Source organism: Rattus norvegicus, chromosome 19, assembly GCF_021556685.1.
Source record: "Rattus norvegicus strain SHRSP/BbbUtx chromosome 19, alternate assembly SHRSP_T2T, whole genome shotgun sequence".
Taxonomy (NCBI): domain Eukaryota; kingdom Metazoa; phylum Chordata; class Mammalia; order Rodentia; family Muridae; genus Rattus; species Rattus norvegicus.
The window spans coordinates 664,090-735,599 of record NC_141552.1 but is presented as its reverse complement, the minus strand read 5'-3'; the positions used below and the strand labels follow the sequence as shown (position 1 = coordinate 735,599).

Here is a 71,510-nt window from a genome sequence, read left to right as displayed (position 1 = left end):
AGGGTCGTAGGTTGCTAAAACATTGCTAGGTGCTTCCTTCAGAGAGGACTGTGTGTGTGTGTGTGTGTGTGTGTGTGTGTGTGTGTGTGTGTGTGTATGCATAGTACATGCAAGTGAGAACTAGGATGTCAAATGCATTGATAAGAGGGATGTATGGGGCTGGAGAGCTTGATCAGTGGTTAGCTCAGTGGTTAAGAGCACAGGCTGATCTTCAGAGGGCCAGGGTTCAATTCCTAGCACATGGCAGTTCACAGTCATATTTAACTCCAGTTCTAGGGGGGTCTGGCATCATCTTCTTCTGGACCTGCAGGCACCAGTCATGCAGATGATACACAGACATATATACTGGCAAAACATGCACATAAATTCCAATAAAAAGTTTTTTAAAAACATGAATGTATACATAACCCAAACCAAGATGTTGCTAAACCTATGTTTGCCTGTGCCAACGTGAAACCCTGTCTCAAAAGGGAAAAAATTAAGTGTCTGTATGATGAAAATACCGAGATAAAATAAAACATGGCATTAAAGACATGCAGGAAGCACTGGATCTGAGAACGAGGCTGTTAGTGGAGCCCAATGTGCAAATTTGTGGGTTTGATCCTCAGCACTGCATGAACTGGATGCAGTTGTGTATTTCTATAATCTTAGCACTCATACAGGGAAGCAGGGAGATCAAAAGTCAAGATCATCCTGGTCTACACAATGATTTTTGAGGCTAGCAAGGGAGACATGAGTCTCTATCTCAAATAAATCAATAAACAAAAAGAAAACAGGTAACCCTATGAAAGAAGTCAAAAAGAAGAAAGAAGACAAAAAGATCAACAGTGAGGATTAAAAAAAAGATGAAAATTAGCAGGCTTGGTGGCCTGTTGGAAAGGCTGTCTTTTATCCCGCACTAGATACAGCACCACAGTGTCCCAAGATGCCTGGTGTATATCTCCATCTCATTCAGCAAAATGTCTCACACTGCCGATGGCCTCTCTCTGAGCCTGGCAGCAATCTCTCTACCCATCTAGTTCCCAAAGCAGGTTGCCACCATGCCAGACACACACATCCCAATTCCATGGCGGCCCAGTGTCTCCAGCCACCACACACTCTCTTAAACTTAAATCGCCACATGAAAGAACACACAACACAATAACCTCTGATCCAATTGATAAGATATAATTGCCCACCTAGACACACAAAGCCCTGTACACATCCATCCCTTAAGAATATTCATAACAACCTGCAAATGGGCAGAGAGGAATCTTAACATCCACTTCCATATTCTCTCGTGGCTTCGTCTGCCTCCCTTCCAGTCTCCTCTTCCCTCAAACTTTTCTCCCATCCATCCTTCCTTCTCGCCCAGTGACAGGCCTCATTCTATCTTGTACCTGCCTCACCTGCGTAATGACGACATCCCACAGTGGCCCACACTTTAAATTCCAGCACTCAGGAGGTAGAGGCAGATGGATCTCCCTGGTCTTCGTACTGAGTCCCAGGACAACCGGGTTACATAGAAAGGCAAAGCGACAGATGAAGAGGAGGAGAAGCAGGAGATGAAAGAGGAAAAGGAGGAATAGACAGAGGAGGGGGAAACGAAGAAAAATCTAGGACCTTGGGTGGTGGTAAGGAATAAGAGAGACAACTCAGAAAAAGGGGAAAAATGAAGAAAATAGTGTAAATATCAAAAGAAAACAAGAGCTTTAGAAGATCGCGAGGAAAACATAAACAATGCTAAAAGAAAGTTGAAATTAATTTTTTACTAGAAAAATATAATTTACGAAAACAGCTCAAATAAACAGATGAATAGGTACATGGAACTTTCATCAGGTAACTTATTATTTCTTCCATTCAAATGATTTGATCTGTTGGGGTGACTTAGGGGTGCATCATGAAGCAAGGCTTCTGTCTTATTACCCTAATCACTAAGTAAATAATTTGACAACAACATAACCCTGTTACTCTTTTATTAATTCATCTTTTCCCCACTTGTTTGAAATGTTTTTTTTTTGTCAAATGCTATAAGAATCCCACATGTAAGATTCACTTCTTGTCTTTCCGTTCCATTTCCTTGGTCTCCCTTTCCTCTCTCTCTCTTTTTAAAGGTTGTATAATATTCTGTATGATAGGGATTCCACCTTGAAAGCAGATGTTAGGATAAAAATAAACATAGGTCTTCCTTACATTGAAAATAGAGACTAGAATGTTCAATAAAATGTTAGCACACCAAATCAAGCAGCACATCGGAGCAGCCTATCACAGAGAAGCATCATCCATCAGGGATGTAAAGATGGTTTTGTCTTCAAACTCTATCAATACACTTGTACTCTACTATATTGACAACAAAAATATAAGTTGCCAGAAAACTATTTGGTAATGATCAATAATAGCTTTTGTAAGAATCCTGACAAACTGGGCTTCAAGGACTCATCTGATCATAGTAAGAGGTGTCTACCCAGCATTGCATTTCTTAGTGAAGCCTTTCTTTATCAATCCTGCTGACCCTGTCTCTTATTGAACTGAAATCTGAGTATAATGTGACAAGAATGTGCAGGTGTGTGCAGAGCGGGGCGGAGAAACAAGGATTGCTCCCATGTAACATGAGTCTCTTCAGAGAGAACACAGAGGAATCTGCAGCCACAATTGGTCCAAATGAGTGACTAAGGTTTCCGGGGCCCAAACAGCAGTGCTGCTGCACGATAGCAGAGAGCAGTGAGAAAATGTGACCTTCACACCATGCAGAGTCTACCTCGTGTCTGAGAATAAACCTGCTGAAAGACAAGTTCAGCTTTATGACAAGATTATGAAATCTGGTGAATGGATATCAAGGGAAACCTAATGAGTTGGGAAATCTGCTGCAATCCCAGGTAGGAAGTTCTTACCGTAGAGATGGCAGACACAACTGCCGACGGATGAGCTCTGGTGCACAGAGGTGACTGACGAAGCTGTTACACTCTTGAATTCACAATAGCTGTGGTTCTATACACTCGATCTGGCCTATTAACACCCTCCATGGAAGGTTCAGGGGCTAACCTAAAAGATTTGTATGTAGTCACAGGATTGATGCAGAAAGAACAGACATTTTCTTCAGCTTGTAGCCATTGGTAAGATGCCTTGCTTCTGTATACAAATCCCCATCCATGCTCCCAAACCAACCACAGTGAACTACTCACTGGGGCCCAGGCTTGCATACGAGCATGAAGGCCCAAGTGGGCACACACACACACACACACACACACACACAAAGGAGGAGAAGGTGGGGATAGTTGAGAGGAGCAGAGTATCCAGAATAAGAAGCACAAAGAGAAGGTGACAGGGAGAAGGGCCTGGAACATGTTTGAAATACTTTATATACATGTAGGAAAATATAATGAAGCCATAGTTGTTTATAACTACCATGAGTTAATTAAAAGACACCTGATTTACCACAAAGCTTTGGGGCTAGAGCAGGATTTAACTAATGGAATTGTTACAAGTTGAATGTTTGTGTCCTCCGTGAATTCATATCCTGAGACTGGGCCTTCGAGGGAGACAGAAAGAGAAAACAGAAAACACCAAGTTGGGACCCTGATATAAAACGATTATTAATATCATTACAAGAAGAGACAGTAGCATCTTCTGTCCAATGAAAGGTCATATGAGGATAGAGAGGGAAGGACAGCTGTCTCCAGCCAGGCAGAAGACTCTCAGCAGAAACCGGATTTTCTGGTCCATGGATCTTGGTCCTCCCGCCCCAAGAACGCTGAGAAGATGAGCATGTGTTGTTTGAGGTACCTAGTCGATAGCATTTCATAATGGTGTGCTGAGCAGACTAATGCAAACTCAGAGAATCCAGACTTCTATACATCCTGTGACTTGTGTAAGACAGAGGTGGCATTGAAGAAGAAGACTAGGGCAGGAGCTGGAGTCATGGTGAAGCAGTTCAGAGCACTGGCTGCTCCTGCAGGGGAGCTGGGTTAGGGTCCCAGAACCCAAGCAGCTCCCAAACTGCAGGAAGTCTAACTCCCATGAAGCCAGTGTTCTCTCCTGGCCTCCTTGGGCACTGAGCAGATTTGTTAGGACTCCATTCTTTATAGGCAACACACTTATACACATAAAATATAAATTAAACTCTTTTCTTTTAAAATACAATTGGACAGAATATTCAATGAGAGTATGTAGGGATATTGGCAAGAAGATTGTACATTCCCCTAAAATTAAAAACAAATTAATATTTAGACCTTCTGGAGGAAAAAAAAGTTTTAGAAAATGGAACAATGGGTACAAACACATAGAAATTCTGGGCTTTGTTTTGCTTTTTATTCTCTTTATTTTATCACCACCCATACATTCTGTGTTGGGAGAAGAAAGGTTGTATGCAGTAAGAGAAGACCAGATGCCCCAAGGGAAAAAGAGTTAATAAAGGAACAAGCCATCACAGAAGGTGGTCCAGGGGTGAGGCAGGGGCTGGGGTAAGAGGGAGCTGCAAGGCTCCCAGTGCTAAGTCAGAGGGAAAGAATGTCCTGCCAGCAACACTGCTCATGAAAGGCCCTGAGAGGAGAGAACAGAGATGATGAGGGGAGGAGCCCAACAGAGGTGCCAGGAAGTGACCTGGCTATGCATTCACTTACATGATTATTGATGGGCACCAGATAGCTGATTATGTAGACCAGATGGTATCTCATGTCTCCTGAGGGCTGTGCCAGTTAAGTTTAGACTTTGTGCTCCACTCACAGGAGCCAGCAGGGAGTGACTGGTTGACCTGCCTGGTCAGAAGTTCATTTGCCTTTATATATATTATGTTAAATGATCAGGGAGAGGGAGGCGTTTGAAAATGGTTCCATGAACCGGAGAGATGGCTCAGTGGTTAAGAGCATTGACTGCTCTTCCAGAGGTCCTGAGTTCAATTCCTAACAACCACTGGTGACTCACAGCCATCTGTAATAGGATCTGATGCCCTCTTCTGAAGAGAGCAACTGTGTACTCATATAAATAAGTCTTTTAAAAAATAAAATAAGAGAATGGTTCCATGGAGGAGACAGTGCTGTTTCCAGGGTTGATGGGGCACACCAATCTAAGACCAGCTTCTCTCTCCCACTTTCAGGATCTCATGAACGACCTGTTTGCTACCATATTTCTCTTAGGTGGTATAGCCTTTGCTAATGAAGCGAGACGAGAATTACCAATGCCCTACATGACCGCTATGGTAAGGTGTTTTCTGCTGAGCTGTGGATTTCCTCAAATCACTGTCAAACAAATCCTAGGGTCAGGGGCTGGGAGGGAGCTCATCCTGGAGAATGCTAGCCTTGATTGATTTACCGCACTGCAAAAACCTATCTTAGTGCCTCATGTTTGTTTACAGTGCTGGCACTCAGGAGGAAGAAGTTCAAAGTCTTTCTTAGTTCAATAGTGAGTTCAAGGCCAGTCGGGGGTGTATGAGACCCTGTCTCAAGCAAACAAAAAAAACTTGGGGTCAAAACTAATTTAAGAAGTCGATAAATGTTTCTAACAATGAAGACACATTATTTTTAAGGTTGTGTGGAGGAACTTAGCCAAGTTACCTGTGACCTACATGTGTGCCAAAAGAAAAGAAAAGGGATGGGTCACCGGGCATGAAACTGGGGAGAGGGGTACGGATCAGGAAGTTTGAGGGGTACACTATCCATCACCTCTGAGAAAAGGCAAGGGAGGTCCTCTGTGCCTTCCTTCTAGGTACAACCCCAAAAAAGTGAACAGCCATTTGTTTTCCTAGATCCTTATGGGAGTTGCTGCCTTTTTTGCCATCATTGACCTATGTCTTCAGAGGAGACAATTCAAAAGCAGGAAGCTTCGAAAGTACATTCTACTTGCCCCAGACAGGGATGGCCAGATGCAAGACCCGAAACTCCTTACAATGCTGGCTGCTAAAGAGGATGAGGCTGAGGCAAGGCAAAGGTAGCTGGCGGAGAAAGCCAGGAGGGGGGAAGGGAATCCCGAGTGGTGACTGTGGAGCCACGCTTGTGATCAGGGACTGTGGCAGAGCTGTGGCCAGGCCTTTCTCCTCTCTCCCCTTGTCAGCTTTCCAGCAGAGTTCTCCATCAATAAACACATCCTGGAAAAGACGTTTCCCTTTGAATGGATTTTATATGAAAAGTGAGACAATATTAGTCCAATGCTCTTCATTCCACAGAAAAGCCTGAAAATTAGGGTCAAATCTGCACCTGGACCCAGAGCCCAGAATTCTCCCATGTGCGTGGACTAGAGGGCACAGTTTGGGGCCAACCAAAAATAATGACATTATCAACTGATAATTGTCAAATTTATGAGCTAAAAGGTCCAGAAATAAATGAAGGACCACAAAGTTGAAGTGTGTATCCCTTTTAAAGCAGCTCACTGGCTGCTATGAGAACTACCCATACCCCCTCACTATTCTTACTCTGGAGTTTAAAATGGACCCTAGTTAAAATCTACTGGTCAGGTTAGCAAATGGACACTGTCACTGTTTCAAGGCTGAGCCAGACTAGCGTTGGGGCAAACAAGGTAGGCACAAGAGGAGCTGAGCAAAGTTTCTCTGAGCTGACCCTTCTGACTCTCCCAGCAATCAGGATGTAATATTAACTTGTCTGGTCCCTGTAACAATGTACCTGACCAGAAGCAACTTAATGGAGAAAGGGCTACAGTTCTGGCTTACATGTGAGGGAAAACAATACACTGTGGCAAGAGAAGCCTATAGCCAGGACAGAAGCACTCTTCTACCAGCATCACATTCACAGAAAGTTGAGAGTGGTGGATGTTAATATTCAACTGGTTTTGTCCTGTTTTGGTGTTGGTTGGATCAATTAGGATTGGTCTTCCTACTTCAGTTAACCTAATCTAGAAAGCCCCCTAGAGATCTCTCCAAATCATGGGAGAAGATAAACCTTGAGCAAAAACCCAACAGTGTCCACCAGGCATGGCCTAGTCATCTGTCAGTTTAGGCTTCCCAGGTCCTTCCAGCAAGTCCTACTTGCCCTAAACCAGTCGTTCTCAACCTTCCTAGTGCTGCAACCCTTTAATACAGTTCCTCATGTTGTGGTGACCCCCACCCATAAAATGATTTCCTGACTACCTCAAAGCTATAATTTAGCTACTGCTATGAATAATAAGGTAAGTATCTGATATGTAGGATGTCTGATATTCAACCTCCAGAGGGACTGAAACCCACAGGTTAAGAATCACCACCCTAGATAGTCTAGCCATCCTGAAGGTGAATCATCTTCCTGAGGAAAAAGTGAAGACTCCAACAGGGCATCTAAGGAAGGAGATCTGTAAGGGGGAACCTGGAGTCCTGAGACTGAATAGGAGAAACGGACAAATAAGGTTCTTCTGAGAGTAGGGCCAGACTTTCTCATCTCAAGTGTGCATAACACGGAGTTAGTTCCAGTTCCTGGTCTCAAGTACCCAAAAAAATGACATCCACGGACAAAGGCTACTTTTGGAAAGGCATTATTATAGAAAGAACTCTCAGGAACTGTGGTTAAAGTATCCCACCCTTACAGGGGACACTTGATAGGGTGGCTAATGATCACCTCTAACTCTAGCTGCACAATCCAACGGCCTCTTCAGACTTCTGCAAGCAGCTACACTCACACGCAGATAACCCACTCAGAAAAACATAGATACCCATAATAAGTCTTTAACAAAACATAAAAGAAAAAGCTTAAAGATTTGCATAGAGGGTCTAGAGAGATGGTTCAGTGGTTAAGAGCACTGGCTGCTTTCCCAGATGACCTGGGTTCAGGTCCCAGCACCTACATGATCTGCATCCACCTCACAAGCATCTGTCACTCCAATTCCAAAGGGTCCAGTGCCTCCTATTGATCTTCATGGGTCTCTCTCTCTCTCTCTCTCTCTCTCTCTCTCTCTCTCTCTCTCTCTCTCTCTCTCGTGTGTGCGTGTGTGCGCACACACACACACAGTACACATTCGTACATGTAGGTGAAGTACCCATACAAATTTTAATAAGATCTAAAAAAATATTTTTTAAGATTTATGGCAGAGGGTTGGAGAGATGGCTCAGTGATTAAGAGCACTGGCTGCTCTTCTAGAGGTCCCGAGTTCAAATCCCAGCAACCACATGGTGGTTCACAACCATCTGTAATGGAATCTGATGCCCTCTTGTGATATGTCTGAAGACAGGTACAGTGTACTCATCTACATAAAATAATTCTTTAAGAAAAAGATTTATGGCAGAAAGGAGAGCTCCAGAAGAAGACAAAAACTCTAGAGGGAGCCTCAAGATAAAGAACAGCACTGGGCGATTTGTCTAGCAGCTTTTTTTTTTTTCTGATCCAATTGATAAGATATAATTTGCCCATCTAGATAACACAAAGTCCTGTACACACCCGTGCCTTAAGAACAGTCATAACAACCTGTAATGTGTGCAGAGAGGAATCTTAACATCCTCCGCCATGTTCTCTCCGCTCCTTCCTCCTTGCTCCTGTCTCCTCTGCATCCCTAAAACTCTTCTCTCGGCCATCCTTCCTTCTTGTTTAATGACAGGTCTCCTTCTATCCTGTACCTGCCTTCACCTGCATAATGACACCAGCCTACACTGCTCCATATTTATCTCTGCACATCTTGTAAACAAGATAAAGGGTTGAAGGTTTCGTGGGTAGATGTCCCTCTTCCTCCTCTGAAAGTCCTGCCTGGCTACAGGTGGTGGCCACTTCAGTCTCTATTATCCCGTGTCTCGCAGCTTTTTATAGGACTTGTGGCAGAAAGCAAAGACAGAAGCAGCTGATATTGAGATTGGACAGGTCTCTAAGCATTTCACAAGAGGGCACTATACAAGTCCCCGTGGATCAACCATGCATGTGCCCATATGTCACATATACATTGCTTGCCAGCTAGGGGAGTGGCCCCACAAGAAGTCTATGTTCTAACGTTTGCCTATCCACTGGCCCTAGCTGGCATTGCTAGTTGCATGCCACGAAGATCTTGCTGGCCTCTGCCCTTAGCTCAGTCTGCTAGACATCAGACTGCATTCTATGCGTTCCTGTGCTTGTATGACCCGTCTCTTTTACCACGAGTCCTCCCTTTAGTGTCCAGAGAGAATTAACTCTTATCCCACTTACTGAGACATAGCTGCACTTACTCTCAGCTACCTCGAGTCTATGGGGTGATCTAAGGGGTTGTTTCTGGAATAAGTGGCAGCCTCTTGCTAGAAGACATTCTTAATTACAGTTTGACCAATTACAGTTAGCCGCATCAGGAACAGTATGGAAAAGGGCAACAGTATACTGTATATATTCCCCAAGTCGGGGAAAGTTGGGAGGAATCAACTGGCCTTTCTATACTGACTTTGTTCTCAGAGCCCTTATCTGGTCAGCTTGTCTATCTGTTACCCAGCTTCCGTGCCTTTCATTTCTTACCTTTACTGTCCCTGCTTCTCCATTTTAACTCTCAACACTCTTTTGAGTTAATATTTGAGTGTGTGTGTGTGTGTGTGTGTGTGTGTGTGTGTGTGTGTGTGGTGCCTTAACAAGAATATGGAGGTCAGAGGACACCTTGTGAGAGTTGGTTCTCTCCCTTTACCATGGGGATTCCAGGTATCAAGCTTAGGTCCTCAGACCTGGCACAGCCACCTTCACTGCTAAACCATCTCTATGGCTCCCTCACATTTCTTTTAGCCCCAGATATCTGTGGTGTTTGTTTGTTTGTTTGTTTGTTTGTTTGTTTGTTTGGTATAACAAACCCAGTCAGGAAAACCTAGAAAACAGGCTGGGCCTTGAACCCAAGATACCTTTAGATTTCATCTTAGATGGTATGAGCATCCCTGAAGCTGACCAAACTGCAGGGTCTGTCTGATGGACAAGTGCTGCGCACAAGGCTGTGGTGCAGCGTGTAAGCTAGAAAGAGGCTGCTGCCTCTGTTTCAGGCTGGTGGAGATAGGCCGACATGGGTAATATAGCAATCTCCTCTCAGGGTGAGCATTGCCATCATGAAGCACCATGACCAAAGCAACTTGGGAAGAAAAGAGTCCATTTTGCTTCCACCTTCCCATCATAGTTCATCATGAAGTAGGTCAGGGCGGACACTCAAGCTAAATAGGAACCTAGAGGCAGAAGCTGAGGCAGAGGGCGTGGAAGAGTGCTGTTTACTGGCTTGTTCCTTATTATCCACTCAGTCTGTTTTCTTATAGAACCTGAGACTACCATGCCAAGCATGTGTCTAACCACAGTGAGCTGGACCCTCCTCCACTGAGCACTGATTAAGGTTTGCTTGCCTGCAGCTGAATCTTCTAGAAGCGTCTTCTCAATTGAAGTTCCTTCCTCTCAGACATTTTGGTCAAGTTGGTATAAAACTAGCCAGAACATCCTCCAGACAAACATCCCCCTCCTTCAAGGAGAAGAGATCTGGGTGGTAAACAAGATCCAGTTCAGGAAAGCTGAGACTTGTCAAAATCCACAAAGTCCCTACCCCAAGGTCATAGTGGCAGTGGATGATCTCCGGCCAAGGGAACTCTCCCAAGTTAGCCAAGCCTCCCATAGGTGGCTCTCCCATCTCTGGAGGTAGTAGCAACCTCCATGAGATATCATTTTCAGTAATCCAGTGGCTTTGAGTCGTCCATGCTACTGATATACATCCCCTCACCTATCACTCCATGAATAAAGCACAGTAAATTCACTGGTTCTCCAAGTTGGGTGTCAGGTGAATCATTGTTTTGGTCTGCGGTTGGAGACCTATCAAGGCTAAATACATTTGTTCACATCTCCCCAGAGACTGAGACAACATCTGGTATTAAGACCCAGATCCTAGAGACACACATCCCTACTCCTTAGCCTGCTGTTACTGCAGGCCAGAGAGAGAAAGCAGCTAGACACAGTTGCCCATACTGTTTTTTCTTTTCTTTTTTTTTTTAAGATTTACTTTATTTACTTATATATATATATATGTATATATATATGTATATATATATATATATATATGGAGCTGTCTTCAAACACACAAGAGGAAGGCACCAGATCCGATTACAGATGGTTGTGAGCCACTATGTGGTTGCTGGAAATTGAACTCAGACCTTTAGAAGAACAGCCAGTGCTCGTAACTACTGAGCCATCTCTCCATACTGTTTCTTCTTCTGGGCAACCAAGAACACTTCTCCTGGGTGCCAAGCCAACAGTAATGGTATACTAAAATATTCCGAGCAGACAACAGCCTAGAAAGATTGCCAGTGAGGAGAATAACAGGAGTGACTCTCGAAGATTGAGCAAAAGAAGCCAGACACAAAAGATGAATGTACCATACTGATACAGAAGTTCTCAGAGGAAAGGCCTCCTCAGGAAAACTGTAAGTTGTTCACATGTGAAAACAGAAGCTGAGGTTCAAAGGAAAAGTAAGGGCAGAATCTGGGTCAAGTAGGAGGATGACTAAAGGAGCTTAAAACTGGGTGTTAGATAACCAAAACTGGGTGCTAGATAAAAGGGGGCAGGCTCTGGGTCAATGACATCAGACCAACTGCTTCTCTGCCGCAGAGTTCTGGAGGAGCACGAGTAAGGTCCTATGTATTGTCTTTTCACACATGCATATTTACATGCAGCTAACTCTAACACACTCTAACATAGCTCAGTAGGCTTCTTTTTTTTTTTTTTTTTTTTTGAGCTGGGGACCGAACCCAGGGCCTTGCACTTGCTAGGCAAGCGCTCTACCACTGAGCTAAATCCCCAACCCGCTCAGTAGGCTTCTAAGGAAGCCTCCACCTATATCAGAATGAGCCGCAGACCTTAGCAAGAAGTTAACTCAGAGCAATTGCAGAAACATTTTAGTGGCCATTAGCAATGAAGAGAACTTAGTGTGTGTGTGTGTGTGTGTGTGTGTGTGTGTGTGTGTATAAATATAAATATATATATATATATATATATATATATATATTTAATAGTGAGTCAGACGTCAACAAGATCAGGGAAGTAGCAAGATGCAGTGGATAGTCAGCCTAGCTGTACCCAATCTCCCAGGTAGATCAAATGAGAATGGCCCCATAGGCTCATATGTTTAAATACTGAGAGTCCCCTGTTAATGAATCTGTTTGGGACCAATGAAGAGGTGTGCCACAGAGGTGGGTTTTGAGGTTTCAAAAGACTCATTCCATCTCCAGGATGCTTTCAGCTATAGCTCCTGTTGCCTGTCACCTGCTACCTCCCCTCTGCCATTATGAATTCTAACCCTCTGTGGTAGTTTGAAAGAGAACGGTCCCCCATAGGCGCATATGTTTGAACACTTGGTCCCCAGCATATCCATGCATGTGCACACACACACACACACACACACACACACACACACACACACACACACACCCCTTTTAGCTATTTTACGAGGCTAAAATGTATTAGTGTCCCGTTGTGTGCCTCCATGATCAGTCCTGCTTTTGCATTACTGCAGCCAAAATACTTGACAAAACCATCTTAAAAGAGGGGAGGTTTGATTGGCTCCTGGTCTCAGGAAGATTTCCGTCCATCATAGGCCGGAAGCCATGGCAGTGGGATCACGTGGCAGCAGTTAAAACCAGGGGATATTTACAACCTTCCAAAATCGACCCCTAGCGATGACCCTCTTCTAGCCAAGCTTCACAGCCTTCAAAATAGTGTCACAAGCTAGGGACTTCAGCAGTCTCAGCTTATTTTCTATTCACCCAGATACATACTGTCCTAGTTAGCTATGAAGGGACACCATGACCAAGGCAACTCTTTTTTTCTTTTACTGGATTTTTTTTAAATTTACATTTTAAATGTTATCCTCTTTCCCAGTTTCCCCTCCAGAAACCCGCTATCCCACCCCCTCCCCCTGCTTCTATGAGGGTGTTCCCTCACCCACCTACCCACTCCCTCCCTCCTCCCTGCCCTGACATTCCCCTACACTGGGGCATTGAGTCTTCACAGGACCTCTCCTCCCATTGATGCCCGACAAGGCCATCCTCTGCTACATATGTGACTGGAACCATAGGTCCATCCCTGTGTTCTCTTGGGATGGTGGTTTAGTCCCTGGGAGCTCTGGTGGGTCTGGTGGGTTGATATTGTTGTTCTTCTTATGGGGTTGCAAACCCCTTCAGCTCCTTCAGTCCTTTCTCTAATTCCTTCATTGGGGTTCTAATGGTAGACTGTGAACATTCACCTCTGTATTTGTCATGCTCTGGCAGAACCTTTCAGGAGACAGCTATATCAGGTTCCTGTCAGCATGCACTTTTTGGCATCTACAATATTGTCTGGGTTTGGTGTCTGTATATGGGATAGAGTCCCCAGGTGGGGCAATCTCTGGATGGCCTTTCCTTGAGTCTCTGCTCCACACTTTGTCTCCATATGTCCTCCTATGAGCATTTTTGTTCCCCCTTCTAAGAAGGTCTGAAGCATCATCATTTTGGTCTGCCTTCTTCTTGAGCTTCATGTCGTTTGTGAATTGTGTCTTGGGTATTCCAAGCTTTGGGGCTAATATCCACTTATCAGTGAGTGCATACCATGTGCGTTCTTTTGTAATTGGGTTACCTCATTCAGGATGATATTTTCAGTTCCATCCATTTGCCTAAGAATTTCATGTAGTCATTTTTAATATCTGAGTAGTACTCCATTGTGTAAATGTACCACATTTTCTGTATCCATTCCTCTGTTGAAGGACATCAGGGTTCTTTCCAGCTTCTGGCTATTATAAATAAGGCTGCTATGAACATAATGGAGTATGTGTCCTTGTTATATGTTGGAGAATCCCAAGGCAATTCTTATAAAGGAAAGCATTTAATTGGGGCTGGCTTACAGTTCAGAGGTTCAGTCTATTATCATTATGACAGGAAGCATGGCAGCATGCAGACCGGCAGGGTGCTGGAGAAGGAACTGAGAGTTCTATATCTTCGCAGCCAGGAAGAGACTCTCTTCTGCACTGGGCAGAGCATAAACATTGAAGGAGACCTCCAGGACTAACCCTACAGTGACAGACTTCCTCCAATAAGCCCATACTTACATCCAACAAGGCCACACTTCCTAATCATGCCACTTCCCATGGGCCAAGCCTATTCAAATTACCACACATATGTGTGAATATGGTACATGTATGTGTGTAAGGTGTGTGTGCCTCTGCATGTAGAAGCCAGAAAGGGGCTTCAAGTTCCCTTCTCTATAACTTCCCACCTATTCTTTGAGGCATAGTCTCTCCCTGATTGTAGGGATATCAGTTTCTTCCCTAGGCTGGAAGCCAACAAGCCCTAATGATCTAGTCTCTACCCTCCTTGGAGACAGACTTAAAAACATGAGAAGAAAGGTCTGGCCTTTACTGAACCAACCCCTACCTCTAGTCCCTATCCCACCCCTTTTTCAATGTTCTAATTTATTTGACATTCCCCTTTGGTAAGTTATGTGTTCGAATCTCTGGTCCATTTCCTTATTATTTAGTTTCAATTTACAGCCACATTTTAAAAGAAAGACTTAGTTATTTTATGTATATGAGCACATTGTAGCTGTGATCAGACACATTAGAAGAGGTCATCAGACCCCATTGCAGATGGTTGTGAGCCACCATGTGGTTGCTGGGAATTGAACTCAGGACCTCTGGAAGAGCAGTTAGTGCTTTTAACCTCTGAGCCATCTCTTCAGCCCTATAGCCACTTTTTACAACATAGATTAGAAGTGGGGCCCTCTCTTAGAACTCCCACGTGTTTTCCTAGTGTACTGTGAGTGAAAGCTGTGGCAAGAGTCTCATTCTCCTAAGTCCTGCCCCAGACAAGGCTAATCAATGCTCTCCTTTCATTTTAATGCCAGTTGGCTGTCCTCTAAACCATCCAGTAAGTCTCAGAACTGTTTTATTTTTATTTATTTAATTTTGAGGGTGATTGGGAACCTAGTTTTAGCCTACTGAGCCATTTTTTACTTTTATTTTAATATGTGTTTTGTCTGCTTGGTTGAGTGTACCATGTCATGCAGTACTCAGAGACACCAGAAGGGGATGTCATCACCTTCTCCCTCGCCTGGAAACTGTCAGATGGTGGCGAACTGCCTGCCCAGTTAATGCTGGGAACCTTTGAAAGAGCAGCAAGTGGTCTTAACAGCTGAGCCACCTCTCCAGCCATGCCAGACCTCATCTTATTCAGGGCTAACCTGGTGCAGCCTGACCCCTACCCTAAGCTTCTGGGTTTTCTTCACACCCTGAGTTTCTTGCACCACTTCTGGATGTAACAAAGGAATATAAGGAATGTCTCCCTGGAGAAAACACGCTGCCTTACCATCCGTGGAGGAAGCCTTTACTAGGTAAGATGGCAGAAGTGGAGGCTGGAAAGACTGCATGCAACAGCATGCTTGCTGCCTGAGGACCACAGCTGCAGCTGAGTTGGATCCCATATAGTGGCAATTCTAGTTCTGGGAAAGCAGAGACAGAGTATGTGGGGCTCGTTGACCACGTGAGTTTTGTGGAAATCCCATGTGCTTCAAGTTCAATGAGATATTGTCTCAAGAAATAATAGGAGAGTCACCTGTGAGAATTCTGGAGTTTCGGTCCCTTTAGAAAACACAGAAATAGAATTCTAAGAATATGTTTTTGCTGTAATCCCAAGCGTGGGATCTGGGAGGTGCTTCAGATCGTCCACAGCAGCTAAGATTTGCCTCGTGCTCTGGCAGGGTGTGGCTTTGCCAGCTGCAGATAATGTATGCAATTGTGTGACATTTGGCATTCTGGGGACATCTCAGAGGGTGTATACATGCTAGGGTCCCAAGAAGCGGGGTCGGCTGTTGGTTATTGTTGGTTGCAGGTTGTGCACAAAGAAGAAATTAGATCTCTTGACAGCAAAGCTCAAACTTGCCCCAAGGAACTCAATGCCCTTAATCAGCAGGAAGGTCTAATAACAATGTCACCTCTTTCCAGCCCCTGACTTTATTCAGGGATCTCTTTCCTTTTTCTTTCACTCTCTATCCAGTTTTCTCTCTTATCTAGTTAAAGGGTTAAAAGAGTGGAGGGAAAGGTATGGAGAAGGGTGGAAGAAAGAAGAAACCACAAAGTAGCCAAAGACAGCTATAATCACCCCTGGTCTCTATCAGCACCCAGACACAAGAGAATGCACGCACACGCGCGCGCGCGCGCGCGCACACACACACACACACACACATCACGTGAATGGTTAGAAAGGACAGTTGTAAAAAGTCCCCATGGCAAGAGGAAGCATCAATTTTCCTGAGGGCACAGTGGGAGGGAGCATGACTAGTGACTTAAGTTTATCTAGCTGACAAGGAAGAAAGCAGCGACTTCTTGAAGAGCCTCATAGTAGTTATGGGGGGGCAGGAGTGCAAACTTAGTGGTAGTTAGAGAGCATCCGGGATGGGATAGTGGTGGGGGAGAACAAGGACAATTCCAGATCTCTGGTTAGTCCAGTAAGGAATAAACCCAAGCCTGAGGCAGCTAACAAAAGAGGCCAGGAAGAAGGACGTGCTAGCTGAGGCCTGACAGGGAGTGTGACCTGAAAAATAGAAGAGGAAGATGGGCAAGCCAAGGAGTAGAGGAAGCGTGGCCTGGGAAGTAGTAGGAAAACTCCAAGAGGAGCCAAGAGGGAGAAAGCACTCTGCAAGTGGAGAGGACTGGGCGGGAGTGGTGGAGGGGGGATCCTGGAGTTGTCTAGGTTCAGAAAGTGCCTAGGGTAGAAAGTTATTTCGTGCTTAAAGAGCAGAATGCGGAGCAGGGACAGGTGGTCGGCCTCGAAGCGCTCAGGGCAGATAAGTGGGTCTGTGTCAGTCAGGGCGGGGTAAGGAGACAGACGACACAAGAAGACTCCAAGCCAGCAAGCCACACAGAGCAAACCCCGCAGCTGGGGTTTGAGGGGGACTGGGAGGACCTAGGTACAGAGTCAGAGGGGGTGGGACGGAGCGGAAATAGTGAGTGGGGGAGGTGGGGAGGTGGGTGGGGAGCATGGGAAGGGGTGGGAGAATAGGGCAGAAGATAGGGGGAGCAGGTAAAGGAGGCTGTGAGAGACTGGGCACAGAGAATGACCGGGATGGGCTGGGGGGAGAACCAGTATGGGAGGTGTGGAGAATGAGAAATGACCGGAGGATAGAGGGCCAAGGATGATCGGAGGGGCAGTGTGGTGCAAAGAACCACGGGTGGGGAAGGGAGTAGGGGGAAGGGTCCGAGGGTGCGCCGGGGTCAGTGGGCGGGACAGGACGGAGGGGGAACTGAGAATGGAAGGCCAAGGGGTCGGGGAGGATCCTAGCGCCAGTGAAGAGGCAAAGGACGTAAGGGGAAATAGAGAAGACAGACTGGACTAGGTCTGAGAGGCAATGAGGAGTGGTTGGAAGGATGGGGCAGGATATGGGCAGGGGCAGTGGGGGAGGCGCAGATGGGAGGATCGAGGGGACGGATGGGTAGGGCAGTGTCCCAGAAATATGGGGCTACGTAGAGAATGGACGGAGGGAGAATGGGCGGGGCAGGGTTCGAGGGGCAGTTGTGGGTGGGGATGGGGGACGTGGGGGCGGGGCAGTGGAGGATGAGTCCCGGGCCTAGTCTAACTCAACTTTTTCTTCTTCCGCACAGCGGGTTTCCGCTTCCCTCCAGAGCGGTGGGTGAGACTGTGAGGCCGAGGCTCGACCAGATAGCGGCGCTATGTGGCCCCGGGACGCAGAGCCAGAGCCCGACCCGGAGTCCACGCATGGCCCCCGAAGTGGCAGGACAGTGCCGGGGCTCCGAGCCCTGTTGCCCGCACGCGCCTTCCTCTGCTCTCTTAAAGGCCGCCTCCTGCTGGCCGAGTCGGTGAGTGCGCGTGCTCCCCGGGTGCGTGAAGCCAGGTCCCCGCGCCCCCCAGCCCCGGGCCTTGCATCTCCAGCGCAGGGAAATCGCGTGAATTTGGGCCACCGCCCCCAAACTTGCTACGGCTTTTCTGTAGCGAGCTCGAATCAGAATCAGGCCCGAGCCGTGGTTTTCCTGGCTTCTCCAACCCACGAGGCCATCGAAAGGGATTAGAGACCAGGGTTTGGGGACCTGGACCCCGCTAGAGCGGCAGTCCGGCGGCTGTGTGACCTCGAGCGCCTCCACCCTCTCTGGGCCCCCGGGACTGCTGCGCTCGCTCGGCTCCTTCTGGCCTCGCCCGCTCTGCACAACCTCCCACCTCCTCTGTGGAGACGTAGCGGCCTGTTTGATGAAGATCCTGCGGAGTGGGATGAGCCCCCGGGGAGTGGGTGAGGCCGGGGCCACGTAGTGAAGGTGCAGGCAGACCACTGTCTCAGGGTGGCAAGCCAGCGGGTGACTTCATGCTCTTCTTCCTCCCTCCCGCACCGTACTCCTTCCTCCTCCTTGCTTGTCCCCACCCGGATAGGAAAGTCTCCTTTGTCCTCCCAACACTCCAGCATCATCACGTGTGGGGCGGGAACTGGCATGGAGCCTATGGAGATTGGGAGAGGGGTGGGAGGAGAGACGGTGGAAAGAGGAAACAGCCCATGGTGACAGCCACTTGTTGCTCAGATTTCCTAGCAACTTAATATCCGACCCGTTCTCACTTAGAGTCGGAGATAGAAGAGACAGTGGTTTTGCTAGGAAATTTGACAGGTGACCATCTAGTGGCCTTGAGGATAGATGGGGGCGGGGGTTCTGCCCTTGTACCCCATGACTTTTGAAGGAGGCGTCCACCCTAGGACACCAATAGAACCTAATACTTTGTTCCTAAGCGAGGTACCAAGTGTACCTAACGCCCATTCTCTAACTGGCCGTTTCAGATCTCTGGGAGCTTCTGGGGGCATAGGGCGGGGACTTTGAATCCACTGGCCACTGGCTTCAATCCTACCCTACCCAGTAGCCCTTCATGGAAAGGGGGTGAGTGCCAGCCAGCCAGAACTCACAAGATGTCCTTGCCCTAGCTGGGTGCCAGAAATCCAGACCTAGGAAAATATGAAGGGTAAGGGGCAAGCTTATAGGGTATAGGGGAGCCACCCCTAGTCATTCCTCCCCTTGGTCCCGTGCAAGTAGGGAGTCTAACCTGGATAGAAAGCTAGGGGAAGCAGCCACCAAGAATCAGGGCATGAGAAAACAGGAATCAAGGGGTGGTGTGTGTGTGTGTGTGTGTGTGTGTGTGTGTGTGTGTGTGTGTGTGTGTGTTGGGGCAGGGGAGTGTCACCAGAATCAGACTTTCTTAAGGAGAATGGTAACAGAAAGAGGAGAGGTATAAGAGCAGCCTTTGACAAGGAAATACAGTAGGGGCTGATGGCAACCTCAGAAAGCCTTTCTCTAAGCCTTAAGTTTCCTGTTTTCCCAAGGGAAGCTCAGCTTCCCCCATGATATGTTCAACGAAAGGGGTGGGAGTGGGGTTGCTGAGATCAATTCATTTGTCTGAAGCAGCCATGGTACCTCATGCAGGACTCCTGGGTTTCTCCTTAAACTGCTGAGCTATAGATGGACTCAAACCCATCCACAGTGATAGATAGAGAGGCTGTGAGTAGCACCCAAGTGGTTATCAGAAGCGGAGAAGTCCAGAAACCTTAGCAAGGATTGGGCTTGAAGAGCCACTGACCTATCTTCTTCATCTTGTTTCCATGCCATGCACAAGTCTGCAGTAGTGAGCCTTAGCATCCTCCATACCTAGAGCATTGTGGCCCAGGCTTCTGGTGGGGTATAGCTAGCCCCACCTTTCACATAGACTGGGAATGGTGCAGCAGGAACCCTATGTCTTTACTCTCTCCAAGAGAGTTATGACTTTGTTGAGATTGGGTTTCATGTATCCCAGGCTGAGGAGGACTTTGAACCTCTGGTCTCTCTGCTTCCCCTCCCAAGTGCTAAGATTCCATGCATGTACCGCCATGCCTAGTTTATACAGTGCTCTGGATCGAACCCAGAGCTTTGTGTAGCCTAGGCAAGTTCTCTACCAGCTGAGCTGCAACCCCAGCCTCATGCATAGCTATTGTTGTTCTTTTCATGAAGACTCGCAGATGCAGGAGTGGCAAGACATCTCTATCAACCCCCCTGCATCGCCGCACCTGAACTGTGCAGTGGCTAACATTGCTCAGCCTTCTCTATCGCCCGTTTCCATCCACCTCCCTGTGCTTTCAGTCATTCAAACTCAACTGTAGATGTCAGTACGTCTCCACCGCAACCACTTCAGCATGCACAACATCCTTAATGAAGTTAGGTTTACCTAATTAGGTGTTGGGTGTGACGGTTTGAAAGCAGTAGATTTTAGCTCCGGCTCGCCCCCTTGTGGACACAGCTAAGCTGGCTATGTTCTGTCGTAGAGCTTAAGAGTTCAGCAGCCCCACAAGCACCCTGCTAGGGAGTCTGGGGCTTCGAGATGGGGTCCTAGCAGGGATTCAGCAAGGTATAGGACTCGGGGTTATGTCCTGGGCTGGGGGTGGTAAGAGGGTTTGAATATCCTTGCTCTTCCGCAGGGCCTTTCATTCATTACCTTCGTCTGCTATGTGGTATCCTCGGCATCTGCCTTCCTCACAGTGCCTCTTCTGGAGTTTCTGTTGGCCATCTACTTCCTCTTTGCTGATGCCATGCAGCTGAATGACAAGTGGCAGGGCTTGTGCTGGCCCATGATGGTAAGGATCAGGGGAACCAGAAGGAAGGGGTTGGCTGTCACCCAAAGAATCTAGGGTTCCACATTTCAGCCCTACTGTCTGCAGCAATAGTGAGCAGTTTGAAAGCTTCAGATAATTCAGGACACTCACACAACTCCACCGCTGCCCACCCATTAGCACTGTGACCACGGTCCTCATGGTAGGAGCCTCCTGAGCTGGTCTGTGACACTGGGCACCTAAGGATGATTCCTGACCACCAGGTGGAGCTGTTGCTCTGACCTTAGAGGAGGAATGTGTCTCAGCCACAGGCATTCAAGCCATTTCCAGCAAGGCAGGGTAACTGAGGACTTGGGACTTCCTAGAGTCTGGTCGTCTGGCATGTGACCACCTTATGTGACCACCTGAAGAACTTGCAGTCCCGAGAGAGTGCCTTTTAGTGGATAAAATGCATCACTGAAAAAAGCCACCAATGACTTGGGCTCAGACCCTACTCTCTAGACTTTAATCTCCAGTGTCCGTGTAATCACCTAGTCATAGCTAACAGCACTGCAGCCTCACCTCAGGGAGTAAGCAGAGACTGTGATCATAAATGAATCTCACTGTGGTAAAGCCAAGACCCTTGGGGAACTAGATGTTCTCCACTTCCCATTTCTGCCGAGCAAACTGTAGGCTAGTCTATACCCATTTGCTATTTGCAGAGAAGATACAGCTGGACCAGGGACAGGGCAGTGTAAGTTGCTGGAGGTCTTCAAGACAAGAGGCACATGAGGAATAGATTCACGGCCAGGACGTGCAAGTGGAGCCCGGACAGGGACTCCGTGGGTGCTGGGGCTGGTTGTGTTGGCTCCCCATGCTGTGCCCCATTTCAAGAGATCAGAACAGAGTGGACATGTTCCTCTCTCCTCAGGACTTCCTGCGCTGTGTCACGGCTGCTCTCATCTACTTCGTCATCTCCATCACTGCTGTCGCCAAATACTCAGAAGGGGCTTACAAGGCAGCAGGAGTGAGTGGCTGCCCTAACCCTCTCTGATGATACCCAACAGCATCCCTCCCAAATGCTCCAGGTCCTCCCCTTTGGCACCTACTTCCATAGTGGAACCTGGGCACATCCCACCCCTGCTTAGGCCCTGGGTCCCTGTGTGGGTCTCTGCCATTCCAGTCTGCTAATTAGAGACTTACTCTGTCCTCAGTTGGGAGGCTGGTGTCTACCAGGCCCATAGTCCTTATTGGTGGTAACTCAAGGGCTGTGCCTGCCCATCAGTCCTAGTTGGGTTACTCCTCAGTGCTGCTTGCTTATACCCAGTCTCCCAGAGGTCCTTGCAATGTTCCTAGCCACCTTGTCTGTATCCCCTGCCATATGCCATGAATGTATCCCACAGGTTTTTGGCTTTTTTGCCACAATTGTGTTTGCCATTGACTTCTACCTGATCTTTAATGAAGTGGCCAAATTCCTCAAGCAAGGAGACTCTGGGAACGAGACCACAGCCCATAGGACAGAAGGTGAGTGGCCAGTCTGTGTGGTTTCTGATAAAGAACCTAGCTGACCGACCACTTTCAGGACAGCTGTAGAGTTCTGCCCTTCCTTGGGGACACCTGCTTTGTCTGAGGCTGGAGGAAACATGGGAAGTGTTTTACAGACTGACTACCTGTCATACCCCTTCATTGTCAAGGTTAGTCTGCTAGGGCCTCAGCTTAGGAGGAAAGCAGGTGTAACCTGCACCTCTGGAGGCTCCCTAATACCCCTCTGCGCAGCCAGCCAGTCAGGACATTGTTCCTTCTGGGACCAACCTACTAGACCCAGCTCTTTTCCTCCTTGGGAGGCCCACAGCACCCAGGCAAACACAGGCACAGTCTGGCCCCGATTTTGTTTAGGCTGAGTTTGTTTTTGAAATAGGACCTCAGTCTGTATAGCTCAAAATGGCCTAGAACTCACTCTATAGCCCAGGCTGGTCTCAAGCTCATGGCAACCCTTACCTGGCTTGATCGGACCTTTTTCCAAAGAAAGTGCACCTGAGCCGAGTGCTTCTCTGGAGCAGGGCAGCGGTGCTGTGGCTAGACAAGAATTGCTCAGGGCAGGTCTTGGCCATAAGATCTCCATTAAATACTAAATGTCTGAAGTAGACCAAGTTGGTTAGATTTAGGGGCCACCAATTTTCCATTGGGAGTTCCAGTGACTGTCTCAGTGCTAAAAAATGAATACCATTCCAAACTCTTTTCTGGTCTGTGAGTTAAATGCTCCTGGATGCTGTCTGTCTTCAAGCCTTTGGGATCTGTAGCAAATGCTGATCAGCCAGCTCAGGGACCAGAGCATAGATGTCCATGAATACACATTTTGAATATTATGTGGTTTTAATGTAAAATAGTTGTTTTGCAATTAAAGTATTCTTGGCCTACATGCCGAATATGAATATAGCAAGCCTGTCCTACTCGTACCTCCCTGGCTAATGGATGAGGGGGAAGAAGCAGGGCTTGGGAAGGGACATGACAAGTATCAGAAAACACCCGCTAGTACGAGGGACAGGCATTAGAGTACAGTGCCTTGTCTTATGAGGCAGACAGTTCCAGAAGGTTCTACAGAATAATCTTTATAAACAGCTAAACCCATAAAATAGCTTTACAAGGGGGGGGGGAGCATCTTTCAGTGTATTCAGTTCAGGGATAATTATTATTGTCTTTGCTTTGTCCTGCTGAATGGGGGTGGAGAAAGGAGTGCAGGTGTACAGTTCTGACATCGCAGGTGAGAGGCAATGTCTGGGTGGCTTGGACCACCTGGGTAGGAAGCATGTGGGCGTTGGGCTAAGTAGAAGGGCCTACTCTCCCTACCTGTGCCCCAGTGCCCAGCCTGCCTCTAAGATAGGAGAAGCAGGGCCCAGGTCTCCTGCTGGATGGCGGTGCCCCCCATTCCTACGCCACGGCCCAGGGGCTGGTGTGAGCACCCTCTGTTTTCCTTCCAGAAGAGAATTCCAACTCTGACTCAGATTCTGACTGAAGGACTGTCTGCGCTTGCCAACTGGAGCCACTCAGCCCTCTCACCCATACCGTCCCCACGTGGCTACAGGAGCATGGCAGGGAATGCCCACGGGAGAGCAGAGTGAGGCCTCAACTCACAATTGGCTGTTGGCTTGGTGCTGCTGAGCTAGCATGGTAGGGCTCGTTGAACATCCTCCCTTCTCCTTTCTGTCTTTGGGCCCCTTTAACCTCTTTGCCCCACAGAAGCACACGCCAAACAGAGCCAATCACTGCAGTTCATGTAGCAGCATGGGGTGCGGTGAGACTTCCTTTTATTAACAGGGACAGACAAAACCACAGCAGGCTGGGCCACCAGCCCCAGCCTGCACAGAGTGTTTCTGTTCACGCCTGCACTTCGGTTGATAGGACTTTCAGGAATCTTTGTTCAAGAAGTTTCCCTCCTCACTGTGAAACAGGGAGAAACTTAACTAGCCAAGTCTTCCACTGGGGGTCTGAGACCTTTGCAGAAAGGAACCCAAAGACTTGTTTACCACGGCCCACAGACAGGGAGCCAACCAATACAGTGGCAGTGACCAAGTCACAAGTGGCTGGGCAGGCCCAGCCAAGCACTCTCCTCCTGGGGATCCTAAAAGGTAAAGTGCTTCCTCCAGACACCTGGGCAGGACCACCAGTGACATGGGCCTTCTATCCCTTGGGGGCTGATACTGTGTATGTGTCTTTGATGGGGTTTTCTTTTTTTATATTTTTTTTTATACAAAAACAATGTAACAAATGGCCTTTTCTGTAACCCAAGAGGCCCCAGGAATGAGCCAGAGTTCTGGGCCCATGTTTTGGGCATTTGTAACCTTCTTATCTTGCATGTGAATCCTCTCCCTAAAAAAAATTGCCACAATGGATTAAAACAAACTGACTACATGCTTGGAGTGTGTCTGACTAAGAAATCCACCCACTGCCTACAGACACATTGTGCAGTAACTGCCTGTTTCCATACAAGCAGGCACAGTGAGTCCTGGCAGCTCTGGCATCAATGGCAAGACAGTACTTACTCTGCTGGGCATCAGAGTAACATGTGGCCACTGCTGGTGCCCTTACTCAATCCTGTAGTCCAGGCACTAAAGGGTAAGCACACACTCTAGTTAAGTTGGTGTCCTTCGGCAGACAAAATGTTGAGGCTTAATGGTTTAGGAACTAGTTGAGTAAGGGACCTCAGAGCAGCTGCTACAAGGACCCTAGTCAGCATTCTGGCCCAAGCAAAGTAGCAAAACATTCTGGTCACTGTCACTGAACACGTACTGAAAACATGCAGGCAGTCAGATGTGCAGAGGCAGAGAGGCTGTGTAATGCCCCACAGCCTGGCAAGCTGGTCCAGTCCCTTTACAGCCTGCTTACAGCCAACCGACTGTTCCACCTCACCGCCACAGGGCAAGCTTGTTACAAAAGTGGTACCCAAAGCCTTTGGGAGAGAAAGAAAACACTAAAGCATTTTATATGTCCATTTATTAAACAAGAACTCCTTCATGACAATACAGTATCATTAGTGATTAGTATTGAGAAAATTATTTCCCTCTACATACAAAAATACAGATTTGAACAATATGAAAACAATCAAGACAAGTACCATGAAAAATTGGTCCTTCGAAGGAAAAGTGGGGAGGTTGAGGGCAGTGTGAGGCTTTGCCTGCTGTCAGGCAAATCAACAGGAGCAAATGCCATGGCTCCCACATCATTTGAAATGCACAGGGTAAACCCCGGAGTCAGGGGAGGCCCACCCATGGTAGCAACGTCAAATGGGCCAGGATGGGAAGCTTAGTACTGCAAACAACACAAATTAAAGTTTGTTTTGTTAACAGCCTTCACCTTGGAATTCCCATGCTAAACTTTAGCTGGGTATGGTAGTACACTTCTGTGTACTATCCCAGCATTTAGGAGGAAGAAACAGGGGGATTGCTATTGTTAGAGGTCAGACAGGACTACCTAGCAAGACCCTGCCTCAAAGAAAACCCAACTCAAGAAACAAAATGTGCTAACTATTGTCTCCCAAGAGTGCCACTAGTTAAATGGAGTGGCCGTGGCCGATCCTGGCAGAAAACTGTCATTCAGCCACATAATGACTTCTGTTGTCACAGAATTACATATTTTGACTCTTCCAAGGACAAAAACCAAAGAGCTACAAGTTCATGTCTCAGAGGATACCTTACTCAGCAATGGCTCAGTGAGGTTTTCCTGGCCAGACAACTCCAAGGTGTGCAGTGAGGAAAACAAAATGGACGGCTAGGTCACCCTGTGCTCAGGCTCCAGCCAGCCCGCCACAGCACGGGACCTCCTATGGCATTGAGGCTACCCAGAAACCCACCACCTAAACCCAAGTGTGGTGAATCCGAGCAAGGCTGAGGTGCTGCTGGACACAGCGGCACTTAGCCCATCCTAGGAGACAGCCAGACAGCAGCCTGGGACTGGCTAGAATGGGAGGGCCAGGAGTCAATGCAAGAAACAAAATGCAAGCTCTCACCAGACCCAGCAAGCAGGAAGGTGGTGCATGGTTGAAACTTGTGAAAAATGAGACCACCTTCTTCTCACTGTTGGTGAGCAACAGTTCTTCCAGTCTAAAACAGTCAAACAGTGTCAAACAGAATTACAAGAACGTGACTTTTTTCAGAACTCTCCTCTGACTCTCAGACTACACCAGCAGAAGTGCAGTGTGGGAAAGAAAAACACAGTGCTAGGGACAGGACTTGCTGGAAGGGGTTGTTTTGAAAAATACATAGAAGTTTAAGAGGGAATGGCCCAAATGTCAGGACCGATGTAGAAAGCGATATTGAAAGGACACAGTCATGCTACAAAAATAGTGTTATCTGTTTAACTAAATGTGCATCCCGCCCCAATTCCATGATTGACAAGAGTGCTTATGTGACACATGGAAGGCACCAACGGTGAAGTGGTTGTTTGTCAAAATATACAGAGACAGAATTGCCTACTTAGGGAAAAAAAAAAGGACAAATAAATAGCTTAGTGTTTCTTTCATGGTTCCTAAACTCCTACAAAGTTCAACATATACTGCTTCTCTCCCTAGCACATGGAACCATGCCAAAACCTAGTTATCAAGAAGCAATGATTTTAGGCAAATGGATCAATTTCATTATTTGAATTAGTTTTCTATTGTTTTCATAAAAAAGTTATGAGAGTTGGGACAGGTGGGCCCAGGCTATGACTCTTGCCCTCTGCAGCCCGACCTAGCCAATTGTTTAAGCCCTGAATCGCTGTACCATGCAGTACCATGAAATGTACTCTGAATCAGCTCTGAAAGAACTGAAGCAAAGCTGGGTGGGTGAATGAAGAAGGGAGAGTTTGGCAGGCCTGGTCTTGCCTTGGGCTGGAGTGACCACAAGCCTTCTTTCCCTGTCCTTTCTCCTGGCAGATTCCTTGGGTAGCTATTCTGATTAAAAAAGAAGGGCAAGATACTTCCTGCTGGGGTAACAGACACAATTATGAAAGAATAAAGCCTCTCACTCCTGACGTAGCTCCAGACATGTTCTTACCATAGTCATAAACAAACAAGTTCTGCTAGCTTGCCACAATCCAAGTGACACTAACCGCTAATCAAAGGCTCACCTGAATTAAAATATCAGACTGAAGAGGGTGACAAGGTAACTAATGACATACACACACTGCTCAAGAGGTGACAAGGTGACTAACGCCATACACACACTGCTCAAGAACCTATGATGTAATCTGACTCTGCGAAGTGCCTACTGCTTTCAGCTCAGTGGGCTCGCACCCCTGCACCCCCTTTACTCTTACGGCTTTTTTGGAATAGAGAAAACTAGAAAGGGGGGGGGGGACCCAAAGCCTGAGAACTTATATCTAATGCTATACTGACTAGCATGAGACTCAGTAGAACATTTCCTTTTAGGAGAAAATTCTAGATCTAACACTGAATGCTATTTTCTTTCAGAGACAATGTCTACAAAAACATTGATAGGTTAGAAATTCCAAATTACTTTCTCAACCAGACAGAACTGATTACTTTAAAGATGTCTGCCGAGAAGAGAAAAACAATAGATTTTAAGGAGTCTGGAATACACCTGAGGCAGACCCAGACTAGACAGGTGCCAGCACTAAAGAATGATGGTCTCCAACACTCAGCCCTTTCCCTCAAGTCTGTTCAGGAGCACAAAAGACCTCACTCTTCTGAAGAGGGGGAGGTTAAGGACATGTTTCCAGGGCAGCAGGGGTTAAGAACATATCAAGTGCCATCTATGTCTCCCCACTACTGCCACTGAAGCCTGCCCCACCCCCAGGCCTCTGTCATGCAAACTAGGCTCTGCCTAGCTGGCCCTGCTATGGGGCTGGTGCTGATAAAACCAGACAGCAAGAGGAGCCTCAGACTCTTCAACTTTATGAGGAACTAAAAGGTACCTGGAAACGTCACACAGTAGAAGCAGCATTTTTTTTTTTTTTTTAGCTCATGAGAATCAGCCACAATTCTCTACGTAGAAAGTGTATGCCTCCCACCACCTCCAATGCTACCTGTTTAATGTCACTATTGCTAGGTAGATGACATCTTCAGAAAAAGGTGGTTAGGCAAGAGCATACTAACCATGGGACTTGTGTGTGTTCTGAACACAGATGGCAGAGTAGGAACCACCTACATCACTACTCAGTTGGACACAAGTCTCCATGCTCCTAAGACTGACCCAAAGGGAATCTGACACGGGCAGGGATGAACCTCAGGCCACCTCTTAGATAGGCAAGAGATTTCCTCCAAATAGTTCATGCAAATCCACAAGAAAAGGTGAGTTTGTGTCACACAGAGGGCTAGCCAAGACACATTCACAGCAAGAATTCACATACATGCAGGGACAAGAGTTAGACCTTCATCTCTTCTAAGACTGCCTGAACTAATAGAAAACTTCAAAGATAAAAGAAACTTGAAAACAAGTTTTCAACTGAGTCATGAAATTCTCTCCTGAAGCATCTAGCACAGGGTGGAAGGCAAGGCATACGTACTAGGCCTGCCCATAAGTCTTCCTGCTAGGGGTCTACTGAAGGACCCAGGTCATGTGATCGTGTGTAGCTCATCCTTGCTGGTTCTGCTCTGCCCACGCTGGTGTTCTAGCGTATCGCTAAGCAAGATGTGGCAGCTTAGTGCATTCTTGCTCTCTGTAGACAAAGCACTCTGCCTCACATGGCTCTCTACTTTAAGCAGAACTTCTCTGAAAAGAATTTACTACCTCACTGTGTTTGCCCTTTCTAGGAGACAATACGTATCTTTAGGTTTTCTTGACTGCAGTCTTAGCCTCTGAGCCTTTGGCAAGGAAGGCAGAGGAGAAGGGTGGTGGCTGGCACCCAGGTGAGAGAAACAGTGCCAAAATACACTTTCTCCGAAGATGAATTAATAGCCATCAAAACTACCACATGCTAGAGGTCTTCAACCCCACACCTCCACGAACACACCAGATGCTCCCAACAACTGCATTTCTCCACATTTTCTCCAACTGAGAAAGTGAATTCCATTCCATCAGGAAACAGACTGATACGGTTGACTTAAAATGCCCCACACCTAAGCGACATTGGTCCACAGTAGACTTAATAAACACAAAAATATCCTTTTTTTTTTTCAATTTACAGGTTATTTTTAAAAACCCAAATCTATTACCTTCTGTTTGTACAGAAGCACAACAGGAAAAATCAGGTGTCTGCATTCACTCTAGACAACCATCTTCCCTTCATGGCTTTTCCTCACCACACTGGCTGTAAAGGCAAGAGGGGCTGTGCACCACCCTATTAGAACGTGTACACGCCACTCTGGCTCAACGGGAACCAGTTCAATAGTACATACACAAAAGCCATAGGGAAGCTTCATAGCACAGAGGATATTAAATAGTTACTGGGATATAAATATTACAATGATTCTGTCACTAAGATGCAAATTGCTCTCAAGTCTCTTAGGCCCTAAGACGCCATCACATTTTATCATTTACCAGGATTCATGGTCTCAGCGGGTCTCGGGATCATTTCCTTCAGCCGAAACACTTCTCAGAGGCCTCCTTTCATCACAGGATCAAATGGGTTTATTGAAGGGACTTGGGAAACTGAGCAGAAACCCTGTCTGAATGCTTCTTTCTTCTGCCTCACTTCAAAGGTGGCTTTTTCCTGAGGCCCAGTAACATGATAGAGCTCAGGGTGGTCCTTCCAAGTGGGCCCCATCTGATACATATCGAGTCTTTGCAACGCGATTTTAAAAGGAATTCTCCAAGGCAGAAAAGCCAGAGTTTGATTATGTAGACATACTCAACAAATGCAAAATGATCACATAAAACTAGCAGATAAAAATCAAGATGTCACCCACTCCCCCACCTCACAACACACAACAGGTTCAAGGTTGGTAAAGCACAATGTGCCCTGACGGACTGACTCAACATGTCCAGCCACAGGAAGTTCTCCATGAGGAGCCGGGCAAAGGCCAGACTCAGGCTGCCCTCTGAAGGAGAGCAGTAGGGAGGGAAGTACACCAGACTAGCTGGGTCATCCTCTGAACATGGGGCCTGGACTACTGCCAATCTGGAACTGCAGCAGGACTTGATCACACTGGATATTGGGTTTAGGGAGCCAGCCCCTAGTTCTCCCCCACCCTGCCCCGAATCAGATACAGGCTATTTCCTGTGGACTCCTGAGCCCTGCAGTGGTGTTTGACAGGAGCCCCCTCTTTACTATTCAGCACTGCTCTTCGCTGAATGATGCAGGGCCATGGTACCCAGGGAGCACCTCCTCAGACTCTCCTCAACATTTGCCACCCACTTCTGGGTTCTGACTAGTCCTTAGGAGATAGTGGGGACTCTCTACTCTCATGCTATCTTCTCGCCAGCCACATCTTCTTGGTGAGGCTACCCACAAAATCTTAGAGCTACAACAAGATCTGTAAACAACAGTTCAGAGTGAGAACCTGACATATTAATTAGTCTCTTAACAACAAAATTACAGTATCATAGGGGCCTGTTTAACTCATTCACCACAAAAATAATCTTCAGTTTATCAAGAACCAATCCAAAAGCCTAGGTAACTAGGATTCCTAATATAATCCAGGACTTTTGATCATAGTGAAGACACTCAGGTGCCCAGATGACAGCAGTGCCTCGTGGAACATCCGTAGAAGGATGTGTCCTGGTACAGATTCAAGTATTTTCAAATCCTAGAAAAACTGACTTGGAATCACTTTAGAGCTGTCTCGGATATTCAGAAAATTAGATGTGTCCACACAACAGAAGTGTGAGTTTGAGTGTGCCACGCTGTAACACACACACACACACACACACACACACACACACACACACACACACACAAAAAAAACACGGGATCCATGAGGCCAGCAAGTAGACAAAGTGCCCGGGCTAATGGAGGACTGTTTCTTCTGCGCTTTCACCTGAGAAGGTAAAAGTTGCCAAAACTGCAATTCAGCCCCATGATATGTAAGGTAGGAGGACCCCGGCACATGTAATAGCCCCCTCTCCCGGAAAGTAAGTATGGACCACAGGAAGGCAATTCACATGAGGAAGAATCAAGTGATTTCTCAGCAGGGCAGGAGACAAATGGTCACTGCTCTGGGAGTCAGTCCACGGAGCTGTCCCCACAGGACACTAGCTTTTCCTATCCCTGTAGCATACAAGCCTGGTAAGGAAGTTACAGGAACACATCCATCCATCAGACCCCTCAGAGTCCCCCTCAGGCCATGCTGGCTGCCCAGATGCTCTGGGAACAGAACACAGGGAGGGTGGATCTAACAGACTCAACACGCACCCCAGTTGGCTAGAAGGCTGTCCAAGTACCTCACTGGCTGTCCCACCCCTGTGCTTCTTTCCGTCTTGTGACATATAATTCCCTTCTCAATGCCATTTAATAAGGCTCTGACTCATTGCAAATACACACGAAAGGGTGGCTCAGAGTCAGGTGAGACCATGCGTTCTGAGACAGACAGTTAAGACCTAGAGCACTCAATAAAGTTGGCTGCTCCCACGGGCACCCAATGCCCAACAGATCAGTCACTGGGCCACTCTAGGCAACCTTTCCCAAAGTGAATTTTTACCAAACAGGACAAAATTCAGCTGGTTCACACAAAAATCTGACGTGCTAAGAGAAAGAAAATTTGATTAGAAGAATGGGCAGAGGGCAGCGGGAGGGCTCCAGACGGTCTCATGTGTCCAGGCGCTGGATCTCAGGACGGCCGTCCACATCTCTAGACTCGGTGCGAGCTCGGATGTAGTCATTGGCGCTCTGCTGGCGGATGCTGACTCTCCATTTCTGCACAGCCAGGAACGTGCTGACTGCATAGGCTGCTGTTGCCAAGAAGCCAAATATCTAGAATACACAGTTACAGCTTACCTTTGTGCCTGTGCCTTGAAGGGGAGCAGCGCCCCACCCCAACACACACACACACTTTAAGATTTATTTATTTACTTTATGTATGAGGGCTCTATCTGCATGTACACCTACATGCCAGAGGGGGCATCAGATTACATTAGAGATGGTTGTGAGCCACCATGTGGCTGCTGGGGACTGAATTTGGGACCTCTGGAAGAACAGTCAGCGCTCTTAACTGCTGAGTCATGCCTCCAGTCTTCCAGAAGCTGAGTTTTGTTATAGGGACCCAAGCTGTCTGCAGCCCCTTCCAGTAATACCAGTTCCCCAGTCCTGCTCAATGTGCAGCTGTTATCTGGCTGAAGCTATAGTCACGTGACCCACAGAAACTATTCTAGCATGAAAACTGAAGAGGGTTCTTTTGAAATCTTTTAAATCTAGTTCTTTTGTTGTTGTTGCTGCTGCTGCTGCTGCTGCTGCTGCTGCTGCTGCTGCTGCTGCTGCAGGATTTCTCTGTGTATCCCTACTGTCCTGGAACTCACTCTGTAGACCAGGCTGGCCTCAAGCTCACAGATGGACCTGCCTTAGCCTCTGAGTGCTGGGATTAAAGGTGTGAGTCACCACTGTCTAGCTTGTTTATTAATCTCTCGATCTCCCTTTCTGTGGGGGCAGCAGGTGTCAGGCATGTGGAGGTCAGAATGGGAGTCAGGCCTTGCTTAAGACAGTTTCTTGCTTGGGTGTGCTAACTGCCTAGATGCCCTGGGAATGGAAAACAGGAGAGCTCAGGTCACTAGGGGCTAAGAACCTCTCAGTTCTTCCAGCCCTGCACTCTTGTCTTGTGACATGTAGTTCCCTTCTCCATACTAGATGACTCCATGGGCTTCTGGGGATTTCCCTCTCCCCACCTTGCTTTAGGATTGGGATTATGGATACTCTTGCTACTATGCTCAGCGCCTCATGCCTACATGGCAAGCACTAACCCACTAGCCAGCCCTCCAGCCCATTTTTTAAAAATATTTAATATTATTACTATAATATTATTTTGAGGCTCTCACTATATAGGCCTGGCTGACCTGGAATTCTCTATGTAAGCCATAATGTCAAATTTAAGGCAATCCGCCTGCTGAGTGTTGGGGCTACATGTATGTACTGCCATGCCTGGCCTTGAACTTTCTGTATTTTTAAACCACAAAAGTACTTCTTTCATTGCTTGCAATTTGCTGATCCCACAAGTAAAAATATATTGTAGACAAATTATGATATACACAGAATAGTCTTACATGAGAATCTTACATTCAACCACAGAGCCCATGTTCTGTAGCACCACACCCTCCTACTGCCTCTCAACTAGCAGTACCAGGCAAGATGAAGTAGGGTTTTAATTATTTAGTCAAGCTTGATGGATCTCCTGATCATGTTAGAGGGCGGTCAGGTTTGTGTTTTTCAACAAATTCTCTATTACATGTGTTTGTGACTTTGTATTTTAGGGGTACACACCATGGCACATAACAGAACTGTAGAAGTCAGTTCTCTCCTCCCATGTGGGACCTGGAGGTGGGACAGACCAGACTTGGCAACAGGTACCTTTTACCTGTTCAACCCTGCTGCTCATATCATTTCAGTGGTTCTTAAAGCCACTCATCCTCCATCACCCTTCACAAAAGTGATTCCTGTTCTTCATAAATCAACAGTAAGGCAGAAACCCAGAGCACACACAGTGAGCCCTCTCTAGTTTCATCGCCACCCCTTATCTCTTGGTCTCCCAAGGCCAAGATAGCAAACACTAAAGGAGGGAGAATGGGACACAAGCCAGGGGACAAAAGAGAGCAAGTCTCAGAAGGTACAAACTCAGCCTGATTTAAACCAATCAGTCTGCTTACCACAGCAGCAATTTCCGCTCCGGTTTTATGATTTAAAGCAGCCAATACAATTGAGGCAATAAAGAAAAAGAAAGTGCTGAGTCCAGTGTTGACCAAATCCTAAAGAAAGAAGAAAAGGTAGAGTCATTTGCAAAACAATGGAAGAACTTTCCAACTAAGGCCCTGGAAGTCCAGTTTCCTGGTGCCTCCGCAGCCACTCTCACAGAGGAAGTGAGCAGGAAGTGTTTACAACACACCTTTACCTGTGGCATTTCCCAGGCTTGACTTAAAGACCAACCAAAACTGGCAACACTGCTTACCACTCAGAGTTTGGGTTACTTGTCTGTGTGCTGGGCACTGAACCCAGGTCCTTACCGTATGGAAGACAACACACTACAAGGTCTCAGTGTGTATCCTTGGCTGGCCTGGAGCTTGCTATATAGACCAGGATGGCCTTGAACTCAGAGATCTACCTGCCTCTGCCTCCCAAGTGCTGGGATAAAAGGTATGCACTAGCACACCTGGCTTAGAATCACCTTTTAAAAAGGTTCTCATATCATTTGGATTAGACCAATCTTCCCAAGAATCCAAAGGTACTAAACATGGGCAACCTTCCAGCAGTTTTTCCTGTGTGACATGTAAATACGGTACTCACACTGAGAACGCACTTTCTTAACAGACATCCAAGCTTCTAAGTCACTAGGACTGACCAGTTCTGAGCATCCCAGGCCAACTGATAAGAGGGTCAAATGGGGCTAAGAACCCAAAGCACTGAGAGAGGCTCCTTCTGTCAAACCTGCAGCCCTCAGCAGCTCTGCACGTGACAGTACCCTTGGGTTACTGGTTATTTTCATACGTATTCTTAATTCTTTCAGAATCAATATTTTGTCATTTGTTGAGACAAGGTCTTGTTAAGTTACCCAAGTAAGTCTAGAATTCCTTCTGTAGACCAAGAAGGTCTTGAACTTGTAGTGATTCCCCCGTCTCTGTCCCCAAAGTGCTAGAATTACAGGTGTGAACCATTACACCTTCCAGAAACAATATTCTATAAATGGCTCTTTATAATATCTATAAATGGTCTAGTTTGAAAAATATGTAAGTGCATTATTAAATTCTGTTTTTCCCCATATTCTATAAGAACAATATAACCAATCCTCCAGATGGCTGTAAATACAAATGACACCCCAAAGAACCTGCACAATTTCTTTATGTTTAGCCGTTAAGTTAGGATTCACTTGTGTGAGTTTACTCAACCCAATAAGGAAACTTCAATTGAGTTATGAGTATGAGGGGATATTTAAGCACCAAGATGAACTAGAACTAAACATGATGAGAGTCCAACTTTCCCTGAGAGCCAAGCAGCAGTCAATAATCTTCCAACAGCCGGTGTATACTCACTGTTAGACTCCAGTTGATCTGGGGGATCCTCATATGCAGGTTGAGGCTGAAGAGAATCAGCAAGACCCCAGTCACCACAAATGCGCTGCAGCTTACAAACTCAAAGAAGTAGAGGCCTTCACACGGGGAGCACTCCATGATGGTCTCAATGCAGATAAATGCAATTAGGGCTAAAATCTAGGAAGAGAATTGGAAATACATGCATGTATATATTTGGTAAGGATCTACGGACAGTCATGCCTGCTGTGTTAAATACAACTGAACAGTACAGAGCGTCAGGGCTCGCCTCTGCAGAGAACAGTGTGACTGACAGAAACACGACCTGGTTCAAGCAGAACGGAGAGGAATCAGAGTGCAAGGACAGGTTCCTAATGAAAACACTGACGGCCCCTCTATCAACACACTGAAACCAGCCAGGCGTGCTGTGGCCAGCCCCTCTTGGGAGTCACTGGCCCTCTGGAGGAAGGAAGAAATTATTGCTGCAATGTGTAAGCTGCATCTTCAGAAGCTGCCTGGCTTCCTTTAGCTGTAACAGGCTACAGACAAAGAGACCCAAAGCCCTGAGAGAGGCTCCTTCTGTCAAACCTGCAGCCCTCGGCAGCTCTGCACACTTTTGGAAAGTGGGTCACTGGGTTTCATCAATAGCTGGGCTGGTACTTCACTTTTAAAAATATCAACATTTTAAATCTTCCAATGAAATCAATTTCCTCTGAAAAGTCAAATTAATATTCTATCCCAAAAATTCAGAGATCATTAAACTAAAGAGACTCCAGTGGACATGACCATATGAACATCCAGAGTGCTTAAAAGAAGGGGGTCCCAGGCTGTGCTATGGCCCTCTCCAAGCAAGGGTGCTCTTAATACCTAATGACTGATCTGCCTTGGGCTCCAAGCCTCTGCTCACATAGTTACCCACGTCAATCCTTTATCAGATCCAGCCCCACTCTACTGAGACACAGGTCAATGAAGCAGAGGCAAGCTGCTCCAAGGCCCTCTAGAGCCAGCAGTACAGCATTCCCTTGGTTAAAATGGGATGGTTCAAAATGAGGAGGCTCTGCCTTCTCCCCTGAAGTCTCATTCACAGCTTTCCAACCTTCCAGACATTTCCTCCTCAAGCCTTCCCTGTGGTTTTCCCTATCAGACCTGATTTTCCTCCCTCTACCATGGCACCAAGCTCTGTAATATGCACAGAGCAAATGGGATTTGGTGATACACAACAGCCTCAAACCTACCCTTCCTGAATTTGTCCAACTCCCGCTATCATAAGAAAGTTGGCTCTGCCTTTCCTGCTGTCAAAGTCACCCTTACCTAACCTGCACAGTCTGCTTATTCTTCTATTTCAAGGCAACACACAGGATATGTAGGTTTGTCAGTTAAGGAATACAAAATTCCATTTAAGAATTAGTTAAGAAATTAGTTAAGAAATCTATTGTGCCCAGATGGCTGTGGTGATTATAACAATGTATCTAGTTTGAAAATGGCTAAGCGAAAGGGGCTTCTCTTAGGCAGAGAAAAACTTGTGCCATTCCACAATCAAATAACCTCTCAGAACTCCAGCATCTCACATAATACAAGTTCTTAGTCCAATAGGCGATGAAAGAAAATAAAAAGGATCTCTAAGTGCATATTCCTTCTAATTCTCCAGAGCAGACCTTAATTCTCTGTCTAATTTATATGCCTAACTTGTATCAACTTGGTTCACATAAGGGAGACTCCAAAATGATTTTGTCTAATAATCTTGGGCAAGAAATAACTCAGTGTGTGGATGGCTTACAAATGTTTCTGGTACCCTAACTTCAATCACATTTGCATGGAAAGGTAATACCTACATTCTTAAAATGGTTCAGGGATGTGCAAATGTGATAGGCCATTCATTACAGCAATGAATACAACAGACAAGAATCCCTCCTTGTGGTCTAATAACTGTTCAGAAGTTTAAAAGGGAAATTGGTGATAAGAACAGAGGAGAAAGAATCATGGGAACTGAGTGAAACCAGCAGGCAGCTTGTAGAAGCTCTAGACTTGTGTGGCCTTGGAGGCTTGGCTGCCAAAGGGGTGGGAGAAGCAAGAGGAGGCCCAGAAGGGGAAGCCGTCAGGAGTAAATCCTCTGGGGCTGCAGCATGGTGACCACCAGGAAGATACCCAGGAAGGAAAGCTAGATGCACATAGCCATTGATTGGGAATGCAGTGGGCCTGTGGCTCTTTCAGAACCAGAGAACACTGCTTAATTAATTAAGCATAGCATGATGTGTCTCCTGTAGGTGGAAGATAGCAAGGGAAAGACTGCTACAGAGACTGGAAAACAGGTGGAGGGAGCAGCTCTGCAGTAACCTGGAGGGAATGGTGGCACAGACCAAGGAGGTGACAGCCCAGAGGGTGAGCAGGATGATTTCTGGACACATGTTCAGGGAAAACCCCATGGGAGCTGGCGACAGGATGTGAAAAGCAATGAGGCCAATGTAATTCTCGGGTTTGCCTGAGAGGTTGAAAGAAGGACACTGGCAGAAATGGACAGAGGGCTTAGGACATGGTAACATGGAAACAAGCCCAGGCTGGAAGGAATGCTGAGGTGGAGACTAGCATTCACGGTGAGTACAGTCAAAAGCCAACAGGAGTGTGGACTCCAACCTCCAAGCTGGCCACAATCATACAGGATTCGCATTATTCTGACTCTCGTTCTGTAGCACAAACCACAGGGCTTAGCTGTTAAACTTGGTTTCATCACCCGAACAAGAAAAATCACTGTGGAGGCTGCCTTGTTCTTTTTCCCTCTGGGGACAATGAGTTGCAGAAGGAAGACACTGCTATGGGAAGACCCAAAACCAGCTTTCTGCCGAAAGCCAGGTGAAAAGCCACCGTGGAAGCCAACATCCTGTTGAGGATCACAGAAGGGAACCACAGCTAATCCACATGACTCTAGAATGCTTGATCCTCAGAAGAAGCTGGGGGACAAAGGACTGTTGTTTTAGGCCTATGTTTGAGGTGGAATTGGTTATCCAGAAATAGATAATACACAGAGGGGAACCTCATTTATAATACAGCTACTACTAGCCAGCAGTACCTGCGGCTCACTAGTTACCAAGAATCAACGACTAGATGGGCATTTTCATTGGTTACCATTAACCCAAAGACTTTAACATAGGCAGTAACCAACCCATTACAGATACGGAGTCATATGAGGTAAAGAGGAGCAGGAGATAGGGCCAGGAGGCAGGGCCAGTTCTCGCTGCCTTACTCTACTGCTTCCTATCGTTCTCATATTGGAAACCATAGCTGATGCTGTGGGTATCTCAATGTGTTCCAAACACAAAGAGAAACAAAGAATCATTTCTATGAATAATAATAAGCCATATAAAAATTAGGGAATAAAAACATGTTATAGGGGCTGGAGAGACAGCTCAGCAGTTAAGAGTGATAGCTGTTCTTGCATATGACCCAGGGTTGGTTCACAACTGCCCATAACTCCAGTTTCAGGAGATCTGACAGTCTCCAAGGCTTCCTGCACATATGTGCTCCACACAAACTCATGCACACACATACAAAAACACATAATTTAATTTTTTTATGCATGCAGGTATTTTGCCTTTGTGTATTATCTGCCTATCACATGTGTGCCTGGTGCCTGAGGAGGCCAGAAGGGGGCATCAGATCCCCTGGAACGGGAGTTACAGACTGCTGTTAGCTACTACCTGAGTGCTGGGAATTGAACCTGCATCTTCACAGAGAACAGCCAGTGCTCTTAACCACTTCGCCATCTTTGCAGCCCAGCACATACATATTTTAATATACATTTTTAACTCAGAAAAAGGTATCCACAGGTATTTCTAAATAAAGGGAAACACACTATTTTTAATGATTATATAGAATTTGTGCGTAAAGATATATCTACAGAGTATGATTGAAATGATCCCTAACAATAGCTATCTAGATGTTTTCTAGGAACTCTGTCATTTTCGGCACTCTATTTTGGGGAGTGGGGAGAGGATGGGACACACAGCACAGCAAAGCCACCTACTCGCCAGCCAGAGAGAAAAACCTCAGCCACTGTATGGGAGCCCTCAATGTCAAGGCACCAAAGAACTCAGGCACTGGACTGGCAGCAGTCTTGTAGATGTTAACCCACGACAGGAATAACGACGTATAAATGAGCAAAGCTGCAGCTTCACTCCTCACCTACCAGCTGACAGGATAATGCCAACACTGACTGCTGGTCCATATCGACAAGGTTTATCAGGTCTCCAATACCTATGGCTGGGACTGTCAATACCAAAGCAGAGGAAGGGAAAGAGAGAAGGGGGAGGCCTGGCTGGTCAAGTTATTATATTAATAAACTTTATTATTAATAATTAATCAATAATTAATGGTACTTAATAATTAATATTTAAATTAATACTTTTAAAGTTTTATAAACTTATATTTATCATGTGGGTGTAGAGTGATGTGGGGTGTGCATGTTTATTTGAATGTGCATTTGCCAGGGAGCATGTGTGGAACTCAGAGGACAGCTCGTGGAGCTGGCTGGACCTGGAAACTAAACTCAGGTAATCAGGCCGGCAGCACACAACTTTCCACCCAGAGCCATGCTGCCAGCTAACAATGCTGTTTAAGTAGTGGAAAGGCCTGTGCTGCCTGCATGCAACTGCGAAGGCCTTCCTGGAGTAGTATCTTCCCAGTACAACCAGCTGTCTTCCGTGCTGGCACACGGTGGAGCTGCAGACCCATTCTGTATGGCTCTGTAGAGCAGGCTTGTTCCAGAAGATGAAGGTAGTGCTTCAGAGCTCCTCGCTTGTTGCTGCCTCTTGCAAAGTTCTGGAAGGGATCCCAGCAATGTGCTCACGTGGCTGTGCTTTTGCAAAGCCTATGAAAGCTAGCTATTTCAACTGTAATCCACTCAGACCTCCACCTTCTTCCACTCAAAATTCTGCCCCTTGTGGCGAACGATAAGGAAACAGCAGAGATGTTCCAGGGGCTCAACTAACTGGAAGTTGAGTGGAGGATTATTAAATTTGGATTAGTGGTCTTCTCCTCAAATGATTATATGTCCTACATGCCAACCAGGAGTATGTGAGTACCAGAGGAGGAATATGGTTTGAAGCCTATGGAGCCATCAAACTGTTGCAAAAATTCTTCTACTCATCCCAAGTGTTAGGTTGCAAGAGGAGACTCCAGATGTGACTGACACCTGAGAGATAGAGTTTCTTGTTTTGAAGCATAATGTAACTTCTACAGCCACACGCCTGCTCTGTAGCTGCACTCCTTTTAGGGGGAAAGTACACTGAAGAGAACTTTGAATGTGAGGGGCATGACCCTAGAGCAGTATCACAAACAGCAAGCACATGTGTGGGCGAATACAGATCTGTTAGATTGCACCTCAAGATTTCCGCAGATTTTAAACTGACAGTTCAATAACCCCAGTAAGACAGTCCACAAGGCCACTCCAATCATAACAGCCTGAAGAAATCAGTGCTCTGGTGACTCCTCCACATATTTATCAATAAGTCGACACAGCGGAGCCATCCCTCTCCTCCGTGCACACAGGGAAACCTAAAGCAGTAAGGTACCTGAGGCAGAGAAGTGGGGTGGCATCACATGTGCTGGTGACCTGGAAAAGTAACGAGGCTGGGTGAGGTGGTGCATGCCTGTGACCCCAGCACCTAGGAGAGAGGGGAGGATTAGGAGTTCAAGGTCATCCTCCAGTACATAATTAGCCTAAGATCAGCCTAAGTTACAAACAAAAGCTAAGTATAGAGGCACATAAGGAACAGACAGAGGCAAGAGGAGCACAAAGTGGAAGCCAGCCTGAGCTACACCTTAAAAAAGTCAGTGAGATGTCTCAGCAGGTAGAAACACTTGCCTTACAATCCCAATGACCTGAATTTGATTCCAAGATTCCATGGTGGAAGGAGAGAACTGATGTCCTCTGGCCTCCACATCCAAATCCTCGTACTCATGTGACCACACTCATATACAGCACTACACATATCCATATCACAATACTAAATACATTTAACATGCAACATAGGGCAAATATACATAAAAATATAAGGGTGCTTGTATTCACACACATATTCTTACATATACTGAAGTGTTATATTAAACAGTGAAAAACACTTCTGCAGTATAGGACTGAGGGACAGGGAAGCAAAGAGTTCTCTCTTTTTGTATTTTAAACATTTATGGGGTATATGAATGTATAGGCAAGATATACACTTAAAATTCACATTTATATATTTATAATATATTCACATGTCAGAGACCTAATTATAAGTATATATAACTATACACGTATATTAAAAAGTAGACCACATGTACCCAAGTTTAAGAAAGATCAATAAAATAATAAAATATTGGCTCTTAGAGGTCACTAACATTTTACCCATTTTTTTAAAGAATTATTTGTTATATACAAGTATACTGTAGCTGTCTTCAGACACACCAGAAGAGGGCATCAGATCTCATTACAAATGGTTGTGAGCCACCATGTGGTTGCTAGGAATTGAACTCAGGACCTCTGAAGAGCAGTCAGTGCTCTTAACCACTGAGCCATCTCTCCAGCCCCATTTAACCCATTTTAAAAAAAACATGTGTGGTTCAGTTGACAGAGTGCTTGCCTAGCATGCATAAAGTGCTGGGTTCAGTCTCCCATACTGCCCAAAGCTGAGCATTGTGGCACAAGCCTATGACCCCAGAGCTCAGGAGGTGCGGTTAACAACCATTTCCTCTACGTGGCAGAATATGGTGGGTCAATGATTGCTACTGTTTTTGTTAAGATGTTCGGTTGGTTTGTGACAGTGTCTTTCTGAATCCCAGGCTGGCCTCTGAACTCAAGATCCTCCAGCCTTGGCTTCTCAAATGTCAGAATTACAGACATGTGATATCTGGTATTCTATTGCTTTAAACTTTTATTTTCCAAACAGTGTATTTTTAATTTTAAAAAATGTTCTATGTATGAACAATTGTTCATGGAGACAGGGTCTCATGTAGCCCCAGCTAGCCTTGAACTCACTGTAAAACCAAAGGTGGCCTTGATTTCTGAATCCTTCTGCCTCTACCTCCTGAGCACTGAGCTTATAAGCATGTGCTGCCCATGCTACTGGGGATGAAAGAGGGCAAGCACTCTACCAAAGCACCGTTCTTAGGCCTCATACTTAAAACAAACAAAAAACAAACAAACAAAACCCACAGCTTACAAACGTTAATGGCCTCTAAAAACCAATCCCTATTTAATTTTGAAACCATTCATGAATATTTTCAAATGAAACAAAAAAACTTTAATGGAAAATGAAAGCCGTTCTGTACATCTTTGCTCATTCCATTTCTTTATTCTTAGAGTTCAGCCTCTCCAGAGCCTGCTTGATGACCACACCAATACTCATTCACTACCAACGGACCTCAGGCTGACCAAGTGGGCCCACAGCGAGAAGCCAGCCATATTCCCTCTCAAGGCAAAGACCCCCAGGGAAGACACTGGCCCTGACACCTTCATTGGCATTTACAAGAATGAGTCTGAATCCTAATGTCAGGTTAGCCTTTCAAAGGATTTGATGAGACACGATATGAAAGACGAAAGCCCACGAATATCGCACGGCTTACAACATCTTTTGAAAGTCGTGCTCTACACAGAGGCTGAGATGCTGAAATGACTAGAGCTGGTTTACACTGACAACTCTGCTGCTGTGCTCCCTGGGCAGGGTACTCTGGCTCTCCAACTGGGAAGGAACACCCGAAACTCACACTGTGGCCACATAGCTCTGGGGTTCTCAGACTAAGCCCAAGGCCATGTCCACCTTAACCACAGCCCTGGTCTTGGTGAGCTCACAGACATCAGTGTCTTCCTGGTTCTGACGTGTGCTGTCAAGTCTTCTTTCCTCTCTGATACCTGGATTATGTATCTTGAACACAACCCCACTCCTGCTTCCCTGCATACTTAATAAAACTAAGTAGAGGTGTATAAAGGGAAAACACAATCAACGTGTGCTGGTCAGCCCTCAGCCTGGTCAGGGCTGCCAGGAACTCAGTGTACACGTGAATGCACAGCAGCGTCTACATGGACTTCAGGAGCAAGGTTATTAATCCTAACCTGCTCAAAATAAAAATGTCACCAGTCCAGATAGCACTCAATACAGCACCTGTGATCTCCACCCTTGGGAGGTAGAGGAGCAGGAGTTCAAGGCTGCCCACTTGTGCTTCATAGGCGTCTCACAGAGAGACCTCTTTGAGAGTGAGACACAGCCTGTAGTCAACGACACAGGTGTTTATCCGCTCACAGTGTTAGTTTTCCCTTTGCTATGACAAAATACTTCATGAAAGCAACTTAGGGAAGGAAGGGTTTGTCCTGGCTTAGACTCCACCAAGGAAGGAACTTGAGGTGGCTAGTCACATGGTATCCATTCAGGAAGCAGAGAGAGATGAATGCACAGCCCAGTCCACAGATGTCCCCATGTTTGAGGCGGTCCACTTCAATTAACCTAATCTAGAACCCCCCTCACAGACATAACCAGAGGTTTGTCTCTCAAGATCCTGTCAAGTTAGCAACTGCTATGAGCCTAGGCTTCTTCTAGAGGACCTGGGGTCAGTCTCTACAGAACAGAGAAGTCAGGGTGGACAGTACAGAGCCAGGCTCTGGTTGCAGGGCACAGTAAGAGGGGATCCATCCTGGCACTAGAGAGTAGAGGCGCAAGGCTTTCCTACCCTTCTGAGTCATGAGCAGAGCTGAAGTTGCTCTGTATGTGCACACACTTTTAAGTAACAGATATTAAAACTCCAGCTACACCATATGTCTGCAGAGGGTCTGAAGCACTATGCCTTGCTAGGCACTCAAAATGGCAACAGCTCACACTGACTGCACATCTACCTGTATGAGAGCTACCCAGCTCTGAGACACACACCTTCTAGCATCTTTACACCTACATGGCCCAGGCCTGTTCAAGGCCAAGGTTAGTTCTTACATGAGTTGCCGAACAGAACTTATTTGAAGCTTTGTACACTCTGGGCACATCAGTACAGTTCTCTTCAAGAACACAGCATGAAAGCTAGGTGGTCAGTGCCAAGAGAGTATCTGGCAAAGTACATGTGTGATGACCACTTTCAAAGGACCTTGCTATAGGAACACATTTTTTCCTAAGAAAGAAAATCCATGGGGCTGGGGATTTAGCTCAGTGGTAGAGCGCTTACCTAGGAAGTGCAAGGCTCTGGGTTCGGTCCCCAGCTCCGGAAAAAAAAAAACCAAAAAAAAAAAAAAAAAGAAAAGAAAAAAAAGAAAGAAAGAAAATCCATGGGCACTTTCCTCTTATGGGCAGCATCTCCTGAGGAAGGCAGATCTCTTCTAACAGTGCCCTCTCCACCACTCAGACGACAGAAGAGCCAGAGGTGCTGGGTGTTTTTGGTTTTGGGTTTTTTTTTTTCTTTGTTTTTTTGTTTTTTTGTTTTTGTGGTTCTAAAACACAGAAGCTCATAGCAAGTGAAAATTATTTCAAATCCATTTCTTCAGATTAACTTTGGGGTTCTCCATTTTTCTCCAGGTAAATAAACAATGGCAAATTTATGGATTTAAGAGTGCTAAGGAGGCCTGGTATGGTGTCTCATGCCTTTAATCCCAGCAGGAGGAAGGCAAAGGCGGTTAGATCTCTGAGTTCAAGGCCCCTTCTGGTCTACAGAGCAAATTCCATGACAATCAGGGCTACACAAAGAAAGCCTGTTTCAAAAAAAAAAAAAAAAGTTGCAAAGGATGCTGGTTAATGTAGTACACATCTGTACTACCAGCACTGAGCAGACAGAGGCAAAAAAAAAAAAAAATCAAGTTCGAGGTCAGCCTAGCCTACATAGTGAGTCTCAAGCCAGCTTAAGAAATAATTGAGACCCTATCTCAAAGAGAAACAACCAACAGAAAGAAAAGAAAAAGAAAAAAGAATGCAGGCAGCAGGAAAAGGTAAGCACATGCTCTTTAAGAGTGGAGATGGCCTCTGAGGCCACACACACACATGCACACACACACACACACACACACACACACACACACAGAGAGGGGGGGGGGGAGCAATAGGAGCAAATAAGTCCCATACTGTTAAGGCAGGGAAGAGGACAAAGGAGGGAACCTGCCAAGGGCTCAGGGCAGCCAGCAGCATTAGGAAGGTGCAGTGGCTAGGGACTAGGAAGCTACTGCTCACCACCGAAGCTGCTCAACCAGTGCTCTGACAGGCTTTTCAAAGCAAGTCCCACTGGATACATAATTTTAGTGTTGGTGTCCTAAAGCCATAGAAGTGGCACTTTTAAAAACACATTACTATTTATATTTGCAGCAAGAGCAAGCACTGGGTACACATTCAACCCGAGAGTTGCTTGTCAATAAAGGCTGGCCACACGGGATCACAGTCCCAGCAAACTACGTACAATAGGCTTATTTTGGGATATCCAACTCCTTAGAGAACACAGTGTTGTGCAAAATATTCTCTTTGTTTTTAAAGGAAACCCTGGAAGATCTTCTGTGGTCTGATGATATGGTTGCACACAATTTCAGAGAGCCACAGGGCGGTCAGCATCTTTCTTGCCAAGAAAATACCCACAGAGTTTTATAGCAAATGCCACTCTGCCCCAAAAGTTCCATCTCCAGACCGTTTAGATTAGTAATGGAGCAAAACAACACAGTTGCAGAGGACACAGGAAGCAGAATGTCTTCGAACCAGACTGTGCTGAGGATGCTCAGAGATGCTGTTAGCATGGGAGTCCTCCCCACCCCCTGTTCCTCCTTCCTCCTTCTTCTTCCTCCCTCCTCCTCCCCCTCCCTGTTTCACAGGTGATACTGAAAACCCAGAAGGTAGTGTCCATCCCCACAGGATTCCAAAGCAAAGCGTCCCCTCTTCCTTTCCTCTTTAATTCCAAGTAACCAGCGCCATCCCACTGGCTCTGGCTTGCCCCCTTAACCAAGTGAAGACAGCACACTGCTTTGCTCATTGACCAAAGGCTGTGGCGGCGTCCCACTGAAGATGGACTAAGGTAAAGTCAACTGTCCTAAGAACTGTGTGCTGAGGGAGAGCCCAACTTTCTATCTCCCATTGTCCTTGAGACCCTAGCATCTCTGCCTGATCCACGGAGGAATGGATCCAGCCTAGGAAGCTAGCAGCCCGCTGACTGAACCTGCCTCTATAGCCGAAACTCTGACCCCTTGCCTAACCGTTCAGTGCTGAATTTATAAATGGACACTGCAGTCTTAGTAAAGTCCAGCTTCTGCAAGGGCCATTCACTGGGCTGAAACAGACAGTCAAAGCATTCTCCTCTTTAATCTCTATCAATCCTGCAAAAGGCAGGAACAGTTGACTTTTTTTTTTTTAATTAGAATAGCACTTTATTTGTGGAACTGAGAAAATGATTTTACAGTTTATGCAATAAATTTCAATACATTATTCTGGACATATACATTTACCATATAAGAAAAAAATTTTAAAAATGTCAAATAGCTTATCATTAAAACCAATTGTGTTTAACTTGATACTTATAAGGAATAACTTGATCGGTATAAATAAAATGGAAAACAAAGACCATTTCAGTTTGCTTTTGTAATGCAATTTTGTGTTTCATTTGTTGGGGGTGAGAATTAGAGAAGGCTAAAATACTTTTCTAGAGGAAGCACAAAGCTTTTGTGCTTTGTGAAAGTGACTCCCAGTGGTAGAATGTCAGCGAGATATTTTCATGCACTGGCATGAGGGGCTGTGGTGTTCCACCCAGGGTCCCTCTGGACCATCACGACACACCTGGGGGTAGGGGTGGAGACACGCCTGATCTTCTTCACACCGGGTTCTAGTGAAAGTTTGCTGGTTTTTAACTGAGGTCTAATTCGCAGTCCATAAAATTCTCAGTTGAATGTGCAACCATTTGCCTCTTCTGAAGACAAGTGTGATGTTCTTAGATTTGTTTTGTTTTGATTTGTTTTTTTCAGTACTGGGGTCTAAACCCAGGGCCTCCCACATGCTGGGCAGCACTTGTATTCTGCCATTGAGTTATACTCCCAAGATCATGACTATGGTGTGGTGTGGTGTGGTGTGGGGTGGGGTGGGGTGGGGTGGGGTGGGGTGGGGTGGAGTGGGGTGGGGTGTGGCATGTTTGTATGTGGTGTGTGTGTTTGCACACATGTACAGAGTCTAGGAGGAAGTCAGGTGTACTCTGTCAATTGAGTCCTTATTCCTAGAGACAGCGTCTCTCACTATCTTAGAGCTCATGTTTTATTCAGCTAAGCTGGTGACCAGCAAGTCCCAGTGAGGACTATAAAGGTTTTAATTTTTTTAAACATTTTAATTTGTATGGGGGATGGAGGTGCAGGGGGCAGGATGTCAGCAGGCAACCAGAGCAGTCGGGTCATCAGGATTGACAGCAACTGCCTTTGCCCACTGAGCCATCTTGCTGGGGATCAGTTTTTAAAATGAGGCAAAGATGTCGCAACCCGCCCTAGACCTCACTGTCTCATTAATAGCAGGGCTAGAGTCAAACCCAGTCATGAGAACACTTTACAGTCAGCATAAGCACCCAGACCGACATTTAAATATCTTTTCTACTGAAGAGAACAAAGGTTTCTTAGTGAAACTGATCTGAACCAGAAAGGAATGGGGGGAGGGGGTCTGAGAGGGAGGGAGGATGAAGGGGGAGAGGGAGGAAGGAAAGGAGGGAAGGAGGGAGGGGGAGAAAGCTAGGCATAGTTAGTGTGTGGGGCATACCCAAACTTTCATTTCTAAATACTATCTTTTTTATTTAAAGGAACCAAATTCTGAACCAGTCCAGGACTTGGGCAAAAGAGTCCAAATGTCCTCCCTGCACATTGTGCTCAGAGAAGGAAGGGACTATGTTCCATGCACATGGGAGCTCACAGTGGCCAAATCTGAGACGATCTCAGCTTCAAAAAACATAGTGGGAGCTGAGAGACCAGCTCAGTGGACTCTCAGCATCAAGGTATTCGGGTTTATGAATAAAGCTTATGAGTTCATGAGGACACAAGAAAAGACACGGCAGCACATGCCTGCAAACCCAGTATGTCAGAGACTAGTGTGGGGGATCAAGTTCTTGGTCCTTCCTTATAGTCAAAATTCAACTCATGTGGAAGAAAGGCAGACTAGAATCATTTTTTGGCAGCCATCATAAAAATACTTGAGTAAGAATGATCTTGTGCTATTCAAAGTAATGCATGGGCATTTAAGGAAGACTTACATGGTCTAGCAGTACCCTCCCTGAGAACAGTAAGGACACAGGAAAGTATGCTTGGTAATAGGAGCGCCTGGCACCCGTCACTTTCAGTAGGCTGGGATCACTAAAAGGAATGTGCCATCATTTCTGTGGTCTTCCTGACAGTACCACAAAGTGACCAGAATCCAAACAGCAGAAAACGTCAACAAACCCAAATTGAGGGCCATTCTACAAAATAACTGGCCTGCATCCTTCCAAAATGTCAACGGTATGAAACACAAGAGCTGACAAACCATTCCAGAAGGGAGGAGAGATTACAGAGACATGATGCTAAACTCGACATCCAAGTTAGGACTGCCTTTTAAGGAGCTTTGAGACAATCAGGGAAACAGGAAAGAAGTGGACAGTCACTAACTTAACAGTGTCCACTTCCAGATTTGGGCAATGATACCAAGAAAATGTTCCTGTCTTTAGGACACTAAAGTATGGTATGTTTTCATTTGTTTGTTTGTTTGTTTGTTTGTTTGAAGACAGGATCTCACCATATAGCCCTGGCTGGACACCAACTTAGAAATCAACCTGCCTCTGCCTCCTGGTTTCCCTTCCCATGGCCCTTGCTCGGTGCTCAGAGTTCTAGTATTCAGTCACTGGGAATCCTTCCAAATTCCTGATGCAGCATGGGCTACACCCTAGAACAAGATTTCTGAATGTCAGCCCTACTGACATTTTGGACCGAATCATTCTTAGTTTTGAGTGGCATCCTGACTGTGATACCATGTGTGCCAGCATCTTTGGCCTTCCCCGGCAGCAGGTGTCAATGGCCATCTTCTTCCTGGAATAACAACCAAACATATCAACAGATAATACCAAAGCCTGCTCTTGCTAGGCAGTTATGAAGCCTTTAATCCTAGCACCTGGGAGGCAGAGGCAGTTGGATATCTGCCAGTTCAAGGCCAACCTGATCTACAGAGTGTGTTCCAGAACAGCCAGGGTTACACTGAGAAACTCAAGACAAAAATCAAAACAAACCAAAACTCCCATGCCCATGTGAAACAACTGGTGAGCCATGGTCACCAATGGCTGTTAAAGCCCTGTGTAAATGTTTAGGGGGATTTAAAATAGATATATCAGTCATCTAACAGTGTTGTTCTCACTAGGCATGAGACAGTCAGTTACTACTGCCTGTTCACAGGCTGCAGGGGACACACAATTCGTGGACACAGCTTTCTGGGTCCTAGCATTTACCAGGTCAGAGAAGAATGAATAGGGTAAAATCATACAGGGGGACTCCAACCAATGACAACATGTAGGACAGACACTTGATGAATGGCCTCAATTCTTCAACAAAGGAATCACAGCAGAGTGGCTGGAGAGATGGCTCAGTGGGTACGGTGATCACTGTGCCAGTGTAAGGCCTGAGTTTGCCATAAGCAGGAGGATATCTGTAATTAAAGTGCTCCTATGACAAGATGGGAGGTGGAGAATCACCAGAAACTCAGCGGCAAAACAGAAGTGATAATCAACCCAAGGCTATCTTCTAACTGTCACACAAGCTATCCCTCCTCACACACAGTGCCAAAGAAGATGGGAGCTGCTACAGACTGAGAAATGGGGCCTGGGGGATGGCTAAGTGGTTAAGAGCACTTATTGTTCTTACACAGACAGCACTCAGGTTCAATCTCCAGTACCCACATCAGGTGGCTCAAACCCAATAATTCCAAATCCAAGGGATCCAGTGCCTCGGACCTCCATGGGCACCTGCACTCAATATACGTTTTTACACTCAGATACACACAGTATACATAATTTTAAAAAAATTTTTGAGGTAGGGTGTCACTCAGTAGCCTTGGCTGGAACCCGCTATATAGATCAGGTTGGCCTTGAACTCAAGAGTTCTGTCTGTCTGCCTCTGCCTCACAAATGCTAGCATTGAAGGCATGTACCACCACACCCAGTCAAAATAATTAAAAAAAAAAAACATATTAAGCAAATAAAATGAGTGGGTCTTGTTTAGATCCTAATTCAAACAAAGCAAAGGGTATTTTTGAGGCTACTGGTTCAAAGTGGGTGTACGTCAGTTAGTAGATGACATCAAGGAATTAGTACTTAAATGTGCTACAGATATTGCAGCTGTTGAAAAGTCCTCAACTGGTAAGATGTTCACTTAGTGTTTATTTGTAGTTGAGTGTTATGATAGCTGAGATTTGTTCTAAAGCATCACAGAATAGCGAGCTCAATATTTAACAGCTTTTGCACAGGACCCAGGTTCAGTTCCTAGCACCTACATGTGGCTTTGAACTACCTGTAATTCCACTTCCAGCCTCTTCTGACTTCTCAGGCATCAGGCACACATACAGTGCACATACATGCATGCAAACAAAATACTCATAAAATATACTTTAAAAGGCTAAAATATACAGTCTGGACCCAGGTCCCCACACATATGTAACAGCTTAGTCTTCGTGCAGGTCCCCCAACAACTGGATTGGGGCTGTCCCTGACTCTGTTGCCTGCCTGTGGATCCCACTCCCCTAACTGGGCCGCCGTGTCTGGTCTTGGTGGGAGAGGAGTTCTCAGTGGGCGCCTAGTTCTGCAGTGATTTGGTGTGTGGTGGGGGGTACCAGAGAGAATTCCTTCTCAGAGGAGGGGAGGGAGGGATGTGTGGAGGGTCTGAGTGAGGAGGTACTGGGAGAAAAGGGGAGGTGATATTGGGATGTAAAGTGAATAAATATTTTGAAGCTGAAAATTTTTTAAATAAAATATTATAACAAGAGAAAGACGAGAAGGGCTGGGACAGTGTGGAGTGCGGAACTGTCAGAGCAAGGTGAGGACATCTGGTCTCACTCTTCTATACTGTGTGCTAGACAGTTCTGTTTCAAAAGCTAAATTTAAAGAAAAATGTTGAGAATTGGCAAGATAATTCAAGTAAATATGGGTGGGTGCCACCAAGCCTGATGACTTACATTCGGTTCCTGTCCCCAGCTGGTAGATGGAGAGACTCTTACAAGCTGGCTCTGACATCCGTCCACTCACATGCAGGGACATATGCCCCACTCCAGATCCATAACCCAACGCTTCATGAGAACCACTGGTGACAAGTAAGCACAGCTCTCCCACCTCTGGCCATGAGGGAAGGGCACATTCAAGCCACTGACACTTCTTCAAATCCATCAACTCGAGTGGCTCCAATCTAAAACTACCAAGTGATGGCCAGTATTCTGGGTGGCTGTAATTCACTGTTAAGGAGGCAAATGGTGCAGCTCTGAAAATGACCTGGCAGTTTCTTACTGAATTAAACACATTCATACCATACGGCCCAGCAGTCTCACTCCTCAATATTAACCCCAGAGAAATAAAAATTACAACCACACACATGTTACATAGGCATTCATATTGACTCCATTCATGACCACCCAAATCTAATAACAACCCAAACGTTCTTCGATAAATATAGGCAAGTGAGCAATGGTAAATTCATCAAATAGACACACACTCGGCAGGGAAGAGGAATGGATTACCAACACTATAACAAGGATGGATGTCAGGGATCCATGATTTATGGATTCAAAAGGCTCCATGTGACATGATAGACAGTATTTGAGGTGATGCTCTGGGGAAAGCAAAGCTGTGTGGAAGCAGAGCTAATGATTGACAGGGGTCAGCTGAAACTGAGGGAGACGGTGGTGGAATGCACAGCAAGCACGCACCGAGGCCCAGGGTTCCTTCCCCAGTGCATCCATGCACCGAGGCCCAGGGTTCCTTCCCCAGTGCATCCATGCACCGAGGCCCAGGGTTCCTTCCCCAGTGCATCCATGCACCGAGGCCCAGGGTTCCTTCCCCAGTGCATCCAAGCACCGAGGCCCAGGGTTCCTTCCCCAGTGCATCCATGCACCGAGGCCCAGGGTTCCTTCCCCAGTGCATCCATGCACCGAGGCCCAGGCTTCCTTCCCCAGTGCATCCAAGCACCGAGGCCCAGGGTTCCTTCCCCAGTGCATCTATGCACCGAGGCCCAGGGTTCCTTCCCCAGTGCATCCATGCACCGAGGCCCAGGGTTCCTTCCCCAGTGCATCCAAGCACCGAGGCCCAGGGTTCCTTCCCCAGTGCATCTATGCACCGAGGCCCAGGGTTCCTTCCCCAGTGCATCCATGCACCGAGGCCCAGGGTTCCTTCCCCAGTGCATCCAAGCACCGAGGCCCAGGCTTCCTTCCCCCGTGCATCCATGCACCGAGGCCCAGGGTTCCTTCCCCAGTGCATCCAAGCACCGAGGCCCAGGCTTCCTTCCCCAGTGCATCCATGCACACAGGCAAAAGGTTCCCACATGGCCAACTGCGCATTCAGATCAGAAATCTTCTTCTGACTTACTGGTATTTTTTCTTTTTCTTTTTTTAAGAAATTGAATTGGCATTGCTTGTTAAGACTTCCTTAACAAGTAAATTTAAAACAAAGAGCCACAAAGATGAGGGCTCCTCTGGGGACCATCCCCAAATCCCTTCTGTTGGTCTAGGATTCTCTGAATCCTCAAAGCACTCAACACAAGCCCTCTTGGGACTTGGCTCCTCTCCAGTCACCTGCTACCCTCCAACAGGAGCCACCACCTGTGCCCTATTCCTGGACTTATGTCCAACTGGCTCCCTGCTCCACCACTGAGTATGCAGTAAGATGGCTGGGCAGTGACTAACCCAGCAACCAGAAAAGCATCCATGAGCCAACCACAAAACCATGTCCACAGGTAACAGGACATCTCTAACAAGCTATAATTAATGTCCCGTGTCAGCCCAAAGCACAGGCTGGCGGGGGGGGGGGGGGGGGGGGGGCGCACATAACATTTCTAAAACCCATTAGAGAAAACCTGCAGAACTTGCCCGTCGGTCACCTGTGCTATTTATGGTTTGGAGATTTGAAGCAGCGCTCAACGGGAGAATTTATAATCACCCTGGCCCTGAGGCAGCTGCCCGGAGTCGGTGAACTCTAGCCTGCATGAGCTGAAGGTTCAAAGATTCAGCAGCAGGAGTATGGGAGGGCAGAGCAGCCAAGTGTAAACCGGCCTGATGATCTGGGGACTGGGGGGGTGGGGGAGGGACCAGATTGGTTTTGGTGGGGAGACTGAGTGAGAGGTCACCACTCTTTTCTAGAAAGCTTGTTTTCACATCCTCCGTGGAAACTCATTCATTAATGTGCAGATGCTAACGCTAAGCTCCAGCCTTATTAGGATGGAATCTTTTCCGGGATTCCTAGCACAAGCCACACCTACCCAAGAGTGATAGGTAAAACATTTGCTTACTATAAAAACGAAACAGAAAAATCACAACACCACATAGTGAAGCAAGCCAACAGACTATCAGTTACACACAATAAAAACAAATTAGACAGCATCCAAATATCACACCTTTTGACATTCCAGTTCAGTTAATGCTGCCTGCTGACTGCTGCCTGGAACAGGGTTTCAGAGCAGGGCTCGGGAAGCGAGTTAGGAGGAGGAGGAAGACCACCACCCAGCAGTCAGGGACCTGTTTCCCTCCAGTGTTCTCAGGTTAGATCTAAAGCAGCCTCAGACCCAGAGCAGGGAAGCAGGTGCAGATAGTCTGGGCAGTGGGCAAGGGGTTTCTTCACACTCATGGACAAGGAAAATGACGAGGTGTTCCTCTTTTCTCACATGGCAAACCTGAGCAGAGGCACTAAGCAGAGGAAGCAGATAGGGATACCCACAGCTCTCAGAAATGGGACACTTCTTTCCCTGCCAGAAGAACTAGTCCTCAGAAATGGTTTCTTTTTAACTTATTTATTCTGTGTGTGTGCACTCATACACATGTGTTCAGCTATGTACAAATCTCAAAAAAAGGAACAGGAGCCAGCTGGTGGCACATACCTTTAATGGAGCACTTAAGGAGGCAGAGCAGACAGAAACCCATACGCTTGAGGCCAGTCTGGGCTACACAGGAGTTACAGGCCAATCAGGGCTACTTAGTAAGCCTGGCTCAAAAAACAAAACAAAATAAAAAAAAAAAAAAAGGCAATACCAACCAAAAAACAAACAAACAAAAAACCACCCACAATAAATACAAATAAAAACACCCGAGTAATTCATAATCTTCCTCTTCTTTAAAATATGCCTGATAGTTAAGTGTAAAAATTTAGCTCCCTATGACATGGTTTCTGCAAATTTGAGAAAGCAAAAGGAAACCTCGAAATTAACAACAACAAACAGACCAGATGTTAGCATCTATACAGCCGGATTCCTAGGAAAGCTGCAGTGAGACAAAGAGAACCTCACCCTGAAAGTGGCCGAGAAGAAAGGGGATACTGCACCATCACATAAGAGACCCAACTTCTAAGAGAGCAATCCCAAATGTGCTACAACCAATAACAGAGCCTCTAAACACGCGGAGCAAAAACTTATCACAGGGAAAGACATTAACAAGCACAGATGCAAGTCAACATTCCTTTCCTCGTAATTGGTTTCAACCGGTAAACAAATTGCCAGGAATGCAAAGTGCTGAGGGTAAAGGCTTCAGCACAGCCCCGTGCTATGAAACCCTCAGGAGGAAGGACTGCAGAAGCTTCCCGATACTGGATCTCCTAATGATTCCTCAAATATGACACCAAGAATTCAGCAAATACAAGTTAAGAGAGATTTAGTACTATATCAAAACATAAAGCTTCTACACAAAGGAATCCACAGAGCGAACGACAGAACTAGAGAATTTTTTTTTCTTGTTTTGGCTTTTCAAGACAAGGTTTCTCTATGTAGCCTTGGCTGTGCTAGAATTTTCTCTGTAGACCAGGCTGGCCTTAACTCAAAGAGATGCGCCACCACCACTTGGCTCCAGAGTGGGAGAAATTTTATAAATATATATATATATATATATATATATATATATATATATATATATATATATATATATATATATAACAGAGTCAATACCCAGAACATATAAAGAACATAGGTACATGTCTATGATCCCAGCACTTAGGAGCTGAGGCAGGAGGATCACAATTTCAAGGCAAGCCTGGCCTACACAGTGAGACCTACCTCTAAACAGACAGACAAACAGAATAGATAGGGGAGATATGAAATGCTGGCCAGGCAGAGCACCTACAACTATCATATACTGCCAGTAAGAATACAAATGATAGCCGGGGGTGGTGTTGCACGCCTTTAATCCTAGCACTCGGGAGGTGGAGGCAGGTGGATCTGAGTTCCAGGCCAGTCTGGTCTACAGAGTATGAACCAATTAGGTATGAACCCTATTGAGCACACTCTCAAGCCATGGAATTCCCCCGATAGGTGGATGTTAGCTAAAAAATATCAAATACCCATGATACAACCATAGATCATAAAAATTGTAACAAGAAGGAAGGTCCTGGTGAGGATGCCTCATTCCCACTTAGAGGAGAGAATAATAATAATAATAATAATAATAATAATAATAATAAAGTGAGGCAGAAGTAGGGGTTGACTCTAGGTGGCAGAAGAGAGGGGGAGGGGGAAAGGGGGCAGAATCAGGTATGGAGGAAGACAGGAGAAAAGCCCTGGGTGCCAGGAAAATGAATGGAAATATGCAGCCGTGAATAAACAGTGTCATGTGCAACCTCTAGAAGTCCCATATGGAAGGGCTAGGGAAAGGATTTCATGGGACAAAGGGGATGGTAACCCCATAGGGAGAACAGTAGTATCATGTAATCCAGAACCCTGCGAGATCCAAAACCAGAGAGCATGCCTGGGCTGGCCTTTACCCCAGGAACTTATCTAACAGAGGTCTGCATTGTCTGGCTTCAGTAGGGAGGATGCACTGAATCCTGTAGAGACTTGATGCCCCAGGGAAGAGGGATGTGGAAATTGAGGTTGGAGCAAAATTTTCACAAGGAATCACTTAATTGCTGGTTATTGTTTCTATCTTAGGTTTTGGGGATATGTCATAGTCTCTTTTTTTTTTTATTATTGGCAAATTGAGTTTGTTGATATTCACAGATAACAATAACCAATGACCAATGATTCCTAATTTCTGTGTTTTGTTATTGTTTTTGGTGTTGTTGGTGGTGTGTGTGCTCCTCTTTTTTATTTTTATTTTTTCTATTTTGGTATGTGGGTAAGAGATTATTTGAGTTCCAGGACAGGTAGGACGGACAGATGGGGATATACATACATACATACATACATACATACACACACACACACACACACACACACACACACAATGTCTTAAAACAAAACAAAACAAACAAATGATATAGCCACTCTAGAAAACAGTTCACGCAGTCCTTAAATAAAACAGGGAGCTGAAAGTTACCTCAGTGGTTAAGAGCATGGGCCCAGAGGACCAAGGTTCAATTCCCAGCATTAACCTGGCAGTTCATTACTAAAATTTCAGGGATCCGAAATCTTCTTCTGGCCTCCTTGGGCACCAGGCATGGACATAATGCACAGACATACATGCAGCCAATACACCAGACACATAAAATAAATTTAAAGATTATAATAATTAAAACACACTCTTACCCTATAGCCCAACAATCATAATCCTAGAAAACATGTGTGTGCGTGTGCTTGTGTATAAAGTGAACCAAGGCCTAAGCACACTAATATTTGGCCATCCCCTTAAGTCCTTTTAGGTTTTGTGTGTCTGGGTGTACACTCACATGGGCGTCAGGGCTTTTTGCAAGTGCTAGGCAAGTGCACTATAATGAGCTGCGTGTCTAGTTCAACTCCACTCCCAGGCATTAACCCGGAGAAACAAACAGAAAAGTATATGTCCAACTACAGCAGCTCTATCCATCACTGTCAGAAATTACACACAGCCCAATGGCTTCCAAGAGCTGAATGAATAATGGAACGTAAGCAGAGTTGGGTACCTATGGTCCTGTGTACATAGGCTTAGGCAGTGAGACTATCTCTTAATGGAAGGAAAGGAATTGAGGGGAGGAAGGGACAGGAAGAGGGGAATGAAGTTGTTATATACCATAATCAAAAACTATTCAATAAGAAGAAATTAACTACTGACAAAAAATACAAAATGAATGAGTTTCAAATACATTATGCCAATGAATGATAGTCTCAAAAATATACCCTCTACAACTCCACTTCTAGGGCATTCTGGAAAAGACAAAGTGTAGTCATGAGGAATCAGTGAGTGACTGGCAAAGGCTGGGTGCTGGGGGCTGACTGCTCTGTAGCCCAGCTGTGGAGTTGCTAAAAAAAAATCGATGCTTGTGTGCACACTCAGAACAGCTCACAAGTCCTGTGTGCACACTCAGAACCACACACAAGTCCATGAGACCACCAGCCTCGTCAGCATGTATCCAACCCCCACGGGGTCAATGTTGCTGGAGTTATGTTTTCAAAAGAAAATGGTGGGTGTCTCCTAATTTTTAATACAAAATCATGACATGATAATTAGCTCTAGTTACTGTGTTTCTTAGCAGAGAAAAATATTCAGTTTTTGTCACTCAATCATGAAACAAAAGTTTCCTTTCCAAAATGCTACAGTCAAAGGAGACAGAGCCCACTAGATTGGGCTACCAGAAGCTACATACACACAGCTGGGGCTCGTGCCTGTACACACTCTGAATTTCAATGGAAAGTTTTGTGTGTGTGCGCAACTGTGCAAACGTGGGTGAGCACACATGGGTGAGCATACATGGAGGTCAGAGTCATATCAGGTGTCTCTCCTCAATCATCTTTCACCTTTCTTTTTTGAGAAAGAGTCTCTCATCAAATCAGCTAGACTAGATGGCCGATGATCTCCAGGGAGCCACCTGTCTTGCTCAGCTCCACCCTCTAGATCCGAGTTTAGAGGCTGCCGCACCCTCATGTGAATGCTAGAGAGCCCAACTCCAGCTTCATACTTTCACAGCCGGCATAGTAACCACAGAGCCATCTCCATGGAAAGTTCTGAAGAGAGATAATGTAAATTTCCAAACTGTCATATCCAAGGATAAGTTAAGAAACAGCATCCACAGTATCTCAGAGCAACCTGCATACAGGAATAAGGCTCACACAGCATACACCCAGTTATTTGAGGAGGCCATCCTTGATAGCCATGAAAACTGGCAGTTTTTACTTTTAAAAAGATTTCTTTATTTTATGTATATATGAGTACACTGCAGCTGTCTTCAGACACACCAGAAGAGGGCATTGGATCCCATTACAGATGGTTGTGTGCTACCATGTGGGTGCTAGGAATTGAACTCAGGAGCTCTGGAAGAGCATTCAGTGCTCTTAACCACTGAGCCATCTCTCCAGCCTCCAGCAATTTTTACTTTAAAAACACTTTTCTACAAAAGTCTGATTTTTTTTTTAAGGCACACATGATTTAAGAGGTTACTTTCCTACTTTGTGGCTTATAGTCCAGTACGGTGTGCAATTCCTAATATGAATGTGCTCAAGTCTGCGGTCTCTGACATAAAGGAACCTTGTAAGCCCTGTGCAGCCCTAGATTCCCCAGAGACCCTTCACAATATGTGGGGCTAGATCAGCAGAGAAACTGGAGTGGCTTTAGGCGGTAACCTGTGGGGTCTGGAGCACAGAGGACAAGCAATCAGGAAAGCAGCAAAGGCAGTGGGGAGAGGCAGGTGGCCTGCAGGAGCTGGGAAACAGGAAACCTGAAGAGATGTGTAGGCAGACAGCAGCAGCAGCCAGTAATGGGCCAGAAGCATAGCTTCCGGAGACTCACCCACCCACTCACTCACCCCAGCTTCTGGAGCTGGCCACTTACTCCATCACATCAAGAAACATGACTCCAGACCGCTCTTCACACGGTGCGCCATACTCAGGACCCTGACCCTGGCGGGTTAACATACAACAGGGTACGCCCAACACGCAGGCTGGCCAGGCACCTCTAACTTGACCCAGATAGATATAAACAGAGATGGTTTCATGCACACTGGGATCAAACTACCAGGAGCAGGTTAGCATGGGGTCACATTTAAAATGTATCACCTATCACAGTGCATTACAGGTACAGCTCAAAACATGGAATGCTCGTACTCTGCTTAGCCACTCCTTTATGATTCCTCTGCTGCTTCAGAGCTGTGTGAGTCATGCTACTGTAAAATGGGAAACACACAAGAGAGCAGGGCACATTCTGAACGCTGCCCTGCACTGACCAAAATGTGCTGCAAATGTGCTTTGCTCCATAGGCCTCTTAATATAGCACTCGGAGCAAGGCTGTGCTCCTTCTGCAAACAAGCCAAGGCAAGGCAGCAAGGTTTCCCAGATTACTCCCTGCAGTTTATTCCACTCACTTTAAAACACAGCATTCTCCCCTGCTGGGTTTCTTGGCTTAACAGCAACTACACAGGGCCTGGCACCTTCCTCAGAACAGTAGCTTCCTTGGCAGTGGTCTGCACCTTCCCTCAATCCTTGACACTCCCAAGATACCTTCAGGCTGATGGTAGCCAGCCCTCACCTCTCTAAGACAGGCAGTGCTCCAGTGGCACAGCCCCTCTGCGATCCACCAGTCTTGCCCCTAGGTTCTCGGTCCAAGGCAGTCATACTCACAAGCCTCTAGCAGACAAGGCTGACAGATGGATGCCCTCCCTAAGCTGGCAGGTTGGCAGAGAATGAAGTATCTCGCTGGCTTCAGGCAGAAGCGGAGTCGGAACAATGCTGCGCAGAGCTGAGATCTCTTTCAAATGCATTGTCTGATGTGCTGAAGGGAGGTACAGGCCACTGAGGCTCGGGGTCACAGGCTGCCCTTCACCAGGCAGTCGAGAAAATGAACAGTGCCTCAAGCCCTGCAAGGTTCGAGAGACCCTTTGGGTGTTTCCTTCCTCAGACAGAGCCTGAAACTAACAAGTGCGTGTGTGCCTGGGCAGTACGGTTAGCCCAACCCTTAAAGCTGCCTGGTGACCCACAGGTATGGACACAGTGGTGAACCCTGGGGCCCTAGCTACTTGGGAGGCTGAAACAGGACTGCTCGAGTTCAGGAAGGCCAGCCTAGGAAAGAGAAAAGAGAAGATGGGTACGGGACAGAAAAGGAGGAAGGAAGAAGCCCCTTCCATGCACATAGGTAGAAATTCTCTCACCTCTCTACCACCTTTAGTACCTATCACACATCATTGGTTTTTCAAAGGATAATTTCAGGACTTTCCTGTGAGGGTAGCAGGGACTGAAGCCAGTGCCCGAGCTACACCCCGCCCCATAACTTAGGTTTTAAGAGTAACAGAGAGCACCTTTAACCCCAGCACTCAGAAGGAAGGGTCAGAGAAAGGCAGATGCAGGAGGATCTCTGTAAGTTGGAGGCCAGCCTGATTGATCCCATCAGGGGGTAGGGATGGATGGGGGAGTACCAAAAGTTTTTCATTCAACAAAGAGGAACACTTGTTGAAATAAGTCAGCAAGTCAGTTACTTGTTTGTCTGAACTATGTGGTGTTGAATACACTATTATCTGCATACAGCAAAGAAAATGCTGCAAGATGCCACATGTTTATCAATTCGAAATAAATCTGTTTTACATAGTATGTCTGGAAGATACCCACAGCTTACGTGTTGTTTAGTTGAGAACTTACTTTCCTATCTGGCTTAACACCATGCCCAAGCTATGTCTAAAATAAATTTCCCTATTGGATAAGACAGAAGCTGCTGAAAGAAAAACAAAAGAAACAAACAAAAGAAACAAGCTATAGATAGAGTGCTTGACAGTCAATCTCCAGCCCTAAAGGGAAAAAAGAAAGCAGAAAGCAGTCACTGCTGCCTACAGAACCTTCTAAGATGGGAAGGCAGGCATAGCAAGGCATATATATCTATACACCTATAATTCCAATACTCAGGACACTGAGGCAGAAGCATTGAGAACTGGGAGCCAGTCTAATCTATATACTGAGCCTCTGACTCAGAAGAAAGAAGCAAACAGAACCACATTCATTCCAGACAGCAGTCAGCCTTCCCTGCAGGCTGATGCCCCAGTGCCAGGCCTGTGGCTGGGCAATCAAGAGCATGCAAACTGCACTCATCAAACTTCCCTCATCCTCCTGCAAACGAGCCATGCAGTGCACAGCCTGCCCAACTTAAGCCGTAGCTACTTGTAGCAGGATGCTGAGAGAGAGGTGGCTGAACCAGTCTGGCTAAATTCTGTATTCGTCAGGTAAGGCTGCTCTACTAAGACATTTATTTTAAACAGCTAGGTTTTCTTATTTTTTTTTAAACCCTTCAGCTATGTTGATTTGGTCATTTAAATACAAAAGAACAAACAAACCTTCAAGAACTAGGAATGAACGCAGATGTTTTGACAAACCCTAGGTCCTGTAGACTCCCCTGGGACTTCCTGGCAATCATTCACTCTTTGTGGGCTCCTAGCTTGGGCGTGGGACCTTGGGCCTCAAAGTCCACACCAGCAGCTGAGGCTTTCCCAGAAATACAGTGAAGGTGCTACATGGGACAAGTATAGGACCAGACCGGCTGGCCTTCCTCCTGACCTCCTTCCCACACACAGCCATGGGCAACAATGTATTCATTTCCCTAGCTTCAATTCCACAACCATACTCTGAGGAATGTGGGTATTTTCTGCCTCGTTAGCATGCTTTGGCTTAACTAGCTCAGAAGTCAAAAAAACAAGAGGCAAAAGTCTATATCTACCAATACCAAGGAGTTACTGCAGTGCAAACCCTGGGGCCTCCTAGCTGACTGCTCCAAGATGTTCACTTGGGCAGTCTAGCTGAGCTGGCTCAATGCCAGCCCTTTAAACAGAAGGTCACAGATAGTACTTGACTTCTCCTTATACATGGTGCTTCCTAAGCTACGGGGCTAAAGATACCACCCGAGACTCTGAAATTTATCAGTCTTCCCACAGTCTAGAACAGGTAATAAAGATAAGGGGAGGTACAGCTGGGTGGTAGAGCACGCACCTTGCATATGCAAGGCCCTATCAAATTTCACCCAACTGTCCCACATCTGTCCGGAGGAAAACTGTGGCTTTTCCAAAAGCCACTTGTAAACACACACACAGGAAGGGGCACATACAAGTTCCTCCTATGACTCTGCAATTCTAACTGTAATGTCACCCTGAACATAGGTTATCACTGCTGTTTGGTCAGCATGAAACAGGTAGGTCTTTTCTTCTTGGACTTGGGACTTTTCCCAAACTTTAACAATCCAGAAGACCAAAACTTGGGTGTGCTGATAACGTTTGCTAATGAACAATGAACAGAAAACAATGGGACCAGACCAACAAGAAAGAGAAATCTACAATTTAAGCTAGTGTCACAGGACACAGGCGTTCAGTCAAGCAAAAAAAAACTAGGAAGGGAGGGCTGGACCGGGATAGCTGGCAGAAATGAGGAGAGGGTTCCTCCCTAAGCCAGCCCATTCACTTGCAGGCCCAACAGGCTGGGAACAGGGGATATGCAACAGCAGTGTGTGACAAACGCTACTGAAGAGGAACGAGAATCTTTCAACCAAGGTGGAGTATATGGAGGGAACTTAAAAGGAAAAGAAGCTGGGTCAGAACGGGGTCAGAGAAGACAGGACCCAAAGTGGTCACAATAATGGCTAATATTTACCAAGCACTGCCCACAGCTAAGCACCAGGCTGGACACCTTCTGCCCAGCCTTTGGTGACCCCTGAGTCACTTGAGTCTCATGAGTCACTTGGGCCCAGCAAGGCCAGACTAAGGCTCTGAGGACAGTCTTACATACAGCAGAGAACATCTAACTTGAGAATTAAAGTGATCAGGGATAAACAGGAAATCTAGAGTGGGGAGCTCAAGAGCAAGAAGGATGTCTGTCCTATATAGGGACAATGCTTCAGGCTGGAGGAAAGAGATAAGGGACAGATGGAATCTGGAGGGCCTAGTAAGCATGGGTAAAAATCTAGCCCTCACAGTGGTGACACACTCCTTTAAACCCAGAACTTGGGCGATAGAAGTAGGAGGATCTTTGTGAGTTGAAAGCCAGCCTGGTCTACAGAGAGTTCTAGGACAGCCAGAAGTGTTACAAAGAAACCATCTTAAGCAAAACAAAAGCTAGCCCTCATAGTCCCCGTCAGAGTCGTCATCATCTCAGGATATACTAAACAGTTTTGAAATGGAGTAAAACGGTTCTAAGTACTTCTAATGGAAAACTAGATCTTGTCAAATTTGAGTTCCAAAATTACCTGGTTCTGTGGAACTTGCACACTGTTCATGTCTCTGAGCTACTTTATGACTGGTTGAATTGTATGGAACTAATTTGTTTGACTGAAAGCGATTTCTGTCTAGGGCACAAAAAAAGAGTGATATCTGTTTCTATCTTATAGAAGAAGTGGAATGTAATGATTTTTTAATTTTCCTTGAACAATTTGTAACATCTTACTGGTTTTCTGCTTATATTTTCTAGTAACCATTTTTAAAAAAAAACAAAATAATCTCAATTCGGAAAGAGCACAGACAGTTTATAATGGCAGGATTTAGGCCTAGAGGAGAATCCAAAGGACAGGGAGGCTAAAGAGTCTGTCCTCCGTAAAAGCAAATATCTCAGTGGAACTTTAAGAACATGCAGGCACTGGACTGGAGATGAACCTCAACCATAAAGCACTGACCTGGCATGCAGGAAGCCCCAGGGTTGACCCCGAATGCCCACAAGGGCAGATGTGTTATAATTCTTTTTTCTTGTTCAATATTACTCTGCATGTATGCGTGTGTGCTATGTAAGGGATGCGTGTATGTGCCATGGCCTGCATCCTGGAGATCATAGGGTAGCTTTCAAATTTGAGTCTCTCCTTCACATTGGGACCTTAGGATTGAACTCAGGCCATCAAGCTTGTATGACAAGCACCTAGTGGCTGAACTGCCTTTGCCACCATGCACAGGTCTGAATCTCAAGTTCTACACATTCACAAACCCCTGGATGCACACAGCTGAAGGGATTTCCACAAGAAAAACCCTTAGCCTCCATTTCACTTGCCTGCCTGCCTGCCTGCTTGCCTGCCTGCCCTTTCTTTCTTCCTTTCTTTTTCTTTCCCACTGGCACTGAAATCTTTAAGCCTTACACTGTTTTTCATAGCTGTGCTGGAATCAATGGGAAGAAACCACAAAAATGAAGGCTTCCATTGCACCCCATCATCAAACTGCAGTGGCAGCAAAGAAATCCCCCAGAACTACCATAGATTGGTGAAACTGACAACCTTAGGGGCTTGTTAACTCAATTCCCAAACTCAGCTGCATGTGTGGGTATTTGCATGTGTCTGTGCTGCTGAGGAAGGAACTTAGGGCCCTGAGCCACACCCGCAGCCTCCAAGTCAGATCCTGGACTACATCACTGCCTATGGCTTTCCCCAGGCCCCTGGAGCTCTTTGCTTTGTATCAGAAGGTTTTCTGAGAGCCACCATGACCCTCAGCCTAACTCTTGGCTCCAAGCATCTACTCTGCTCTGAGGGGTACCAGAGGACCCCAGCTTGGCAGACAGGAGCAGCTCTAAATCTAAACAGAGTTATCAGAAAGCAAACAACTGCACTAATAATTACAGGATCCCTGGTTTTCATTTTACACGTCTCCAAGCAAACAACTTGGCAAAGCTTCCAATGGTTTCCCCCGCTTTTACAAAAATCTGACTTCTAAGCAAAAGCTTCAGTTTCTCAGGAGCAGTAGACACTCCTCACAAAAAAAGTCCAAAGAGAAAAAGTCATTACTATGCCATCTTAGTTCCATGCTTTCTCTCTAACATTTTCCACTTAAAACTGAATCTGGCAGTTTACGGACATACATTAATTTCCCCTTATAAATTCCTTGTATTTAAAACACCTTGACCTTCTAAACTATGCTGAGTAATTATCCCATTTTCTCCTCATTCATCACACAAATATGTATACTGATCTGCTTAGTCAGTGCCTCGTGATATGCCAGGCACTGGGGACACAGTAAAACCTTAAAAACTTCACAATGGGAGTAACGGCAGAGTGATAAGCCAAAGTATAGGACTGAGTGAGGCAGACGGGTGCCAGTGGACATGCTAGTGAAGGAATTGGTCCAATGCTCCTCCAACACGTGTGAGGCCCTGAGCCACTCCACCCCACCCCCACCCCTGCAGCACCTCCAAGTCAATAACAAAAAGGTGACCAAGGCTCCTGATCAACACAAAATCAGGATTAGAAAAGCTCCAGTCAAAGGAAAGAAATGTACCTAACGGTGCTTTGGTTTACATTACACTAGACTTGAAATATAATTAATGTATCCTGACTTCAACCCTGCATGTTACATCCTGGTGGGAAGACGAGGGGTCAGCAGGTGTGTGTAAGAGAGGACATGCTGGAGGGGGCAGGGGGCAGCCTCTTTTGTAACAAGTCATTCTCACAGAAACTAATCCAGTCGCTGAGCAGAAAACTCACTGGAAAGAAGCAGTCAACGGTTCATGGTGTTCTTCACCCACACACAATGAAATGTACCTTCACTGTTTCTGACAATGGTACCAAGGTCTTCCTGAGGACTAAGCGCACAAGACTACCCACGCATTAACCTTTTTTTTTTTTTAGGCCAGGCTATCCTCAAACTATCGTCTAGCCTCGGCCTCCCCAGTGCTGAGTACCTCACCCTGCTGAGGCTCTCCTATGCCATCTCATTAGTACTGGAGTCCAGGATATGAACTGGAGACTTGGGAGCAGCACTCAGATGACAGCAAGTGTGTGAGGCTTTGTAAACAGGAGTGATAGGGAGCCCAGGGCTTTGCAGATTTGCAGTGGCCAGGCACGACTCACACCTGATAAGAGACACAAAGTCCATTCCCAAGGGAACTTCCTGCCACCCCACCCAACACAAACACCTCTCTCCATCGACACCTCTGAGCCACTTGGACTTTTCTCTATACAAAAACCTTGCTGAGAAGGTCAGTGTGGTGGTCCCACTCTTTTACTCCCAGCACTCCAGAGGCAGAGGCAGGTGGATCTCTGAGGCCAGCCTGGTCTACAGAGCAAGTTCCAGGACAGCCAGGGCTACACAGACACACCTTGTCTCTGAAACACCAAAAAAAAAAAAAAAAAAAAAAAAAAAAGAAAGTTTTTGGTATGTGTGAAGACTACAGCATTCCAGTCCATTATACAATATGTCTGTCCACTCATTTAGCTCACGTATGATTTCTTTCTCCAGTGATTTGAAGTTTTCAGAGTAGAGATCTACATATAGTGGTACATTTCTGTCTAAATATTTCATCCTTTCCAAAGTTAGCAACTGTTTTCGTTATTCTTTTCTCTCTTGGCCAGAGAGATTTACTCTTCAGCACAGGCTAGCATCGAACTCACAGTAACCTTCCCAGCGCAGCCCTCAATGCAGCCCTGGGATTACATACAGGTAAGAGCCACTAAACCAGGCTCTTTTAAAATTCGAATCTCCAATAATGCATTGCTAGGATACAGAAATATGGTTGATTTTTACATGTTGATCTTACATATGACAACCCTGCTAATTCACTTATTAATTCTAGCATTTTGCCAGATGGTTATCTACAGAGTTGCTCATGCCACCTGCGCATAAGTTCCAGTTTATATCCATCCACCCCACCCATCCGTCCACACCTACTCACCTCCCCATCCACCCACCCACCCACCCACCCACCCACGTTTGCCCCAGATAGAGCTTTCGGTATGCTGTTGACTATGAAGAGCAGGATCCCTGCCTGGCCCCTATCTGAAAGCATTTGTTTCCATAAGTAGGACGTTAGTTACAGTTTTCAGTTACCCTGTTCCAGAACTAAGTTCCCTTTGTCTCCAAGTTTGCTGACAACAGTTATCAGAGAGTGAATCCTGGGGCTGGTGAGATGAATCAGTGGGTAAAGATGCTTGCCACTCAGAGATCCAAACCTGATAAACTACATTTCATCCCTGTAGAACACTAAGAGGTAGAGGAGAGAAGCAGCTAAGAGAGTCATCCTAGGCCCGCCCCATGAATATTCACTGAAAGCTGGGGCTTGCCAATTAAGACAAACCAGCAAGCTCCAAGCCTGTCTCTGCCTCCCCAGTGCTGGGTTTACAAGCATAGGTCCTCAGGCTTTTGAGGCAATTGCTTACTGACAGTTATCTCCCCAGCCCTCCAAACACGGGGACACCAAAGTCCATCACAATTAAACCTCAAATGGCCCAGACCTTCTAGAGTAACTATGGGATCTGGGACCAAGAGGCTCTGTTCAGTGGCGGCAGCCAGTGTTTATCTGAGTTGAAGCTGTGGAAATGTGGCTGTTTTATGCCATGTATATTTTCTTTATATTCCCATTGGGCTGTAGTGGAAACGCAGGTTTGGTTTTTGTCTGTTTTACCATCACATCCCACACATCTCAAGAGTACAATAAAACAATCCCCGGCTGTGTTGACTGGCTCCAGGTTATAAACTGAAACTGACAAGGCTGCCCACCAAGTAAAAGATGTTCCAGTACCCAACCCTGAGATGCAAATGCTCAGGTCCTCTGAGTCACCTTAAGAGAGCACCTTAGGTTACCTTAACTCCTTAATTCCTACAATTCCTAAAACGCTCCATTAGCCATTTTCCCTCATTCTATCACTGAGGAAAGAGGTGGAGCAGAGTTTAGAGATTTAAAGATCAGAGATCTGGGGTAAAGTTTACCCCCTCACTCTTTTAAGGGAAGAGCACTGCTGGCTAAGACAGAGACAAGTGCTAATACCCGACTACAGGTTTTCTGGTTTTTTGTTTTGTTTTGTTTTGTTTTTTTAAAGATTTACTTATTCACTATATATAAGTACATTATAGCTGTCTTCAGACACACCAGAAGAAGGCATCAGATATTACGGATGGTTGTGAGCCACCACGTGGTTGCTGGGAACTGAACTCTGGACCTCAGGAAAAGCAATCAGTGCTCTTAACCACTGAGCCATCTCTCCAAACCTGGATTTTTTTTTTAAGACTTAAAATTTTATGTTTATGTGTAAATATGTGGTCTGTGTGAGTATATGCCACCTATGTGTCACAGAAGACAGGAGATGGCATCAGATCCCCTATAGAACTAGAGTTGTAAGTGGCTGTGAGCCACCAGACCTGGGTGCTAGGATCTAAACCCAGGTCCTCTGGAAGGATGGCAATGGATTTTAATTAGCAAGCCATCTCTCCCGCCTCCGGTGTTCATGAGGGCCACCTGGGAAGACCTGTTAAAATCTAAATAGGTTTCAAGGGTCTGAGTGTGCTGAATTTAGAGACCTAGGAGGGTAGCGCTGCTGGACTGAGTGTGGGAAAAGCAAGGATCTACAGTTTCCTTACACCACACATCACAATGTCTATAAATACTACGCCTTTTGAAGGCCAGATTTTACTGAAGTGAAAGAATTAGTGCTTTCCCTTCTCTCTGGGCGGAGTCTGAACTGTATGGCATCTCAGAAGGACCCTCATAAGGACTTTTGTTTATTTTCCAGTTTAAATTTCAAGTCTAATTTCTCGGGACTTGTTTGTTTTCTTGAGGGAAGGTGGAGTGCCCTGAAAGCCCTAACACTTAGCAAGGCTGAGAACCCAAAGGGCAAGAGACCACTGAACTGCCACATCACTCAAGTGACCTTTCCTTGACATTCCTGTGACCTGTCACTTGCCGTACACAATGCAGAGCAGACACACTCAGCAATTAGGAAAGAGTTTAAGGCTCCTAAAGTCCTTCCACTTGGAAAGTAAGGACTACCACGCGACCACACCTTTCCAAAGGAGCAAACACGGTTGGCTCCAGCTGCTGCTCCTGGAAACAGCAAAGTCCCAGAAGGGAGCTAATAGTGTTCTGCACAAACCACTCCATCTCCAAAGAGTTCTATTCACTTCCAAAGGCCTGCTAAGTGAACTAGGAAGGTCCCTGAGTAGGCCTTGTAGTCCACCTGGCTCCAAGCTCAGCCCTGCCCTTTTCTTACTTCCAATTAGCTACACTGTACTCAAGCATTAGCTAGCCACTTTTAAAAAAGGATTACATACCCCTCAACACATCTACATTCTCTTTGCCCAACAGAAGCATTACACCCTTGAGAACATGCCAGATGACTGGATTAAGCTGATTTTAAAATTTAAAGACAAATAACTTACTCCACTTATTTCTCATTAAAGTCCTTCAAAACTATGCATCAGAAGACCAAGCCTTCCACACATGAGAGAAAACTCGCCATGGTTCTACAACCTACAAACACGGGGACCTTTATTTAAAGGGTGTCCACTCATGGTATTTCTCCCAAGAAAGGTTAACGCATGCACCCAGTTAATAAGCAAAACAGGCCCAACGCTCCCTGAAAGAAAGTGCAAGTATATTGCAGTTCCGTGCAAATGGCTTCTCTGTCTGGCTGAGAAGTCTGTCAAGTTTTGAGGCCTCGGTGGAAGGTTACCTGTGACAGAGAGTAGGAGGGATACGAAGGTTTTTCTAAACTGAACCGTGCCCAGTCCACAACAAAGGTCCACTGCCCAGATGGACCTGCTACAAAACCATAAAACCGAAACAGAACCCACAAGCCCCTGAACCAAACACTCTGGGGGCTAAAAAAATTGAGGACCCCAAGAAATGGGGTCCTCTAGAACGTCTAAGTCCAATAGAAAGTTCCCCATATGTGCCACCTCCCAAACTGGCCGCCCTCCCAGAGTGACTTAACTCTGGGTACCAATTTGGGCAGTCCCAACAAGCCATCAGTGCTACGGGATGCTATGAAGGAAGCTAACGTCGCAGTAAAGAGTGGAGGCTTTGTGGGTAGATCTGACTCCCCCACTGCATCTGGGCTACATGCCTCCATTCAACAAATATTTATTGAGCGTCCACCATCTGCTGGGCACCCTGCTAGGCGCCAAGGAGGAAACCATGCCATAGCCCCCGGCCTGTCTTAGCAGAGAACCGTCTGGGGGCTACGCGAACAGGAAAACCTGCCACAAGTTGCTAAGCATAGTAGTAGCCAGGGGATGGCACGGCCCTCGCAACCGGCTCCGCGCACCAACCTCGTAGACGAAGCAGGGAGGGCACAGGTAGGCCCCGGAGCAGGTGTGCAGGGACCAGGCACCCCTGAGGCTTCGGAGCAGCAGAAGGCAGACTCCGGCCGAGGGCGCGGTCCCCAGAGGAGCAGGGACTGCAGCCTAAGGACCTCAGAGTACCGGGTGCGCGGAGTGGGGACCGTGCAGCCCGGACCTGACTCTGGTCCGCCCGGCCTTCCACCAGCGGCCGGGTGCGGGTAAAGAAGGCGCGGGCTAGGCCGCCGACCCGCCCGCTCCTACCTGGAGCCCCGCCCGGCACCTACCACTTGGGCGACCTTGAGGCGGCCAAGCGCGCCGCGCAGGTAGTCCGGGTCGCAGCGCAGGCCGGCCAGCCCGCGGCGCTGGCTCACGGGCTCGGTGGTGGGTTGGTACGGGCTGCTGGCGCCCGAGATCATGGAGGTGCTCGAGGCCTCGCCCTCGAAGCCGTCCAGCTCCTCGCCGCCCCGCATGCTGCCGCTCCGCGCGGCCGGTTCCCCCGGCGCCTGGAGCGGGCAGGCTCAGCGCAGCAGCCGCATCGCGGTCGCCAGACCACCCCGCCGCCTCCTCTGCGCCCGCCGCCCGCTGCGGCCGCGGCTCGGTCCGCTGGGGCTCGGCTCCCGCCGCCTCGGCAGCGGAAAGGGGGGAGGCGGGAGCGGGCGCCGAGGGAAGGAGGCGGGAGCCGCGCGCCGGGCGGGAGGGGGCGGAGACTGCGGCCGGCGCGGGGAGGGGCGGGGCGCTGAGGGCTGGGGGCGGGGGGTCGTCGGGGAGAGGAGGGGCGTTGAGGGTTGGGGCGGACCGGTGAAGCGCCTTAGTCCCGCCCCCACCACACCCTCACCTGCGGGTATCCGGCCTAGACTCTGGTGGTCGCCAGCTGCCCTAGCAAAGAAAGGCCCAGGCAAGCAAAAGAGGGAAAAAGAGTGGAGAGGATGGATGGAGATTGACCAAGGAGTCACAGCTGCTTTCTCTGCCCGCAGCTTCAGAGCCCGCTTTAGAGAAAGTGGGATCTTCTGCAGGTATTATAGGGGACTTCCAGATAAAAACGATGCTTGGGGCTGGAGGGATGGTTAGGAAGTTAAGAGCTTTCCTGTGGCTCACAGACCTTCTGACACCCTCTTCTGGACTTGGCAGACACCTGAATTCACATGCACATTCATATTCTCTTTCTCTCTCTCTCTCTCTCTCTCTCTCTCTCTCTCTCTCTCACACACACACACACACACACACACACACACACACACACACACACACGCACAAATCTTAAGAAGAGGCTATGCCGGATAGGGAGATGAATAGGTAAAAGCACATGTTACCAAACTTAAGGACCTGAGTTTGATCCCAGGGACCCACATGGTGCAGAAAAAGAACCTAGTCCCTCAATATGTGATTAAATGTAAATATAATAAAGATCAGCTCTGTCTCTTCCCAGAGGCAGGCACAGTGGCTGTTC

At 46.5% G+C, this 71,510-nt stretch overlaps 3 protein-coding genes and 1 long non-coding RNA gene across 5 annotated transcripts in view; 3 read left to right on the top strand and 1 right to left on the bottom strand.

The window, feature by feature from the left end:
* Cmtm2b (CKLF-like MARVEL transmembrane domain containing 2B) overlaps positions 1-6,068 on the top strand; it is an 11,261-nt gene extending 5,193 nt beyond the window's left edge. The window contains exons 3-4 of one of the 2 annotated variants that reach the window (XR_015643238.1): positions 5,112-5,173; positions 5,720-6,068. Coding sequence is in view for 1 of the 2 variants with exons in the window: in NM_001419686.1 (NP_001406615.1) it covers positions 5,072-5,173; positions 5,720-5,905 (288 nt within the window). In the remaining variant the exon portion in view is untranslated. Of the gene's footprint in view, positions 1-5,071; positions 5,174-5,719 lie in introns of both variants that reach the window. The other variant, NM_001419686.1, reaches the window with a different exon arrangement.
* An 11,410-nt stretch (positions 6,069-17,478) lies between these two features.
* Cmtm3 (CKLF-like MARVEL transmembrane domain containing 3) lies at positions 17,479-24,334 on the top strand. Its single transcript, NM_001106164.1, is given in 5 exon segments — positions 17,479-17,694; positions 20,316-20,471; positions 21,358-21,453; positions 21,830-21,950; positions 23,405-24,334. Coding segments are annotated over 5 exon segments (555 nt in total). The 5' UTR covers positions 17,479-17,547; the 3' UTR covers positions 23,440-24,334.
* A 6,470-nt stretch (positions 24,335-30,804) lies between these two features.
* On the bottom strand, positions 30,805-70,649 carry Cmtm4 (CKLF-like MARVEL transmembrane domain containing 4). Its single transcript, NM_001172151.3, has 4 exons — positions 70,348-70,649; positions 35,030-35,206; positions 33,653-33,751; positions 30,805-31,772 (listed from the first exon to the last, which is right to left on the bottom strand). The coding sequence occupies exons 1-4, from the start codon at positions 70,531-70,533 to the stop codon at positions 31,608-31,610; spliced, it is 627 nt and encodes a 208-aa protein (NP_001165622.1). The 5' UTR covers positions 70,534-70,649; the 3' UTR covers positions 30,805-31,607.
* On the top strand, positions 37,291-44,851 carry LOC147998765 (uncharacterized). Its single transcript, XR_015643713.1, has 2 exons — positions 37,291-37,617; positions 42,360-44,851. It is a non-coding gene; the product is annotated as an uncharacterized LOC147998765 (long non-coding RNA).
* Positions 70,650-71,510: the final 861 nt, after the last annotated feature.

Excerpts from the sequence above, each read along its gene's own strand:
- Cmtm4 (NM_001172151.3), bottom strand. The coding sequence starts at position 70,533 with ATGCGGGGCGGCGAGGAGCTGGACGGCTTCGAGGGCGAGGCCTCGAGC. Across the intron at positions 35,207-70,347 it reads GCCTCAAGGTCGCCCAAGTG|ATTTTAGCCCTAATTGCATT; the intron begins GTAGGTGCCGGG and ends TTCTCTTCCTAG. Across the intron at positions 33,752-35,029 it reads AGATCAACTGGAGTCTAACA|GATTTGGTCAACACTGGACT; the intron begins GTGAGTATACAC and ends TTCTTTCTTTAG.